The sequence below is a fragment of the Leopardus geoffroyi genome, chromosome B1, assembly GCF_018350155.1.
Source record: "Leopardus geoffroyi isolate Oge1 chromosome B1, O.geoffroyi_Oge1_pat1.0, whole genome shotgun sequence".
In the NCBI taxonomy this organism is placed as follows: Eukaryota; Metazoa; Chordata; class Mammalia; order Carnivora; family Felidae; genus Leopardus; species Leopardus geoffroyi.
The window spans coordinates 157,719,023-157,791,111 of NC_059327.1; positions in this window are offsets into that span (position 1 = coordinate 157,719,023).

Consider the following 72,089-nt stretch of genomic DNA (forward strand, 5'->3'; position numbering starts at 1 on the left):
TCTGACTGAAATTATACCTTCTCATATTCTCTTCTGAAGTAATTTCCAAGGTGAAAGGGAAACAAGAATTTAAAGATGCCTTTTCTTTGTTACCGTAGTTTTACGCAATGAATTTAACACTATTTTTTACACTGAGAAATATTTCAGTAGGTATGAATTTTAAGTTGTTAGTTATGCATAACTTTCATTATCATTTCATAACATTGTCAAGCAGTTGGAGAAGGAATTTACTTTGCTTGAGGCCTGGCTTAGTTCTGTCTGTGTATTCTGCTACTGGGTAGTCAAGCATATTTTTTTTTAAGCTATTTCATAGTGTTCTTCAGAATTGAGCAATACCCTAGGGAGCTGTCAAAGCATTGCCTGAGGTGATTTCATATGTTTGTGCTTATAATTGTGAAAATGTAACTGCAGTTGCACAGCATGAATTTGTACCGGGACAGGTCTGCATAGTTTTACATCTGCTGCAACAGTACTCTGCCATCCAGGAGCAAGAGAAGAGGGAGTGGGTATGTGAGTCATTGTAGCTGGGTGATTATTGCAATGGGCAAAATGGAGAGCCACTTGGGAGCAAGAGAGTAGTACTAAGGACAACACTGAAATAGCAATCTAGGCAAACACCAAGGAGAAGGCAGAGGGAAGTGAAATGTCATAGGTAGTTGAGTGGATTGAGCAGTGTATCACCCAGCTGCCCCATTTAGTGGCTGACAGCTCTCGGCTGAGCACCTCTAGAGGCATAACTCTCAGGCTGAGAGAACCCAATCATCTAGTCATGCCCCTTTCTCCAGGGAAGTCCATATCCAAAGACTGGTACTAGAAAACTAGGATTGTTCTTGGAAACAAATATGGATGTGGTAAGACAGTGGTGGACTTGCCTCAAGGTAGGTCAATCTAAACACCCCAACTTCCCATGGACCAACTAAGCCCTCTGTGACCATATCAGTTCACCTCCTCCCTCTGCCCAATCCTACTTCTTTACTCATCCACTATGTATTGGGGTAAAGACAATACCCAATACTACTGCCTATGGTAGTCTTGCATGCGTGTCTCTATTGCAAAGTCTGTTTCCAGGGAACCTGAACTAATACACTCAGTGCCAAGAATTATCTGATGAATCAGTCTCTAAGAATATTTGGAGACTGGCAGACAATAAGGACCTCATCACTGGTAGTAGGTAGAGCCCTAATAACACCTGGCATGCTTTAGCAGTACAGTTGTTAAAACATTTATTGGTGGAAAATTGATTATAAGACATCAGGGCAATGCACTGTACTGGTGGATGTAATATCTCAGGCCTTCAAGAGGTTTAGGACATTCTAATTATAAGGACAATGGAATCAGACAGCTATGTCGAGTGCCATTGATGCTTTGGAGGAAGAAAATGAAAGGCTGAGGGTGATTAATCATCAATTATAGATGCTTTAGCAATACTGGCTAAAAGTCAAAGTTACTCTTTGGCAGCATAAAAAAGAGATACTTATCTTCCACATTTAGAGGAAGATCATAGGAATAGCAGAGCTCCAGAAAAAAAGATGAATTCTCAACCCTACCCAGAGTGTTTCACCAAGGTCACGGTTCTGATTGAGGAGAAGTGGGACACTGAGACTTGAGGGTGTGAACACCTGACTTAGTATTCTTAGAAATCTTGAAACTTTGCATCTCCCTAAACCTATTAGGTATGCAAAAGTAAGTCACTCTTTTCTCTTAGAGGCCAGAATTCCTGCCTCAATTAGAGATAATGTAAAGACAATAGGATCTAACCTCACTTCCTCTTCTGATCTCTATTTGACTGCTAACTTTGGGCACATTACAACGTAATTCAATTAAGGAAGTGCCAAGCCTTCTGAGGGAAAAAAGGGTCTATATCCCAAAGGAGCTGCAGAACCTAGTCCACACATACTGGAAGGAGCTCTGAAAGTCTATATAATATTAGATCCCAATGCAGCTGTAGTAAGGTGGATGGAAAATAGGGGTAGAAAATGAAAAGCTTATTGATTTGAGAGTGTTCTTCCAATATAAGGATTTATACCCAGGATTTAATATCTTGGGGAGCTAATACTGGTAAACTGCCTGTTATAATCTTGGAGAAAGCAATGTACCATATTAAGTATAGCAGATATATCACTGGCTACTTTGGTAGACAATAGAAAAGGGGTCAGAAAGGCTAATAAAAGTAAGAATGGATGCTCAAATCACTATACTTTGTGAGGCCAGAAAACCCAGCAACTGATTATGCTTCCAGAGGAGCCTAGATGACATCCCATTTCATAAAGTGATAAAACATATGCTAGTGGGAGTTGCATTGTGGGTACCTTAGTGAAGATCAAGAATGGTTGTACTCTTGTAGGTCAGGCTAACGGTAGGGGAAACTGTAACAGAACAGAGTTTGTTGAATTTGCAATGTTGATGGTAGGACTCTAACATAATAGAACCAAGTGTGTGAAAAAAAGGGAATGAATATCAAAATGGGCAGCAAGGTTAGGCCTGGCAGCTAGGAAAGTTTGATTCACAGATTGCTAGCTATGTAAATAGTAGAGAATATAGGGGCAAGGCTTATAGGCACAAAATAAGGACGTTAATCAATCCATACAATCAAAATAAATAAGGATTGGATGATCAGAAAACTATATAGCAATCCCAATAAAACGTCACACCTTCTGAATTTAAGCCAGTTTTTAGACCTAGAACCCACTGGAGAAAGAATAGGCTAGATCCTCAAGAAACAGACCTGTAAGTTTATAGCAAGTGGATACTATTTATCCTGCCACCAACAAAGAGCAAAGATGACAACTTCTTATGATATTTTTCCCCAAGATCAATAAGCCACTTGGTGGTAAGTAGATCCAATTATACCCCTTCCAACCTGGAAATAATATTTCTCTTTGTGCATCTGCCAGCACCACTATCCATGTCAGTGTCAGACACACAAACATAGGATCTTGCATCACATCTGACTGAGCTAAGGAGCCCACTTTAAAGACACAGAGGTACGACATGGGGGCCAATGATCCTCCCGTATAACCTACCTTTCAGAAGCTGCAGGCCTTATAGCATGTTGAGATGTGGGATGATCTCATTAAGGTATAACCTGGGCTCCAGGTTAGATGATACTTGGCGAAGATGAGAAGACATCATGCATGGAGAGGGATAAATGTATATTTTAATAAATATTTACATTTATAAATTATGTATGTATTTATAAATTATATAATTACAATTTGCACATTATATTATTACATTACATGCATATACATATATTTGTATACATTAAAATATGTATTTGTATGTATACATATATTTATACATATGCATATATAAATGTATATATATACAAATATATATAATAAATATATTTGTAAATATGCATTATTTCATATGTGTGTGTCTGTGTGTGTGTGTGTGTGTGTGTGTGTGTGTGTATATCCTAAATCAATCAATCATAATTATAAGGTGTTCCCAGTAGGTAGAATACATGGTTCCAGGAACCAAGGGGTAGGAGGCAGAGGTGATGATGATGCTCACCATCACTCCCAGTGGTCCACTTGTAGAAAGTTGCATCTTATCTGAACAACTCTGGGCAAATCAAATCTAGAGGCCTAAATCTTCAGATTTAGAGATCTGTTGTGAGAGAGACAATACTTTCACAAGAAAACTGAGCAAGAGTCCTAATCCAGTCATTTCTGGATCCTCACACCATGAGTGCAGCTGATAAGAGGAGAACCACCTTCCAGGCAGAATTGTCCCTGATCATCAAGAAGGGAGGTGTGCTGTTCCATAGTGGAGGCAAACAAGAATATGTTTCAGATCCTTGTGATCTATTAAGGTTGTTCTTGATCTACCCTTGCCCAATTTTAAACGATAAAGAGGAAAATGCAGCATTCATGGCCTGGGAATGTTATAGTCAATAGAAATTCAGACTTCACAGAGATAGCGACTGAAGTCATCCAGCAGGTAGGTCGCCTAGCCCAGCAGAGGTGCTAGCTTGTGGAAGGGGTAGCTGTAAAGGATAACAGAGTAAGGTGGCCATTAGTATCAGTGGTGTCCCTGAAACAACCTGCAAAAGCAGGGTGTAGTTTCCCCTAAGGTTTTTCCTATTTTTAGTTTCCATAGGGAAATGATTGAAAACTTAGAGGAGCTTTTTCCAGAACTTTCCCATGAAGCAACTGGATCCAAGTTGGGTAAGAGGTACAGTGTAGTGGTTATAAAGCATGTCACCCTGAAGTTCTCTGTAGGCCAGAGAAACTTCCATTGAATGGGTCTTAGGTGAGTCCTTCTCTGAGAATTATTCTTAGCCTAAGAGAGGCACATCACACATGGTTCACCTGCCCTAGGGCAGCTCACATTCAATGACCTGATCTGAGTATAGAAGGCTAAGGCCTCATTACTCAGGGCACACCATTTTTTGAAGGGCTGCCAAATGTTCTGTAGAGACAGCCACTTGCGTGGCCAATGCCTTTGTCTTGTTGCCCCATATAACGTTAAAAAAGATTCCAATTAAATAATGACAAATGCTCCTTTAGTTGTAAGTTTTACTTTATTTTAAAGAACTCTTTTAGACTTGTTTAGACTTAGTCTTTTAAATCAAGCATCATTATTGATTATGCATAGAAAGGAAACATAAATATACAATTGAGTAAGCAGCACCCAAAACATGTTTTCATTCCAACTCTGCCTCTTCTTATTCACTGTCTTACATAGCCATTGTTCAAATTTTCGTGCATAATATTCTCTTCCATGCTATCAACAGCTTTGCAGATACAGCATTTCTCAAAGGAACACTGTATTGTTCTCTCTGGGTTTCCCTTATATGCTGCTGACGATCATGATGCAGGTCTTTTTCCCCTACAACCCATATCATATCTGAGACGATTATGAAAGTAGGGGACACACAAACTCCCCCAAACAAAAAAAAAGATGTATTTAAAAATAATATAAAATATTTGTATTGTGGGTCATTATCAGGAACATATTTATACATATAGTTTTATGGTATGAGTATGTATAGAGAATCACTTTGCTATTGAGTAGATGATAGCCATGGAAAACAAACAAGCAAAATTAGAAGGCCACATTTTCCTGGTCCTAATATGATCCGAAGAAACTACATTATTATCTGCTTACCACTTGTATTAATTACAAAGAACTCCTCAAATCTGAATTCTTATGGTCTGTCATTTCTTAGGAAATGGTCTGCTCCACGAAGGATACTTAGGTCCCTACATCTAAACTAAGTTAGAAGCCTTTTGTCTGTTTCTTTGCCCTCACACTTGTCTTTTTGGTAGTTTGGGCCCACCTAAGGACTTGCTTGAGGCATGTTTAGAATCCAAAGATAGACTATAGAAGAGGCAGTCTAGACTAAAAATAGCTCCATATAGTCAATACATGGTCAATCATTAAGATTAGGTAAAGAAAAAGAAATAATCAGAAATGGTTCAATACGTGGCACAGCACAAGCAGGGGACAAGAGAAAATTCCAAAGGCAGGATTCCAGGACATCAAACAGCCAGAGTGAGCCTCGACACAGCTCCAGGAATCCAGAAATGTACACAAGCTAAACAAGAGGCTAAATTAGATGGGGGTTGGGGGGGGGGGTGTCAGGAAAGACAAAGCAGAAACACATTTCCTGGAGCATAGACAGAAGCCTTATAATGTTGGGCAAAAGATCCTTTCTGGGCCTGGTTCTGGGCAGCCCTCGCAGCGCCCACTCTTTCAATGAGATGTCTGAGGCTTCTGACAGGGAGATGGATAATGACTGTAAAACAAACACTATTACTACTAATGCTGAAAGCGTTAACAATATTGCAGCTTAAGCCATAAGCAACCATGGCAACTGGGAAGTGTAACTCCAGATGCCTGCAGAGCTCAGAGCGCTGTGATGGATGGGAGGCCGTCTTCTCAGCTGAGAGGGATTCACACTCGTTGATTTTTTCATTTAATCAACATTGATCGAACACCGATAACGTGCCACATGCTTTCTAGGTGCTGACGTTAAAATTTAAAGATGAATAAATAAAATGCAAACTTTTATCTAGAGCCATACCTATAGAGCTTCAAACTATTCACTGAAAACAGCAATACTGCACACACACTTTACCAAATTTTGTGCAGGAATGATCATTAAACTCTGAAAATTATGTAGGGAATGAATCATTACAAAATTCCTGGAACTTGTTTTGGAATTGTTCTATAGTGTTCACTGATATTCCATGTGAGGCTCTTTTCTTCCTGGGGCGGTGGAGTGGTGGGGGAGGGTGTATAAGCTATATGAGAGCAATGTAACTCATTTTTTTGTCTTTGTCTCTCATGGAGTGAAGAATAGAAATTTAAAATGTATGAACAAGTGCTTCATCATTTTAAAAAGAAAGCAGATTCCTATAAACGTTAAGTGATGGAATATTCCTAACGATAATTTGCATTGAAAAACTAGGGGAATAGAGATCTATGTTCTGTATATTTCCTAGTGGTTCAGTACACAAAGTCCTCATTTTAAATATGTAGACAATTACTATACATGACTCATTTATATGTAACTGGTTTGTATATTCCACAGCTGATCCAGTCATACTGATTACACCCTAATTTAATCAAGATTGGAAAACCAGATGGTTCGGAATTTACTTCATTAATAATCCATTTCAAACTGTTGACTCATATGTACATAATATTTTCCTATCTTTTGTTTGTTATAGTTCTTTTTATAATTAGACACTTACATTTATTCAATGAATTCTGGGGAGAATAGAGAAAAATCTATCACCAGTATTTTAAACCAAGTTTCATAAAACGCCTTAATGTCCTTTGATATTTTGCAGCTCAACAAGGAAAAAACAAAGGCCAAACATTGTTTCTTTAAACCTAAGCTCATAGATGTTTTTTCCCAGGAGAGTTTTCCCTAGTGGTTTATTATAAAGGACTCCAGGTTGAAACCAGATTCCTAGACAGACAGAAACATACCGGTAACCCTCTTTTATTTTCTTAGTACTCTAGAGCAATACTCCATTCTGAAGAGAGTTTCAAAAAATACTATTTGTTCACAACTTAATCCAATTTATTTTTAGTAATCTAGAGATGGTGAGATTTAAGGCAGTAGCACAAATGCCTCTAATTGTTATCATCAGAAGTTTCCTAAGGAGGACAGAATGTATTAAACGCAGCAAGAAGACAGGCTTCTCTTGTGCACATTATGGGAAGACCTATGTCTAAAGGATATATCATTTCACTTGTATCTCAAAATGCATGGCTTCTTCCACAAATGTCCCTCAAGAGAATTTCTTTGGTTTAAAAAAAATTAAAAAAAGAAGAAGAAAATCACCAGTAGCTATAAAACAAAACAAAACAAAACAAAACAAAAAACAGCTCCATGCTGCACATAGCTATTTCATTTTTAATATTCTAATTTTTTCTGTGTTTTCCTGCTGTGTGGCTTTGTATTCATCTGTATGAAGCTACAAAGTTCCAAAATGGCAATAGGCTGGTAGTACCAGGTGAATAACAGGGTTTAGAAATACAATTTGATTTTACTTTTTAGGAAAGTAGTGTGGCTGCCATATACCAGTTGACTAATTCAGCATCTTTTCTTCTTTTAACCAGCACTTTGAATTAAGTTGTTTTGGAAATGATTCTTTTTTATTAACATGGGACAAGGGCTCTAAATGGATTCTAACACTGTATAGTCTGGAAGATCATCACTTTAAGTATCTGGCATCCTTAAATAGAAATATATTGATCAGGCAATACCCCATACATAATCATAATGTTCACAGGAAAAGGCCTTTCCATGGCAGGTAACAAAGATGGATGAGACAACATCCCCTCTTGGAGTTCTTTAAATGCTTATCCATGAGAAGAACTTCAATAACTACGAGACCAGCCAGGTTGTATGAACATGGTAAAAGCCACCTTTATTTAAAATGCCATTGATGTAGACAAAAGAGCTGAGGATTTCCCCCTACCAACCTGCCACTGTATTTATTGCATTTCCTAACACCAGAAAATATTCTGGTTTTAGTACACACAAAGTGATTTACATGCTTTTAGAGAGACCTTTCCACGGCAGGTTGTGTCTGTCTGGGTGTTTATATAAAATAGATGGGGCACATTAAAATTAGAATTATCCCAGAAGTGTTCAAAAAGGGACCACTTAGAAAGGTGTCGTTTGGTGTAAGGGAACTACAAGAAATAACACAGTTGTCTGGGGCAGGGAACACCAAAATGATGGTTCCTAGAAACTAGAAGGAAAGTATACTATACAGAAGAGAGCCTTGAGAGGAGCAGTGACCTTCAGGAAAGAGACATGACAGGCGTCCCCTCAGCATGGGAGCCAGAGCAACACCTAATAATTACCCTGATCTCACTGTCTTCTCCCTCTTCCATCTCTCCCTAGGCTCACCATTGCTCTACCCTAACCTGAAGCTAGAAGTCAGGGGATTTGTTCACACATGTCATGCAAGAAATCATCCCAGGGCAGACAGCAGTGTGGGGAAAAGTGGGGAGTAGATCTGGGAACACATATGGACAATATCTGGAACACATAGTAACAAATGAAGGACACTTGGAATGCTTTCATTGCCTTAAAAATAATCCCTACCTAAGTAATCCTTGGTTTGTTTTTGTGGCACCAGACACTAGCAAAGGTTTATCCAGGTGAACTTAATGACTCCTCCTCAGAGGAGGTCCGTAGAGGGCCATCTTGGGAAATTATGAAGCTGAAAGAGGAATACTCCTAGGTACCTAGTAGAACACATTTCTATTTCCTTACTAGATAAATCAGGAATATGAGAATATAACTGTATATAATGTTCCATAGTGCACATTACACTGTACATGTAGACTGCACGGTTCAAACTTAAATGGAATATCAAAAAGAAACTCTAATTTATAGTCTACAGTATAAATTAAATTATGGTAGCAAATTAAAAGTAATCATCTTTGGGGCGCCTGGGTGGCGCAGTTGGTTAGGCGTCCGACTTCAGCCAGGTCACGGTCTCGCGGTCCGTGAGTTCCAGCCCCGCGTCAGGCTCTGGGCTGATGGCTCAGAGCCTGGAGCCTGTTTCCGATTCTGTGTCTCCCTCTCTCTCTGCCCCTCCCCCGTTCATGCTCTGTCTCTCTCTGTCCCAAAAATGAATAAACGTTGAAAAAATAAATAAAAGTAATCATCTTTAAAAATTTTTGAAATTAAAAAAAATGCTAGTTTTTAAAGTTTATTTATTTTAAGAGAGAGCGAGATGGAGGGAGGGACAGAGAGAGAGAGAGAGAGAGAGAATCCCAAGCAGGCTTTGCTCTGCCAGAACTCAATGTGGGGCTAGATTCCACAAATGGTGAGACCATGATCTGAGCTGAAATCAAGAGTTGGACACTTAACTGTCTGAGCTACCCAGGCACCCCAAGGAATGCTATTAAGTTATGAAAAAAAAAAAACTAAGCTTAGCCTCAAATTTCTATTACTTCACAAATAGAATCACTGGTTTACTTTTATTCCCAATTTTCTTGGTGTACATTAAAATCTTTAGGCTTTATTCCAAAATGTGAGTTTCTTAACTATCCTTTTAATAAGTTCTTATAGAGAAGGACCTTTGGATTTCTTCAGAAACATTCAACCTTAAATCCTTCTCCTGGATGGACTAGAGGTATATCTCATAAAGTATATTCTTGTCTTATAGTCTCCCAGCCCCCACCACCAATTATAAGAACTTCCTTTCTCCCTGCCTTCAGTAATCTGTGTGACCAGAGTTTATGATTTGTAGACATATCTCTTCATTCACTTTTCCTCAAGGAAGGAAAGTTGTCTTATTTAATCGATATATGCAAAAGTAAGGGGCATGTGTGGCTCTACTCTTCTATTTTCTCTATAGTGGGGCAGAGGGATAGCTGCTGGTAGGAAGCATCCAATCCCACCTTCTTTTAGGAAGAAGGTAGTAATAAGCTGAGTGGGGCAAGATCTATGGCAGAAGCCAGTATCTAGGGGAGGATAATTTCAGCTGAGGGAGTGTTAACATGACATTGGACCAGATTTATCAACCTATACCATTTTACTTTATCAGTAACAAAGTTGACATTTTGATTTCTGGAAGTTTGATTCTTGTCTATGTTTCAGGTGGTTCTGAATCCAGATGATATAAGAGGGTCCTATTTATTGGGCCTTACTAATATCCAAAATATCTAATATGTTTGGCTTGGAACCTGGAGAACATACAGGGGATAAAATTAAGCAGACAATGCACACAAGTGGTGACAGATAATACCCAGTTAGAGCAGCCAGAAACGGTGGCTGTAAGACTTAGCGGTGCTATAGTAAACACGAGCATTGGGATTTCATGACCACGTCAGGTTATCAGATTACAATAACTTCTCTTTTGCTGTTTTTGTTTGTTGGTTTTGGTAATTATGCATTGGTGTTTAATGTGACCTGGATGACTGACTTTAAAACTCAGTCACACGGAATTGTGACCTTGGCAGTTAACTGTAGCAAATAGCAGCGCTGACTGGTCAGACCAGCTACATAATTTGTGGTGCCCAGTGCAAAACGAAAGTGTGGGCTCTTAGTTAAAAATTATTAAGAATTTTAAGATAGTGACAGCAGAGAATTGTCTCACGCAGGAATCTTCTGAGTGGGGAGCCCTATGCAACTTATATAGGCAGTGCTACACGAGTGGCTCTTAGCCACACTATACAAATGATAGGGAGACCATGCTAGGTCTTAACGAAAACATGCATGCTGCCATGCTAGATAGGTTGTTAGGCCAGCTAAGGTAAAACATAGAGAAAAAACACTGTGTACATTAGGTTAGAGATGAACTTTTTTTTTTTTTTTTTTTTTTTTTTGGTCACCTTTAGTATGTTTATGTACTTAGATTACAAACCAAAACTTGAAACAACAGAGATAGGTGGGTTCCAGGGTAAAACAGGCAGGAGTAGATGGGCTGTACCATATTCAAACAGCTAACGCAATCCCTAGCATTGAGCATTGTCAGGACCTAGCTTCGTTAAAGACGTGTGTTCTCCTTATCACTTTAGATTTCAGGCACACACAAAATGGAGCCTTAATCAAAGAGGTATGCTAATTTTTTTTAAAAAACAAACGAATAAAGAGAAATGGAGGCCATTGTTTTAAGGAGTATAAACCATAATCTTAAGTGGATGTGAAGGGGGGAAAAAAAAGCAAATAAAATAAGCACACCTAAAATTGAAGAAGATAATTTTAAGGGCTCTGGCAGAACATTTGGTTTCTCTGCTTTATTTTTAAAAATGCTTTCAAAACATATGTGTTTCAAAACTATCTCAAGCACAGGAGCATCATAAGAATGAAAACAAAGTGAAGAAATGTAGGCTGATAAAAAAGGAGAGAGTAATATCTTTAAGATAAAATGAAATTAAAATGAAATAAATGAATAAAGTCTCTGGTTTCTTACTGATGTTAAACTGCTAGAAAAGGAGTGGTATCAGAGATACTAGAACAAAAAAGGAAGTTAGATCCCAAAGAAACATAATAAAAAATATGAATAAGATGTCAGAGACATGACTTACAACTAATACCAAAGGGAACTAATGTCTTGGCAGGAAGAAGTATTCTCTTAAAATTGTAGATCAAGTGTCCAGGGTTATATCAGCTGGGAGCTGACCCTTAAATCAAGAAACAGGGGCACCTGGGTGGCTCAGTCAGTTAAGCGTCTGACTTTGCTCAGGTCATAATCTTGCAGTTCTCGAGCTGGAGCCCCGCGTTGGGCTCTGCGCTGATGGCTCAGAGCCTGAAGCCTGCTTCAGATTCTGTGTCTCCCTCTCTGCTCCTCCCCCACTCACACTTGGTCTCTCAAAAATAAATAAACGTTAAAAAAAAAAATCACGACACATAAAACAAATAGCTCCAAAAGTTGGACATATTTGAAAGGAAAAATTCAGAATGACCAACGTAAAATAATCAAAGAATAACTGGGTGAGTTTTAAGGAGGAATAGTCACCAAAGAGTAGTGTGCAAGGACTTCCTTTATCCTGAGGGAGTCACACATGAAGTTTATGGAACCAAAACTAATAGAAGGCATAAGAATAAAGAAACATATTAGCTTCTCTGAAAATGTACAACTTTCTATGCTTCTAGTCTTCAGGATGACGTGAAATCCCTCATGAAAAATGTTATAAAAACACTGGTATTGACATTTTTAACCCCTACTAAAGAGCCTAACAAATGAAATTCACTGAGTTTCCTGTTTATATTCGCCTTATCTTTTGTCTCAAAAGGGATCTTGATTGAGTGAATGAATTAAATGTTCCTGAAGAATGTCAAAAGTTGATCACTTGGGATGTTAATATGTATTAATTAGGGAGAGGGAAAGAAAAAGGAAAACGGTGGTAATTGCGTGCAAGGGCATAAATAAAGTCCAACTCTTCATCAAGGTTCAGACAAAATCACAAATAAAGAGGCTTTGGCAAATAAAATGCAAAGTCTATTTCATAAACTTTGTATTAAGCACTCACTCCGGCAATGATGAGTACCATAGACTAATTGGTTATTCATTGCACTTCTTAAATGTTCCAATACAATTTGTAATAGTTAATGGGTATTCACAATAACATGACTCCTCTATTTGTTTTCTAATTACGTAAAAGTGATGACTGTTTTGCCTGTATCTTGCCCTTTATTTTACCACTGAGGATGATGCTTCTAAGCTGCTCTGATAATATATTCTGTACCTTATTTTTGCTGTAATTGGTCCTCTGAATATTTGTATGGCCGTGATTCTCTTTCTCGTGCAAAATGCTAAATGTTATTGGGCATATTCCTTTGCTCATCTTATATTTTGAACTTTATTAAATATTAATATTAATATTATGGCAAGTTTTTTTTAAATAATCAAAAGAAATTCTTGTTTACTTACTATTCTACTTCCGAAAGGAGAAAAAAATAAGAAAAAAGAACATTAAAATAAAGCTTCTTTTGTTTATTCTATTCCTCCTTTAGAAAAGTTTCTGAATTCCTCAAGTATTATTGCAAAGCTAAATAATGCTTATGGAAGAATACATCCTTTTACACTACTCCTGCTAGATCTCCCTCTGCAGTTGTGTGTCTTGAAAAAGAAACGCTTTTCATTTTGTAATTCACTTTTCACCTCTGCCTCACAAACCCAATCAACTTGGAAAGTATTCCTAGCATTGTAAGCTAAACTTCAATTGGTTATTCTGTAAATCTCTTTTATTTTTCAATGTATTACAATAATCCTCTTTCTTACTCAGTCTGTCTGTAGAAGAGCATCTTTTATATCCAAGGATATACATTAAATCAATTTTAGCTGGGCACAAGTATGCTTGAGATTTACCTGTAGCTGCCACACTTAAAAAGTTTCTACTAATGAACTTTTTGCTAATGTCAGAAGAGAAAACAATCCTTGATATATGAAAGTTTTTTTTTAATTAACTCTACTTTTTAAAAAAATTTTTTTAAGGTTTATTTATTTCTTTTGAGAGAAAGAGAGAGTACGAGCGGGATAGGGACAGAAAGAGAGGAGAGATAGAGTCTCAAGCAGGCTCACAAACTATGAGATATGACCTGAGCTGAAACCAAGAGTAAGACCCTCAATCGACTCAGCCACCTAGGTGCCCCTAACTCTACTTTATGAAACTAAAATGTATGACAGGAGTATGAATCAGTGCCTACTATGTACAAACCACTATCAAATTCAAGTCCTTGTGATAGACTGTATGTACTGAATTAGTTTTCCATTGTTATGCAACAAAATTCCACAAGCTTGAAACAGCATACATATATTATCTCACCTATTAGATCAGGAGTCAAAGCATCTGAACATGGCTATGACCAAGATGCTGCCTGGGGCTGTGGTCTCATGTGAGGCTCAGGGTCTTCTTCCCAGCTCACATCCTTGTAAGTAGAATTCATTTTCTGGCAGCTGTATAACTACTGACAGCTTGCTTCTTCACAGCCACTGGGATAGCTTCTCAGCTGCTTCTGAGTTTTTATAAAGGGCTCAGCTGATTAGGTCAGGCCCACTGAGATCATCTCCCTTTGATTAAATCAAAGTCAGCCGAGTAGCTTTATATCTACAAAATTCCTTCACATCTGCCATATAATGTAATCTATCATAATAGTGGCATTTGTCATATTCACAGTTCACATCCACACACAAGGGGAGGGATTATACAGAGCATGTACACTAGAGGGCACAGTCCTCGGGCCCATCTTAGAATTCTTCCTACCACATGCCTCTTTCCTATAGTGGTCAAAGTAGCAGCAATAAATATTTTCAAACTTGTAATTAAAATATAAATATAGACACATATACGGTCGGTTTGTGCACACCTTCAATTTGAGAAATTTAGAAAAAATATCTATGCCTATGTTTCAGTTAGGAACGCATAAGCTCAAACAGCACTGGGTTCTTACTATATCTACTGCAAAGCTATTGTTATTGTCAACTAGAGATGGAGGGATGAATTATGTAAGCATCTGGGTCCTCTTTTTCCCATCCAGAGCAATTAGAAACAACCAGATGTTCCTTTAAATTAACTCCTTGTTAATGTAGTCAAACCTGAGTACCTGTATTTCAAAGACTCCTATGTTTTAAGAAAGCAAAAATACTACAGTTATTAAATATACTGATAAAGCAATTCATTTCCTTTTTATTTTCATCATTAAAAGGTTGTAGAGGATATATTAACATAAAAATGAATTAATAAAAAATAACTTTGAAGACAGTCAATTAAAAAAAATACCCAACATTTATCTTATGTTATTTTAAGAAATTCAAGTCAGATTAGAGTCTGGGAAGTTGGTGGAATAGGAGGACCCTAAGCTTACCTTGTCCCAGAGATACACTCACATCAGTATAAACAAACCAAAATATAACCCAAAGACTGGTAGAACAAAATCTACAGGTAAAGGTAGAGACGAGGCCACATCTAAGGGACTGTAGGGCATGCATGGGAGGGAGGGAGCTGCAGGCATGGAGAGGCTAGAGAAACAGACCCTCACACGGGGAAGCACACACAGGGAAGACAAATCACCACAACATCTGGGTTTGAACACTTGAGGGCCCAAATTTTGTGAGTTCTTACAACTAGTGGGGCTTAAAGCCTGGAATTTTAACAATCAATTAATTCAGCTATGGGAGATCCCTGAGGGCAAATAGAAACCAAGCCCCCACCATTAAAGAGACAGTGCAAAAAGCTGGCAGCAGAGATACAGCTAGAAGCAGCAGTTTCAAAACTGCCTGGGGCATATGGGAAGGAGCATTATTTAGTAATCTCAGAGCCTGTCTCTAAGGGACAGGATTCACTGAGGGACTTTTCTAGGAAGAAAAGAGCTGTCGGATGCCATTTTCCTCCCCCACACCCCAACATAAACACAGGGCCACCCGCAGGACCAGTGGGGTGTCAACACTGGCCACCGCAGATCTTCCCTTTCCAGTCATGCTTGCCTAAGTCCCAGCACTGGGTCCCCAAACCCAGAAGAGCACCACAAACATTGTCAATACCTTGTCTCATGACCTGTGCACTTTGTGACTCCTTGGTCCTGGCAGTAGTGATGGTGGCTGTGGTGTGGCAGGCCCCCTCCTACAGAAGAGCTGGGAGCACCTTGTTAAAACTGTGTGCCCTTCCCTAGCCAATCCAGACTGGCTGCAGCACATCCACTCCTATAGGCTCCTCACCTGAAGCCCATTCACAAGGCTGGCAGTGTGCAAACCATCCTGACAGGGACCAGCATCACTCTGTAACCACTCTAAAGTTGATTCCTTCCCTAGGGTGAGAAGGGGATAACCACGCACCAGTCAGCCTGTGGCCCCAGCCATGGGCTGGGGGCAGGAAGTTGGTCTGATTATAGGCCCTGCCCTCCAATGAATACTTCTGAGGGGACAACACAGGAAAAATGCTCAGCAGTTTGGAGATACTGTATCTCAGGCAAATTCCAGGTCTGACTAAACTAAAGCCCAAGACAGCCTGAGACTATTCAACTAACACTACAGGAACCAAACACTGCCCATGTCAGGCAAAGACATCCACTACAGATGACTAGACTGAATGAAAAAACAGACAAGACACAACAGCAGGGAATAGGCAACACATACTGGAGTCACCCTAAAGCTCTAGGTTCTGGTGAACAGGGGACACTGCACTGCAGAATACCACAGAACCTGTCCTCCATAAGGCCATTATTTTCAAGAGCAGGAGACATAGGTGACTTTACCAGTACACAGAAGCAGATGCAGAGAGTCAGACAAAATGAGAAAACAGATGAATATGTCCCAAATGAAAACAAAACAAAACAAAAAAAACAAAAAACAAGACAAAACCACAGCAAGAGACCTAAGTGAAACAAATATAAGCACTATGCCTGATAGAGAATTTAAAGTAACGATCATGAATATACTCAGTGGACTAGAGAAGAGTGGAGGATATCAGTGAGACCCTCAACAAAGATATAAGAAAGAACCAATTACAGATGAAGAACACAATAATGAAATTAAAAATACACTAGACAGAATAAAGGAAACAGAAAAACAAATCAGTGACCTGGAGGACAGAGTAATGGAAAGTAATCAAGTGGAGTAGGTAAGAGAGAAAAAAAAATTGTGAAAATTGAGAATCGACTGGGGTGCCTGGGTGGCTCAGTCAGTTAAACATCCAACTCTTAATTTAGGCTCAAGTCATGATCTCATGGTTCATGGGATCAAGCCCCATATCTGTGCTAATAGCACAGAGTCTGCTTTCGATTCTCTCTCTCCCTCTTTCTTTGCCCCTCCCTTGTTCACACTCACTCTCTATCACTCTCTCTCTCAAAATAAATAAATGAACTTAAAAACAAAAATAACAATAGACTTAGGGAACACAGTGACACCATCAAGTGTAGTATCATTCACACTATAAGGATTCTAGAAGGAGAAGAGAAAAGGGTGGGGAGAATAAAATTTATTTGAAGAAATAATAGCTGAAAAATTCCCTAATCAAGAGAAGGAAACAGATATCCAGATCCAGGAGGCACAGAAGCCCCCAAGAAAATCAACCCAAGGAGGTCCATACCAAGACACATGGTAATCAAAATGGCAAAAAGTAATAATAAAGATAGAGTTTTAAAAGCAGCACGAGAAAGAATGAATTCTTGCCATTTGCAACTATATGGATGCAACTAGAGGGTATTATGCTAGGTGAAATTAGTCAGTCAGAGAAAGACAAATATCATATGACTTCACTCATATGAGGACTTTAAGGCACAGAACAGATGAACACAAAGGAAGAGAAACAAAAATAATATAAAAAGGGGAGGGGGACAAAACATAGGAGACTCTTAATATGGAGAACAAACAGAGGGTTACTGAAGGGGTTGTGGGAGGGAGGATAGGCTAAACGGGTAAGGGGCATTAAGGAATCTACTCCTGAAATCATTGTTGCACTATATGCTAACTAACTTGGATGTAAATTAAAAAAAAAATAATAATAATAAATAAATAAATAATAAAAATAAAAGCAGCAAAAGAAAACAAAATAGTTACATACAAGACAAACCCCATAAAGCTAGTAGCAAATTTTTTAGCAGAAATTTCGATTGCCAAAAGGGAGCAACATGATATATTCAAAGTGCTGAAAGGACAAAATCTGCAGCCAAGATCCAACAAGGCTATTATTCAGAATATAATGAGATATAAAAAGTTTCCCACACAAACAAAGGTAAAGTAATTCATGAGCGCTAAGTCAGCCCTACAAGAAATGTTAAAGGGGACTCTTTGAGGGGAAATGAAGACCATAAGTGGAAGTAAGAAAATTAGGAAGCACGAAAGTAGTAAAATTAAGTATAGCTGTAAATATCAGTCGAAGGACTCACAAAGTAAAAAGATATAAATTATGATACCATATGCCTAAAACTTTGAAAGGAGAGGAATAAACTTAAGTGACTATCAACTTGAAATATAGAATCCTAAATGCAGAAGATACCATATACAAACCGAAAGGTAACCACAAATCAAAAACCAGGAACAGATATGCAAAAACTAATGAGAAAGGAATCCAAGATATCACTAAAGAAAGCCAGCAAACCATGAAATAAAGAAAGAGAAAAAAAGGATCAGAGAAAAACTACAAAATAACCACAAAACAAGTAACAAAATGGCAATAAATACATACCCATTAATAATTACTTCGATGTAAATGGCCTAAATGCTCTAATCAAAAGACAGATGGTGTCTATTCTGGTGGCAGAATAGATTAAAAAAAAAAAAATACTCATCTATATGCTGTCTACAGGAAACTCGTTTCAGACCTAAAGGTGCATCCAGACTGAAAATGAATGGATGGAGAAACATTTATCATGCAAATAGATGTCAGTAGGAAGCCAGGATAGCAATACTTATATTGGACGAAACAGATTTTAAAACTAAGATTGTAATAAGAAACAAAGGACACTATATAATAATAAAGAAGACACTCCAACATGAAGATACAACAAATGTAAATATATATGCACCCAACATGATAGCACCCAAATACACAAACAGTTAATAACAAACATAAAGAAACTAATGTACAGTAATACAATAGTAGTATGGGACTTTAACACCCCACTTATACCAATGGATATGTCATCCAAACAGAAAATCAAAAAGGAAACAGTGACTTTGAATGACACACTGGACAAGATGGGTTTAAAAGATATATTCAGAACATTCCATCCTAAAACAGCAGAATATACATTCTTTTCGAGTGCACACAGAACAGTGTACAGAATAGATACATATTAAACCACAAAACAAGTCTCAACAAATTCAAAAAAACTGAAGTCATGTCATGCGTCTTTTCTGACCACAACACCATGAAACTAGAAATCAGCCACAAGAAAAAAAATCTGGAAAGACCACAAATCCTTGGAGGTTAAATACCATGCTACTAAACAATGAGTGGGCCAATCAAGATATCAAAGAGGAAATCAAAATTACATGGGAGAAATGAAAATGAAAAGAAAATGGTCCAAAATCTTTGGGATGCAGCAAAAGCAGTTCTAAGAAGGAAGTTTATAGCAGTACAGCCTATCTCAAGAAGCAAGAAAAATCTCAAATAATCTAATCTTATACCTAAAGGAGCTTTAAGAAAATAACAAACAAAACACAAAACCAGCAGAAGGAAGGAAATAATAAAGATTGGGGGAGAAATAAATGATATAGAAACTAAAAAAAAAAAAAAAAAAAAAAAAAACCAATGGAACAGATCAATGAAACCAGGAGCTGGTTCTTTGAAAAGATCATCAAAACCTTTAGGCAGACTCATAAAAAAAAAAAAAAAAAAAAAAAGGCTCAAATTAACAGCATCAGAGATGAAGGAGGGGAAGTAACAACTGCAACCACAGAAATTCAAATGATTGTAAGAGAATATTATGAAAAAGTATATGCCAACAAATTGGACAACATAATAGAATGGATAAATTCCTAGAAATATAACCTGCCAAAACTGCAGCTGGAAAAAGTAGAAAATTTGAACAGACTGACTACCAGCACTGAATTAAATCAGTAATCAAAAAGAACACCCAACAAGCAAAAGTGCAGAACTACATGGCTTCAAAGGTGAATGCTAGCAAACATTCAAAGAAGAATTAATACCTATTCTTCTCAAACTTTTTCAAATTCTAGAAGAGGAAGGAAAGCTTCCAAATTCATTCTATAAGGCCAACATTACTCTGACATCGAAACCAGAAAAAGATACTACAAAACAAAACAAAACAAAACAAAACAAAACAAACAAAAAAGAGTGAGAGAGAGGGAGAGAACTACAGGCCAATATCTGTGATGTACATAGATGCAAAATTCCTCAACAAAATAGCAAAGTGAATCCAACAATACATTTAAAAAAAAAATCATTCGCCATGATGGAATAGCAACTATTCCTGGGATGCAAAGGTAGCTCAATATTCACAAATCAATCAATGTGATACAGAATCTCAATAGAGGCACCTATAGGGGCACCTGGATGGCTCAATCAGTTAAGCGTTCAACTCTTAGTTTTGGCTCAGGTCATGATCTCACAGATCCTGGGTTCGAGCCCTTCATTGGGCTCTGTGCTGCCAGTGTGGAACCTGATGAGATTCTCTCTCTCTCTGTGTCCTCTCTCTTTCTTTCTCAAAATAAATAAGTAAACTTAAAAAAAGAGGAAAGATAAAACTATATGAACATTTCAATAGATGCAGAAGCAGCATTTGACAAGGTATAATATCTATTCATGATAAAAACCCTCAACAAAGCCACCAAAAGCCTACTAGAACTGGTAAATGATGTTTAGTAAAACTATGTGATAAAAACTCAATGTACAGAAATCCTTTGCATATTTATACACTAACAGTGAATAGAAATAAATTAAGAAAAGAATCTCATTTATAATTGTATCACGAATAATAAGACACATAGGTATAAACTTAGCCAAAGAGGTGAAAGATCTGTACTCTGAAAACTATAAAACACTGATGAGAGTTATTGAAGATGACGCAAATAAACGGAAAGATATTCCGTGCTCATGGATTGGAAGAACAAATATTTTTTAAATGTCTATACCACTCAAAGTAATCTACATATTTAATGCAAGCCCTATCAAAACACCAACAGCATTTTTCACAGAACTAGAACAATCCTCAAATTTGTATGGAACCACAAAAGACCATGAGTAGCCAAAGCAATCTTGAAAAAGAAAAAGAAAAACTTGAGGTATCATGATTCCAGATTCAAGTTATATTCCAAAGGTGTAGTAATAAAAACAGTAAGGTACTGGCACAGTAATAGATACATAGATCAAGAGAACAGAATAGAAAGCCCAGAAATAACCCCCCCCCCACAATAATATGGTCAATTAATCTTCAACAAAACAGGAAAGAATATCCAACGGGGGAAAAGACAATTTCTTCAACAAATGGTGTTGGGAAAATGGGACAGCTATACACAAAAGAATAAAACTGAATCACTTTATTATACCATATATAAAAATAAACTCAAAATGGATTAAAGAACTAAATGTGAGATCTGAAACCATAAAAATCATAGAAGAGAGCACAGGCAGTAATTTCTCTGACATTGGCTGTAACGACATCTTTCTAGGTATGTCTCCTGAGGCAAGGGAAACAAAAGCAAAAATAAACTATCGAGATTACATCAAATAAAAAGCTCTGCACAGTGAAAACTAAACTAAAAGTCAAACTAAAGACAAAACTAAAACACAAACATACTGAATGGGAGTACATGTTTGCAATGACATATCTGATAAAGAGTTATTATCCAATGTATAGAGAGAACTTATACAAATCAACACACACACACAAAACAATCTAAAATAAAAACAAATCCACAAAAATAACCCAATTAAAAAATGGGCAGAGTACATGAACTGACATTTCTCCAAACAAGACATACATATGGCCAACAGACACATGAATAGATGCTCAACATCACTCATCATCAGGGAAATACAAATCAAAACCACAATAAAATATCACCTCATACCTGTCAGAATGGCTAATATCAAAAACACAAGAAACAATAAGTATTGGTGAGGATGTGGAGAAAAAGGAACCGTTGTGCACTGTTGGTGGGAATGGAAACTGGTGCAGCCACTGTGGAAAATGGTACGGAATTCCTCAAAATTTTAAAGATAGAACTACCCTACAAAATTGCACTACCGGCTCTTTATCCCAGGAATACAAAACACTCATTTGAAGAGATATATGCAGGGGCACCTGGGTGGCTCAGTAGGTTAAGCGTCTGACTTTGGCTCAGGTCATGATCTCGCGGTCCGTGAGTTTGAGCCCCACGTCGGGCTCTGTGCTGACAGCTCAGAGCCTGGAGCCTGTTTCAGATTCTGTGTCTCCCTCTCTCTCTGCCCCTCCCCCATTCATGCTCTGTCTCTCTCTGTCTCAAAAATAAATAAACATTAAAAAAAAAAATGAAGAGATATATGCACTCCTATGTTTATTCCAACATATTTACAATACCCAAATTATGGAAGCAGCCCATATGCCCATTGATAGATGAATAGATAAAAAGAAATGATGAATGAATAAAAAGAATATATATATATACATATATATGTATATATATAATATTGAATATATATGTGTGTATATATATATATATGTGTATATATATATATATGTGTGTATATATATATATATATATATATATTATTCAGCCATAACAAAAATGAAATCTTGCCATTTGCAACAATATGGATGGATCTAGAGAGTATAATGCTAAGAAAAATAAGCCAGTCAGAGAAAGACAAATTCCATATAATTTCACTCATATGTGGAATTTAAGAAATAAAACAAATCAACATCATCAACAACAAAGACACAAACCAAAAAGCATACTCTTAACTATAGAGAACAAACAGATGGTTACCAGAGGGGAGGGTGGGGGTGAAACAGGTGAAGGTGATTAAGAGTACACTTATCTGTGTAAGCACTAAATAATATATGGAGATACTGAATTACTATAATAGTAATTATAAACCTGAAACTAATATAGCTAATATAACTAATATAACTAACTAATATAATATAGTAAACCTGAAACTAATATAACACTTTAATTAAAATTTAAAAAATTCAATTTAGCATATAATTATTTAACATCTGATATGTTAATGGTAATATCAGTTTTCATTCATATGTGTTTTAAGGCTTTTAACGCTTTTGAAGAATCATTTTATTTTATTTAATTTTCATAGAATAAATTGAGAATTAATTTTATTGAGGCATAAAACTTAAAATGACCAATATTCTGCATTTTTAAGTCTTCTTACAAAATATAAATTGGAATAGTATTTTCAAAGTCTTGTCTGTTTCATGTAAGGTTGTCTTTCTACCATTAGCATGTTTCTGAATTTGAAATGGATATTTCTTGATAACTATAATTCATGGAATCAGCAAGAATTCAAGTAGTCCCAGAAAATCATTTGGTCACTTTTTATTCAGGATAAACCAGACAAAACGATTATTGTGCATTCTGCAAATCAAAGTGTTACTTAAATACTCATGTTTACCTTAATAGGCTGATCTAATAGTTCTTCTCACCTCCTGAAATTTTTATTTTATTGATTAAAACTTTTCAAGGAATCAAATTTATTTGAACATGTAGGAGGTTTTTTTTTTTTTTAAAGCTAATTCTAATCATTTGGAAGAATAAATTAGTTTTTTTTATATTATCTTGGTAAAATATTTCATGCAGCTGTGTCATCAAAAGATCATGGATTTTGTTGTCAGTTGGACTTTGGTGTGGATCACAATTTTATTATACTCTGTCTGATAACCTTTGGAAAGTTATTTCTCTAAGACTCAATTTCCTTTTGTATAAAGTGAAAGCAAAACCTGTTTCCTCTTGTCATGAGAATTACAAAAGTTCATCCTTTTGGAAAGTCCAGCATAATATCTGGTCCATAATGTGTGCCTAACAAATGGCCTTCCTTTCACACTTTCTGTCTTCCTTCTTCCCTTCATATTTTTTATTTCCCCCTTTTTTAAAACAGCTTTATTAATATATAATTCACATGTCACCAAATTCACCTATTTAAAGTACACAATTGGATATTAAATACTTTTAGCATACATACAAAATCTGGCAACTATCATCACTATTTAAATTTAGAACAATTTTAATGCCCCAAAAAGTCACCTTAACTCCCATTAGCAGGTATTCTAAACCACCTCTCCCACTTAATCCCAACGACCCCTCCACTAACTTACTCTTTTTATCTCTATAGATCTGCCTTTTCTGGATGTTTCATATAAATGCAATCACACAACATATGACTTTTTGTGATTGGTTTCTTTCATGTAGAATAATGTTTACAAGGTCTATCCACATTGCACCAGGTATCAGCATGTTATTATTTTTCCTGGCTGAATAATATTTCATTAGGTATACCACATATGTTTATCAATTCATCAGTTGTAGACATTTGGGTTGTTTCCACACTTGGGATATTATGATAAATGCTGCTATGCCTATTTATGTATAGGTTTTTATGTGGATACATGTTTTCCTATAGGGATGAAGGGATATACCAAGGAGTATAATTATGGTATACCCATATGGAAACCATATGTTTAACGTTTTTCAGGAACTATCAAACTGTTTTCCAAGTAGCCATACCATTTTACCTTGCAACCAGCAAGAAATGAATGTTCCAATTTCACACATCCTCACCAACACTTACTATTATCTATCTTTTTGATTATAGCCTTCCAAGTGGGTGTGAAGGCAGTATCTGAAAGTGGTTTTGATTTCTAGTTCCCATTTTTAACTGAGTTGTCATTTTATCAATGCACTGCAAGAATTATTTATATGTCCTGGATATCAGTCCCATATCAGAAATATGATTTGCAATTATGTTCTAACTTTGTTGCATTTTCACATTTTTGATATATTTTGTAGCAAAATTTTTTCAATTTTTTTGAAATCAAGTATATCTACTTTTTTCTTTTATTTCTTATGTTTTGTTTTTGTTGTTATACCTAAGAAATCACCACTCAACCCAAGGTCATGAAGATTTACTCCTATGTATTCTTCTAAGAGTTATATAGTTTAGCATTTACATTTAGGGCCTATGATCCTATTTTAATTAATTTTTTCATATAATATAAATAGTTCTTTTTTTTTTTTTTGCGGTGAATATCTAGTTGTGTCATCACTGTTTATTGAAAAGAGATTCTTTCCTCATCAAATTATACTTCCACCCTTGTCAGAAAACAATTGACCATTAGGGGCACCTGGTGGTTCAGTCAGTTAAGTGTCTGACTTTGGTTCAGGTCACCATCTCCCAGTCAGTGAGTTCGAGCCCCATATAAGGCTCTGGTCTGACAGCTCAGAGCCAGGAGCCTGCTTCAGATTCTGTGTCTCCCTCCCTCTTTGCCCCTCCCCCACTCATGCTCTGTCTGCCTGTCTCTCTCTCTCTCTCTCAACAAATAAATAAACGTTATTTTTTTTTAATTCAATTCACCATAGATATCTGGGTTTATTTCCATACTCTAATTTATATCCCATTGATCTCTATGTTTATTCTGCCAGTGTCATAGAGTCATGATTACTGTTTTTTTTTTGCAGTAGACTTAGAAATCAGGGATTCCTAATCTTTCAATTTTATTCTTCTTTCATAATCTTTTGGTTATCCTAAGTGAGTCTTTTGCATTTTCATGTGAATTTTAGGAATCAGAGTGCCAATTTCTGCAAAGACACATCTAGAATTTTGACAGGAAATGCACCAAATCCATTTGGCAAGTACTGCCTTAATGATATTTTCAGTTTAGAAGTCTTGCACTTCTTTAATTTATTTCTTAGTATTTTATTCTTTTTGATGTTATAGAAGGAATTATTTACTATTTCATTCGTGTTCACGTTGTTCATTGGTAGTATTTAGAAATACCATGAATGAATTCTTATAATTTCTTTTATTTTGTTTTCGGCACATTCCTTGGAATTTTCTATATACAAGGTCAGGTCATTTGCAAATAAATGTAATTTTACTTCTTTTCCAACCTGTATTCCTTTTATTTTTTGTCTTTTTAAGTGTGTTGGCTAAAATCCCTTCCTTCTTTCCATTTTCTAATAAGCCTTTGAAATATTTTTATGTGTTAGAAACTGAGATAGTTTCAAAGCATATGAAAAATAATTTTGATTTCCTTTATGAACTGATAGAGACTGAGCATGAACTTGCATGAGAAATTCCTAGAGGTGGCAGTCTTACAGGGGCCCCACACTTCTGGGGCAGGGGGGAGAGGTTTACCTCTAGGAACCCAATAAGGTCCTCCTGGTGAAGATTTGGCAAAAATCTCTTACTGGCCCAGGCTCGTGGTTAGGGAGGAAAACAGGTCATAACAACATTCCATTCTTCAGAGTAAAATAATTTGCCAGAGCTTTGTAACACTTGGGGAATGGACATTTCTAATGCCCTACTCCTTTGATTCTTTTCTAATCTAAAGGTGGGAGAAACCTAAACCACTGGGAAAAAAAAAAAAAGAAAAACAAAAACAAAAAAAAAAAACAAAAAAACCCAAACACTTGTGGAAGTCACAGCTCAGGGACACAGACCCACTAAGACACTGAGATTCAAACATTCAATCATAGAATGCTCTTCCTCCTTTACACCTTATCATCAACCAGTAGGCCTCAGTTAAACAGCAGTGTATGAAAACTCAAAGATTTTAATATCTGAAGAAGAGTACTTAGGAAAACCCAAAGTTAAAAGGTAAGATGAAAACAAGGACACTAGAGGAATTGCTTTTACTGGACCGGTATCCCAGACTCCTTGCCAGAGTAATGTAAATCCTCACACTAAAGGCCTTTTTACCGCAGTTTCTTTACCTGATACAATATGTCTGGCTTAAAATAAAAATTTTAAAAGGTACAAGACATGTCAAAGGGCAGGAAAGGAACACGTTCTAAAGAAATAAAACAAGTATCTGAACTAGATTGAGTTATGACACTGATTTTTGGAATTAACAGAGAGAAAATTTAAAACAACTGTTATTTAATACGTTAAGAACTTTGATAGAAAAGGTAGACAACAGATAAGAACAGATGATAATGTGAGCAGAGAGACCGGAACTCTAATAAAGAAAAAAAGGGAATGTTGGAAATCAAAAACATTGTGACAGGATTGAAAAATCCTTTTTAGTAAACTGTGTCAGTAGACTGGAAACAAGAGGGATCAGTGAGCTTGAATGCATGTCAATTGAAACTTCACTAACTGAAATGCAAAAAGAGAGAGAAGGATTGAAGGAGAGAGAGAGAGAGGGAAAAACACTAATAACAGGTGTGTGTCAAAGAGACACAGAAGCCAACTGAAAGACCTCCCAATGGCCAAAGCTGGAATACATCAAGCAACAAAAAACTGACCTAGTATTGAATTGTAACCCACGTATAAAATCAATATTCATGAGTCTATATTGACTCACTGACATAAACAAATGATGCAAAAACAAATGGGGCAAAGAGAGAAATTTTCAGTGCAAAAGAATTCCAAATATTTTTTTTCAGATACTCCATCCTCAAAAGAACTGGAGGGAGACAACAAACTGCCCATCGTCTAAGTGTGAGCTCTGCATAGTGACTTCCTTCCAAAGAGTAAAGAATGTAAAGTGGAATAAAAAGAGTAACTGCATCATGGAGAAACCTGATAAACATAACCTCAGCCAGGTGAACAAAGTCAACATCAACAATGATAACTCATATTAACATGATGTTATGTGATGATATGATGTGATGAAAATGTCATTTTACCTACCTCTCTATGTCTTTCTCTCAAAAATCATAACCTCGGTCTAACAATGAGAGAAATGTTGGCTAAATCCCAACTGAAGAACATTCTACAAGCTATCTAACCAGCAGTACTCAAAACTGTCAAGATTCATCAAAAAGAAGGAAAGTCTGATAAACTCTCACAGCCAAGAGGAGCCAAGGGAGACATGATAACTGAACAACATATTACCCTGGATGGAATCCTGAAATAGAAAAAGGACATTAGGTAGAAACTAAGAAAATGTGAACTAAATATGAACATTAGCTAATAATAATGTATCAGTATTGGTTTGCTAATTATAATAAATATACTAATGTAAGATCTTCATAAGGGAAACTAGGTACAAGGTATATGGGAACTTTCTCCAATACAGGCCCTCCTTTCCCCATAACATGGCTATCTTCCTTTGGGGGGGCATAATGTTGCATAAATGAGATGTCACTGCACAAAAACATCATAGGTGTCTCTTACTACAGACATAGAAAAGCAGCTCGGCAATGTTAATAGCACAAGCAGACTGATTTTAACTAATTACGAAGTTGACACATTGTTCTTTTGGATGCTTTGAATAAGTGTTTCTGGTTTTCTAATTGAAGTGTTAAAGGGCCATGTGTGCTCATTCCTGAGGTAACACTAGTTTTCACTTTCTTCTAAAGTCACGGCTTTGTAAACGTTTGCTCTTCAGGAGGATCATTTGTGTCTCTTTTGGCTGTTTTTTGTGTGTTTTTACATAACACTATTTCCAAATTTCTGCGATAAGACTAGATGGTGATCTTTTTAGGGTGGCAAAACAATCTAAAATATTGATGGCTAACATAATATAAGCTAATACCAAATATAATATAAATATGGCCTCACATAATAAATTTCCTCAAATATACAACATTAATTAAAGTAGAATCTTAATATATTTCACAAAGGATATAGCTGGAAGACAGAATGAGATTCAAAATTTACATTTTAACATTATATTATTTATATTTATTAAAATGAAATAAAATACCCATGCACATATCCTGGCATAATAATAATACCTAACTGACTGAAAAATATCCCACCATTGTGGTTTTGCTTTTTTATTTTTTTTTATCTTTAAAGTTTTAAAGTTTATTTACTCATTTTGAGAGAGAGGGAGAGAGAGCGAGCAAGCAGGGGAGGGGCAGAGAGAAAGGAAGAGAGAAAGAATCCCAAGCAGGCTCCTCACTGTCAGCACAGAGTCTGATGCGGGGCTTGAATTCACAAACCGTGAGATTATGACCTGAGCCAAAATCAAGAGTTGGATGCTCAACTGACTGAGTCACTCAGGTGCCATATGGTTTTGTTTTAATGTGCATGGACACAAAAGAATGGACCATTTTGTTTCCTTTCATTCCCTTAATGAATACATCAGAGCATGGCCTTTGATTTCACAGACAGAGTCTATTTCCAGTTCCATCACTCAGTTGCTAGATCACCTCAAAGTCTCTTTGGGTATCTCTTTTACCTTATTGAGTTTCAGTTTCCTCATCTGTAAAATGTGAGTACTAGTAATGAAATAGTAGTAATGATTAATAGATTTGTGGCAAAGGTTTGCAAAATTTGTGTGTAAATTCCACACTACAGCTCTAACCAGGTTTGTTTGTTTGCTTGTTTGGCTTTGGTTTTATTTCAGAAAGTAGAGAAAGCAAGTAAGAGGAGGGTAGAGGAATAAGAGATTAATCTTGACTTTGAGCCCAAAAGACAATGGCAGATGAACACTGGTACCAACATATCCCTTTGTACATGCAGGTAGATCACCTGAAAACATTCTTCTTAGGTATTATATACTATATACAGAATGGATTTATAGATCTGTCCAATAATCACTGTTCATGTGGAAGCTCCCAAGTACCTAATGCCTGCTAAAAATGATTTGGCTATTTAGATCCTGTCTCTCCGGTGAATTTTGTTTCTGTCCTTTAACAGTTGAAAGCCTTTAAATTTATCTTCTCAGTGCTCTGGAAATGAAGTGATTTGATTACCTTAGTTTAATGGAGCTGAAACAACCAAGAAAGTAAGAGGGTTAATTAATTTGTTTGGAATCCAAGTTTTATTTGTAAATTGAGTATAAAAGAAATAAGAAGCAAAAGCAAAACTGCTTGATCAGCATGGGACAATTTTAAGAGCACTAACTAATTAGATTATAAACCTGTTATGGCTTTGCTAGCTTGTAGAAATCTCTAAACCCAGTTGTATAGTAATGAGCCTTAATTGTATGCCTAAATCCACAATTTGTAGTCAGAGATTAACTGGAAATATGTTGTCAGATATGTGTGCATTCTTATCTTTTATTATGGGAGATTTGGCTGTATACTTTTGAATTTATATTTTATATCTTATAGATTTTAAAATCCCTCTCTCAACCTTTATGAGTCTTATCTAAATTTTCCAAAGATTCTTATAAGAAGTAATCTCAGTGAGTTGGATACTTAAAATAGAAAAACTTCTGATGGAAAATAAGAAAACTAAGCAAAATGTATTCGATGAACATTTAAGAAATCCATTAAATTATTTTAATTAAGTTGTCTACTTTATCCTAAAGTTCTAAGTCTCCTCTATCACAGGGTATGGAAATTAGAAAAGTCTACTGATATATCTTAACATCAATAATAGTAGCACAATTAGATAGTAGGTGCATCTTGATGTACTATAAAGTGAATTCTTGACAAAAAAAAAAGTTTAATTTGAATCTAACCAATCAGTTGGATCTAACCCAAGTTTACATTAAATAAGAATACTTTAAAATTAGAACACTTTAAAAGACATATGAGAAATCAGACAAATTCAGAAGGCGGGACCTTCTAGAAGATAATCATGTTCTCTCCAATAAGTTAATGTCATGAAAAAAAGTGGCATTGCTTATATCAAAGAGATTTAAGGGACATGATAGTCAAGTGTAACGTGTAGATTTGGGAAGATAGTGGTTTGAACCAACTAACTGAGAAAGTACTTTAGGAAAATCTGGGGGAATAGGAATATATACTGGAAGTTAGATTATATCAGGAATTTTGGGGGGGTTTTAATGGGAAATGTTCTGATTAGGTTACATAGGAGAATGCCTTAGTTTGCTGATATTCATATACTGAAGTATTTGGAGTAGATAACATGAAGTTATTTTAAAATATTATGGCAAATGAGATGAAGTTAATATAATGGAGAAGATATTTAGAAGTAGAATCTAGGACTATTTATCAAATGTAGGAAGAAGAGAAGAGTTCAATGTCATATAAATTTCTGACTTGAAAAATTAGGTAGATAAAGAGACTTTTAATGTTTTTCTAATGTTATAGTTATCTTCCAGCAGTATCTAATTCATTTTTTTTCAATTTCACTGAGGTATAACTGACATCTAATTCATAATTTTGTTTGAATAACTGTATTTTCTGAATTTTCCAAGAAAATTAATGCCATTGTAACAGTAATTTGTTTTATAACTAATTTTCTGAATAATTTTTATTCAAATTGCTATCTATATTGAAAAAGAAAATAAATGTCAGATATTATTTTTCCCTAAATGTAAATCTTTTAAGTCTAGTTATTTTTTCTTCATGAATACTAGTGGATTATATAATTAGCCCCAAATGTCACAAATCATAAAGCCCTCATCAGTTTTCCAAATGTACTAAATCAATGTAGAGCAATCCAGACAACTGAACTACAAAAGTGGAAAGTTGTATAGCCTTGATTTAGTTTTATTTGAATAGTACAGTGTATTGATTGACATTTGAGAAATGTAGCATTCAATAGCTATTCTCCTGAGAAGATAAGAAATATCCTCAAGTTCAATAACACCCATCTGGACCTAACTGGGCTATTGCCTCAAATTTATCCTAAAAAGTTTGCGTTTTGATCTCAGGTTGATTTGATTTTGTGAGGAATCCTACATTTTATTAAAGTGCAATGTCATCTTTTAACATTATTACATGCTTTATTGTCTACAGAATTTCATAACACACAAGTAGATATTTAGAGAGAATTTAAAATTTCATAAGTTTTTAGCTATGAGAATATAAAAAATATTCTACATCATCACTTTTCATATGGCTATTTTTAAAGCCTCTCTGTGTACCTGAGTAGAGGGGATAAAGCCTAGAATTAACTTTTCTTCTTACCACTCACTAGAGACTGGAGCAGCATTTAAGATTCTTTTCTATTCTTTATGTGCTTTTTCAGCCAGTGATGCTGGGCTTTGGGAGGAAAGTATTTTACTGCTCCTCACCACCACCCTGGATCTCCTTCCATTTCTTTGATTGTAAAAACCACAAAAATAACAATGATTTAATGAGTGCTTATTATATGCCAAGTTCTATGTTAAGCATATGGCAAACATTATCTCTCTTAATCTTACAAATACCCTGTGAGGCAGGATATTAGTTTATAGATGAAATTAGTTTGTAGATTACAAAAAACAAACAAACAAACAAACAAACACAACAGATGTTCATTAAGATCATATAACATGACCTAGGTCACACAGCTAGTAACAGAATGCTCCTAAATTCACATTTGCGTACTTCTGATCATAAACTACCATGCTGTCCATTATTCTCATATTCCTTGTGTGAGTATTAGTTTTGTTAGCAATGAAGAGGGAAAACAAACAAACAAACAAACAAACAGATTATTTGGAAGGATTTTAGATTTTCCCAGCTTGTAAAGGTTATCATGTCAATATCATAAAGAATGACACAGTATACCTTGAGGGATCCATTTTCATTTATGCAGTTTATTTAGATAGTATAATTTATGAGTAACTAATGGCTAGATACAATTTAACATTGAAAGGAAGAGTAATAAGAGGGAGAATGAGAGAAGGCAATAACAGAGTTTAATCTTTTTGCATGCTACTTTTGTACTAAACTCCATAAAACTTTAAAATCAGTTACAGTGTTAGAAAATACTGAATTCATTTAAACACTTTAGATTTTTAAAGCAAGAAAAAATTTTCTCTATATAATTAATGTATAACCAATGTTCTGACCTATAACTAACAGTTATTTTCCCAGGTGCTATACATGACAGTATTATTTGGGGAAAAAAATATATGTATATATATGTATACATACATATGTATATATGTATACGTGTGTGTGTGTGTGTGTGTGTATAGCAAAGAAATACATTCCTTTGAAAATCATTTCTTAAAAAAGATTATTTCCTGAGATGTATTTTCTACTATAAAGCTACTTCAGAAATTTACTCAACTTTGAAATTTGACAGACAAAACTTTTAAAATATACTGATTGTTGAGATGGTACTTTGTAGGAAGACAGCCATATTATTACATTTAAAATTATTGTCTGAATAGATGTAAAATAATACACATTCTGGAACACAGAAGGCTGACATAAAAAAAAATAGGTATGCACATTCAGAGTTTGTTGTAATAAATGACAAAATTCCTATCCACTAAAGCCATTCATTGAAGAAAAGTATACTGTTTCTAAATAGATATTGATTAAAGTAAGAAGCATAAAACTGACAGGTCTATAAAGGGCAGAAGGAAACTATTATAGAAAACAGATATGACATGAAGATATGATAGACAGATGGGAAGTATAATGAAATATAAACGGAATACAATGGAGCAGAAAAAATGAAATGTTGAAAACATATGTAACGATTAAAAGTAGGAAAACTTGTAATAAAGTAAGGACAAATTCTTTAAAAGAGTGTTTTAAAGGGAGGTGCTGGTGGCTTCTAACCAGATGGGGCAGAGAGAAATCCATCAGAGAGCATATGGGATTAACGAGTCTATTCAAACAGAGTTTAGGATGAGTTAAATCACATGTGTTGATTACAATATTTAGGACCATGAACTTCCTCTCTGGTTTGTGACCCCAGAAGCTGTGCCTATATAATGTACACTTAACTGTGGTACAAGTAAGCTGTGGTACACTTACTGTGGCTATCAAAAGAATGCCAGCAAGAACACTGTAGAAGTATGAAGTGTAACCCTTCCTTTGGTCTATGATTCTTAATTGTTAAAGGTATATTTCTACCTGAAGTAGTACAATTAAAATACCCGTTGTCTGTTACCTTTGTTGTTAATGGTTTTCTTGTTTGGTCACTAAAAATGAACAATGCTAAATCTTTATAACACTACATTATATTGAGTTGTTTTTTTATTTTTCTTCTTTCACAAAATCCAAAATATTTCCAATCAAAACAAACAAACAAAACAAAAAACAAGCAACATATTTGCAAGAGCTTCCTGCTTTCTCCTGTCTTAATAGCAAGCCAGTATCTGTCAAGTGGTAAACTGTGTGCAAGTTTTCTTGATCCTGTGTGCAAGTTTCCTGCCTTCCAGGGGCCTTTGCTTGCCTGTAGCTGACTTGCTCACTGGTTTTCGGGCTCTAGGCTTAGAGTTAGGACCTAATAGATGTGCTTTGAGTCTCACTGCTCCTTAGAAATGTGTTCCAGAAAAATGAAAAGGTCCTTCTATACAATCCACAAGTTTACTGAAATTATTTTAACAACAACAACAAAAAATTCTTTAAAGTAGAAGTAATTGTACAAATAAAAGATTTTTTTCTCATTAAGTTTTCACTCTCTGGGCAACAGTTATGATTCCATATAAGTCAAGATGACATAATGAAGACATTTTGTACCATGATATCTGAATGACTTGAATTCAATTCTACATAGACTTGAGTAAATCACTGAGACTTTCTTGCCTTTATTTTCTCTTCTGTAAATGAAGAAAATTGTGGAGATCTCAAACACTATGTGAAAGTTTCCAGTACAAAAGAGAAATTAAAACATTGTCTAGTGGAGACTAAACTAAAAATTTCCATACTGAGACACTTAATTTTCCCTTTTTAAACCAAATTTTCAAAAAAAGTTATACATTTGTTTAAATTTTTTATTATTATAAAATGACTACGCAGAACTTAAAGTAGTAAGTATGGACTTTTATAGATAGAAAAGCACTCTCATGGATGTTGAGGCACAACTAAGGTCACATGAAATGTACTTCAGAATAATATCTCTAATTCCATACGCCAGTTCCTATCACTTCCTTAAGATGATTTTTTAAAAATTTTAGGATATGGAAATTCAGCTTGCTAAATAAATATCAAATTATGTAAAAATTCTTCTTTAATAATTTGGAGAAAAAATAGAATTATTAAAGACTTATAATCTCATTACTTATATAGGAATTGTTCCCATGTTTTTTAATTTCCAAAACAGAATGAGGTTTCTGAGGAGAGAGCTGCACTACTTGTCCAGCACCAACTTACTGTCAGTTTTAGACATTGTCTTAGTAAAATAAACTTGTTTTAAATAAAGTAAATAAAAGCATTGTCTGGTTGGCTCAGTCAGTTAACATACAACTCTTGATTTTGGCTTGGGTCATGATCTCATGGTTCATGGGTTCTAGCCCTGCATTGGGTTCTGTGCTGACAGCGTGGAGCCTACTTGGGATTTTCTCTCTCTGTCTCTGCCTCTCCCCCACTTGTGCATGTGCTCTCTTTCTCTCTCAAAATAAATAAATAGATAGATAGATAGATTAGGTACATATCAGGGAGCTTTATTATTAAAAACAATGGCAGAATCTTTGGTATGTTTCAGGACCCAGGAGAAACTAGACACTGAAGCTAAAACATTTTATGAACCTAAAAGCTGCCCATGTCATCTATCATTTTCTCCAAACTAGTGTGGTTTCTTATCTCTTCACTTCCTTCACGCTTACTTAAAATATTGGCTGGCACACAGTAAGCACAATATACCTGTTCGCTAAAATAAAAATAAGTACTTCTTACATATATTCCTTTTTCTTTTAGCTCATCAAGATTCACAGAATCCGCATTTCATTTTGAGAGGTCAAATGACAGTAACCTGACTGATGTCTCTGAATCCAAATACCCAAGAGAAAGAATCTGATTGGCCCCACTTGAGTCATGTGTCCACTCCTGGTTAAATATACCATGCTTAGCCAGCAGGATCAAGAAATACACACATAGACACACAAAGCAATGAGAAAGGATGGGCTCAGGGCTGGAACTTCAAGAGATGTTTACTGTAGAATGTAGTGAGCCATTAGGTCTATGTACCCCATCAGTTCCCATGTGCCATGCAAAAGTAGAAAATATTCAATGGAAAGAAAAAGGAAAAATTCACCGGGTATCCCCTTTTTGTGTGTGTAAATTTTATAAATCAAGGAAATCTCTTAGGTAAATTGTATCCATCATATTGAGCACAGAGAGCTATCACAAACTGTTAACAGCAGTAAATAGAAAACAGAGCCCCTGAAAATCTATTGCTCACTTCAGTTACATCAACTTCTGCTCAGTGTGTAGTTATATCAATGTTTAGCTTGTACATTCATAACACTAATTTGTGTGTGGTTTGTGGGTGTGAAGGTCTATGTGTCTCTCTCTGTGTGTGACTCCCAGCTCTTTTTAATACCAATTAACATCTTTAATTTTTTTCTTTTTTTTTTTTTTTTGGTCATGTTCTTTCTCTTCTTTAGGTTCTTAGTACCTTTTTTTTTTTTTTTTTTTAGGGGGAGGGAGTTGTTTTCTGTTTTTTAGCCAGAAACAGTTCTTCAGTATCCATTCCCTTCCTTCACATTCTTTTTTTCACAGCCAGATAAGTAATTAGACCTCAGGGTGTGACAAAGAAGTCATTTTCTTTTTGTGGGAGGGATCTTTTCTGGTCCCATAAGTCTATCTTGGGTGTTGCAGTGTTCACTACATTGAAAGGAAATTTTGTTTGTTGTTTACACCTTCATTATATCTTTTACAGTGTTGTGACTTTAGTACCTGTCTGAGAGCCTAGCACATTGCATGACTCTGAAAATATCTGTTGGATACACGAATAAACAAATCTGGAGAAAATATTTCAATCATATTAATTACAATGAAATCCAGGGAAAATAACAGTTCATATCACTGCACCTAGCGCTTCCTATAGAATTAAGTAATTATATAAAAATAATGTTTATCGATATTGTCATGGCAATCATTGGGTCACTGAGGTATTTTCATGTGCTAGACAGAATATGCTAAAACTCTTTATTCATTCTTATTTACTTATTCACTTGGATTTTTTAAAATAACATTAGCCCTCTCTCATTTTCTCCAGAGGTAGAGTTTTGTTTTGTTTTGTTTTGTTTTTCAGTGATGCTTTTTTTTTTAAATATATGAAATTTATTGTCAAATTGGTTTCCATACAACACCCAGTGCTCATCCCAACAGGTGCCCTCCTCAATACCCATCACCTACCCTCCCCTCCCTCCCACCCCCCATCAGCCCTCAGTTTGTTCTCAGTTTTTAAGACACTAAGTGAAATAAGCCAAGAGGTAGAGTTAAGAATGGATTTGGATAGGGGCGCCTGGGTGGCGCAGTCGGTTAAGCGTCCGACTTCAGCCAGGTCACGATCTCGCGGTTCGTGAGTTCGAGCCCCGCATGGGGCTCTGGGCTGATGGCTCAGAGCCTGGAGCCTGTTTCCGATTCTGTGTCTCCCTCTCTCTCTGCCCCTCCCCCGTTCATGCTCTGTCTCTCTCTGTCCCAAAAATAAATAAACGTTGAAAAAAAAAAAAAAAAAAAAAGAATGGATTTGGATAGCAGTCATTCCTTGCATTCAAAATCTCTATCCTCATCAGTAACTAAGACTTTGTTACCAATCAGGTTCATTTTGCTTATTTGATTGAATTATTTGTCAGGAGACTCTTTGGAGTCTCTTTCTCAGGAGTCCCTTTGGAAAATATACATTTGCCCAACAATTCCTTGGATTTTGAGATATTTCTGAACACCAGCAATGAAAACACACTGAATACCTACCTTCACTTATGTATGTGTGTGTTTGCTTGCTTGAGGTTTCTTCTTTTCTCTTAGGTCTCATGAGTCTCAAACAGATAACATTTGGTCAGTCATAGACCAAATATGTCCACCATGTAAAAACCCAGAAATAAATAGGAATTCTGGAACATTATTAAATTTTAATCTCCTATTAGGCTATGATACCTCAATTAATCCTGGATCAGGGTTGTAAATGTATGATACGAGGGCCAGTTCACAAATTTAAAGAAAACAAACAAAAAGAACAAAACAAAAGAAGAGAAAAAAAGAAAGTATGGAAGGAAGGAAGGAAGGAAGGGCAGAAGGGAGAGGGTAGGAAGGAAGGAGAAGGAATGCAAGCAAACAAACAAGCAAACAATAACAGAAAATTGCCCATTCTAACTATTAACTTCTTAGAAGCAAGTATAATATTGTATTCTTCTTATAGCTTACACTGGAAAAACTATTGCAGTATGCAGGGCATATCAGCTAGGGCTCAACAAGTTTTTAATCACAACTGTAGGAAGTCAATAGGCTTGCACATTTTTTCACTCAGTAAACATTTATAGAAGACTTCCTTATGTTTAGGCTCCTGGCATATCTTCTGAGGGAGTAGGAGCTTACAGAAAAGAGCCAGTGTTCATCTAAATGGATCTAGGCAATATACAACTTTAAATTTCTTAGAAATTGATTCCAATAAAAATAAATGATTAAGATATCTTTAATACAGAAATCATTAGGTAAGGTATCTGTAAAACAGTCCCTCATTCTTGGCGAGATATACCATACTGATTCTAAATTCTTAAGGTCATGATTAAACACATTTAAATTAAAAAAAAAAACAAAACAAAACGAGAGAGAGAGAGAGAGAGAAAGAGACAAAACCCCCAAATCTAACTTAGTGAAGGATTAAACTGATTAGTTAAAAGCAGAATTACTTTTTTTTTTTTTTTTTTTTTAAATTTTTTTTTTCAACGTTTATTTATTTTTGGGACAGAGAGAGAGACAGAGCATGAACGGGGGAGGGGCAGAGAGAGAGGGAGACACAGAATCGGAAACAGGCTCCAGGCTCTGAGCCATCAGCCCAGAGCCTGACGCGGGGCTCGAACTCACGGACCGCGAGATCGTGACCTGGCTGAAGTCGGACGCTTAACCGACTGCGCCACCCAGGCGCCCCAAAGCAGAATTACTTTTAAAAAATCAAAATAATATGGGGCTCCTGGGTGGCTCAGTCAGTTAAATATCCGACTTCAGCTCAGGTCACGATCTCGTGGTTCGAGAATTCAAGCCCTGTGTTGGGCTCTGTGTTGACAGCTCAGAGCCTGCAGCCTGCTTCAGATCCTGTGCCTCCCTCTCTCTCTCCCCTCCTCCACTGTTTGTGCTCTTCTCTCTGTCTCTCAAAAAATGAATAAACGTTTAAAAAAATCAAAATAACATACCTCAGATATTACACTACATATTCTTAGAAATCAATGGGCAGCACGATAAAGTCTTTTCTATACCACTGGTTTCCTAACCTGATTCTTAGTTAGAATCCCCTATGGATCTTAGTTAGAATCCCTCCTGGTTAAAAGAGACATCTGGAGGGGCGCCTGGGTGGCTCAGTCGGTTAAGCGTCCAACTTTGGCTCAGGTCATGATCTCACGGTTCCTGAGTTCAAGCCCCATGTCGGGCTCTGTGCTGACAGCTCAGAGCCTGGAGCCTGCTTCAGATTCTGTGTCTACCTCTTTCTCTGCCCCTCCCCTGCTCATGCTCTGTCTCTCTCTGTCTCAAAAATAAATAAAACATTAGAAAAAAAAAGAGAGACATCTGGAGATCCTGATATAGAAGGCTGGGGATGGTTCTGGTAAATATTGTAAAAAAAAAAAAAAAAAAAAAAGAAAGAAAAGAAAAATGTTTCCCAAATAATTCTCATAATCAGTCAGATTTAGGACCCAGTGCTCAATTACTTTCTATAACATATTAGCAGCAAAAGATACAAAATAAATTGCCAAGCTTTAATCAGTTCCTTTGTCCTGTCATCAATCAGCAAAATCCTTAAAATATCTTTTTTACTTCAAATATTTCAATCAAAACACACTGTCCTTCAAATTTTCAATGTCCCTTAATCCTCATGGAAAAATAAATAAGTAAATTGAGCCTGAGGAAGGAAACATAAGACAGGTGTGCCTTTGACTCCTTCTTGCCTGACTTCTTGCCTGCAAGGTCAAAAATTTTGAATGCACAAGTCTGAACATGTGAACAGTTTGATTTCTGTATAATGTAGACTGGGACACTGTTAGGGGGATTACATTCTATTGTACCTGTGGTTTCCTTTTGTCCTATTATCTATGAAGCCACTCACACCTACAGGTAGACTTAGAACACCAAGATATCCCCATAGCTCAAGCAGTTCTTTGAACTGCGGTCTGTTACTGTCTGGAAAACTGAGGTGCCCACTACCCCCACACACTGGTGGCTATTCACTATGAAATGCTCACAATAGAGAGGTTAAGGGGTGGCCTAAAGACACTGTAACCCCAAGAACAATTTTGAAATGTGAATTAGATATACTTCGTGTATTAACCTCATGAATGAAGAACCTATCCATCATTCTAGACATGATGTTGTGGTTTTGTTGTTGTTGTTGTTTTTTGGGGCAGAGAGGCTGGTGCAATCAGCACAAAATTATCCTGAAATTCCCATTTTATTGCCAGTACTTTGTCTCTTGGGAAACCCCCAAATCATTTTCATACAATATTATCCTATTTTCATCACTACAAGAGAAAGGCAGTGTGCAAGGGAGAGATACATAAGTAGCTGGAGGTTTAGTCATTAACATGTACTCAAATAAATTGTTGACTCTCACAAACAATTTTTCTGACTTTCACAAAAATTAAATATAAATATAAAATCTACTAGAATAAAACTATTTAAATAAAATATTCAAATTCTAATATTAGGGTATAATATGAAAAAATCATGAGGGCCATGATAGTAAATTTTTGTACTGATTTAGTACCAATGTTTAATTTGAGATTTACAAATTATTCACATGTTTGTATGTTTACTGAATTAAGTTTTTGTTTTTCTTATGCCATTAGAACATGAAAGCATTTAAAATAGCTTATCACTTTTTCCCTATCCAACTTAATTGTGAAACTGAATAGATGGAAAACAGATATATATCACATTTTCCCCTAAATATAATTCTTCTGCACTTTATGTCAGTGTTCAGTATGAAATATAATTGACAGGTAAGTAATTAAATTTCAATTCTTTTACATTATTTTATTTTCTGCTTAACTTATGTGTTTCTTTTGTATATATATGCTTATGTATAATACTTTTCAAAATTGTGAATTCCACTTCGCTACAACTTTCTTTCAAAATATTAATGTCTGTATATCCAGCATTCCCTACAGACTCAGTCTTGTTCCCTGTGTGAGCATCAAACGTGCCTGGAACATAAGAAGCACTTAACAAATCATTGTGGTATAAATAAACCGATTTAGCCAAGATCCCATATTTTCAAATTTTGGCTGTTTTCAATTCCATAATATTAAAAACTGACATGTGATGACTACAGCTTATTCATGGAACACAAACATGATTACTTTCTTACTATTAATTCCTAGCTGCAGGATAACGCATAGAGTAGATCTTACTGCTTCTAATATTTACATTTGAGCTGTAGTCACCATTGAGATATAAAAAAGACAATCTACATGAAAATAGCATTTTGAGGGAAGCTGGTATCAAACTGAGAGCTGAGACTACTGTATGTCTTTTGTATTTCTAATCTGATTTACTGGTTTCACTTAATCCATGGTCCTTTCAAACTGGGGCATGCAGAGATGAAGAAATGAAAAGGTCCCTGCACCGCATGTTTAGATATTGAGCAGAGGCTGGTACTGAGTAGCTTTGCCAATTAACACCTGGGCCAGCAGTTCGGAGGAGACACGGGGCACTATTGAACCTTTCAGGCATCCAGTGTTTGGAAAGTTTAAAAAGATTAAACATTTCATTCTCAAAATTATATTGAGTTTCAAACAAATTGAAGACACTGCAAGGGGTATGATGTTCTGCATCCTTCAGAGATCCACAGTCTAGTATTTGTTTATTTCTTCCTACCCCTTAGATGAACGCTTTGATGCATTATATGAGAGCTCTAATTTTGGACTGGAACTGGAGTTCAAGTTACACCACTTAGTGGAGCAACAGGGTCTCAGCTGAAGTGGTGAGAACACTCATTGTCTATCAGTTACCTGGAAAAGCAGGGCTTTTCTGGTTGGCCTGACTTCAGGTAATCTCACTTCTTAGATCTTTGTCACAAAAGCATCAGAGAAGAAGAGAGCAAAGTGATGGGGCAGAAATGAGCAAAAGCGACTTTAAATGATACCTACAAAGCAGTGCAAGCTCTTTGAGGCACCAACAAACTTACCGTATCCCAATGAGGAAAGGAACAGGGACTTTCGGCCCTGAGAGCAAGCTCTCTGTGGGAGTGCAATACACTTGTTCCTTTTAAGCTAGTCTATATTTATATTCTCATTTTCTCTTTGACTCCTTCTCTGTTCTTTTTTAATATTTATTGAAGTACGTATTTGTTTGTTTATATTCATAGGCTGCATGTGCTGAGCTAAAATTGAACAAAGGGTAGAATTAAGGTACAAATGTATACCGAAACTACACAGTGAAAAGTCATGAGCTGTTGGGGTACCTTCATATTGGATTGCCAGGTATCAAAGTGTGAGAACTCCATGAAGAGACAGTTCACACTGGGAAATACTGGATTGATTAGTGAGGTGTCCCTTCCCACCTACAGATTCATCTTTTAAATTTAAAGAACAGAAAAGCTAAATCTTATTATAAAAGCTGAGGCAAACAGACATATACATATAGACATATATAAAGACAGTACAAGGAAATTTTTGGTATTTGCTATCCTGAATTACATTTTGGTAACATGTACTTACAACTTTTTAATCAAATGACATCCGGTAGATCTGGCACGTTTCATTCTATTCCTCTGGAAAAATACCAAAAGGGAATTTTTTTTTTCATTCTCTAATAAAGAATAAACTGGGGGGCGGGGGCGGGAAACGCCTGGGTAGCTCAATTGGTTAAGCTTCCGACTCTTGGTTTTAGTTCAGGTCATGATCTCACATGTGGGTTCGAGCCCCACATCAGGCTCTGTGCTACCAGAGTGGAACCTGCTTAAGATTCTCTTTCCTCCCCTCTCTCTCTCTGTCCCTCCCCCCTTGCTCTCTCCCTCTCTCTCAAAATAAATAAATCACTTAAAAAAGTAAACTAGGATAAGTTACACATTAATTATGAGGGTGGTATTTTCAAGATATGTCCCACAGAGCAACATTGAGACAGTAGATTTAGCTCCTGAGAAGCTGGAATTGCATAGATTATCCCTTGGTCCACACTATTTATTGATTTTGCAGGTGAGGGAAGGAGGGCAGCAAAACACAGACAGGGGTGAGGTTGGGTACACTTCACCTGGGAATAAAAAGGGAGTTGATGGCAAAGAGTTTGATTTTTAAAGATAAATGGTTGTGTGAAGTCTGAGTTCTCTAAGAGACACCGAGCTGAGAACAGAGCTGAAAAGGTTTCATAGGGTGACTGCGTGAAAGAATATGAGAAATCTGAGAGAAACCAGACCCCAATGCAAGTCTGACCCAAGGGAAGAAGAGAGCGAGAGATGTTGCTAGAAGTGTGCTAGACTGCCATATAGTCTAAGGAAGGTTTGACAAGGTCTTCAGAAGCCTTCAAACCAAAATTTTTTTCAAAAGGGTCCTGTGTCAAAGCATAAGAGAGTCTTAAAAAACTGAGAACAAACTGAGGGTTGATGGGGGGTGGGAGGGAGGGGAGGATGGGTGATGGGTATTGAGGAAGGCAACTTTTGGGATGAGCACTGGGTGTTGTATGGAAACCAATTTGACAATAAATTCCATATACTGAAAAAAAAAAGAGTCCTGTGTCTCCCAGAAACCTGCTGCCTTAGTGTCCTGCTCACGTCCAGCTTTTGGCTGGGAGCAGCCTGCAGGAAGCACGCTCTCACTGCTAACATGTCTGCGGATTTCCGAATACAGCAGCTGGGTTCTTGGTCCACACTACAACCTGTAGCCAGAGCTCTGTGAGATGCAATAAAAAGGAGGAGAGGAAGATCACCTAAGAATTTTCATTAAGTAATTTACCAAATGCCTTTCATGAGGGCTTCATATGAAATATTACATTTAATGGTTACAATAATCAATCGAGATCAGTACTTGTAAGTCACAATTTTAAAAATGAGGAATCAGACGTATGGAGAGGTCAAATAATTGGCCTAAGGCCACAAGCTAGTTAATGGGGGATAAGCAGGAGTGAAGGAAGGTCTAACTTCCATACCCAAGCTTTTAGGTTCTGAAGGGGAGCGTGGGTGGCTCAGTGGGTTAAGCATCAGACTCCAGTTCAGGTCGTGAGTTTGAGCCCTGTGTTGGTCTCTGTGCTAACACCTCAGAGCCTGGAGCCTACTTGGGATTGTGTCTCTCTCTCCCTCTGCCCCTTCCCTGCTCACACTCTGTCTCTGTCTCTCTCAAAAATAAATAAACAAACAAAAAAAAGTGATAACTTCTGGAGTTAAATGGTTGAAAGACAAGGAGAAAAACAAACAAATGAACAAGAAGGTATAGGGAGAAAAAAGAACTATAAGAAAGAAGTTCATGTTCATCTTTCCAAACACTAAATCCTTTAGCTAGCTTAGGTGAAGAAAAATGAGTGAAAAGAAGAAAGATTCCAATTTTGTTTTTCGCTCAAACTGAAATTGTGAGGCCATTTCTGAAACGTCTGAAGAATTAAAATGTGTCTGAATGATGCCATCAATAGTTTTCTGAGGTCCTTCCCTATTTTCAGTATCAGTATCTGTCCAAAAGGAGAACAAAACAAAGCAACACAAAACCTCTGAAAATATTTTAAACACTTTGAAAGACTGCTAAAGTATTAGCCTATTCAAGGTTTCAAGGTGTCATTTTGTCTCAGGCAGACCTCCCATGGAGGGATGAGAAACAAAAATACATACTCCAAACACATTTTTAGATGTAGAGCCATCCTTTCTAATATATAGCCGAATGGGTGATTTTTAAATGGGTTATAATAAAATAATACTTACGAACTTTCATATTTTCTTCGTAAAAGTAGTACTTATATAAGACAGTCTCTTAACTTTCACAAACCTCTGTTTTGTTTTATTTGATGAATTTAAAACTGTCAGAAATAAAGATGAACACTTTTTTATGATACAAGGTAGTAAAATTTACCTATCCTTTGCTAGACATTGAATATCTGATTGAGTTGTAAATAATTGTAGATAGATAGGATCATATTAAATGTAATCTTTTAAAAAGCAGTTTTGAGTTATCTGAGCTAGGAAAAAGAATAGATATGCAAGCAATTAAAATGACTTACAAGGCAGAAGAACAATGGCTAAATCTTAGAAAAACTAAGAACCAGGAAGAAGCCCTGTACACTGTAATGATTCAAGTGCACAACCTGACACCTGCTTGCCTGGGTTTAAATTCTGATGCTTAACAGCTACATGCTTTTGGACAATGTGCTTCAATCATCTCTACCTCATTTTAATCAACTGTAAAATAGAAACGACACTTCATGAGATTTCTGAGGCGATTAAGGTAGGATATAGTATTATTCCATCATGAAGAATATTTAGAAATAATTATTAGCAATGTAGTTTTAACAAAAAAAAGGAGAAAGGGTTAATGTTGAATTCTAAATAGTAGTGAAAAGGATGGCCGATGGCTAAAAAAGTCTAAACTAACAACACTTTGTTGAAGATTTGTTCATAAGATATTTTTGAAAAGTGATAATAGTAATAATAACATATTAAACTGATACCAGTAAGATAGGTTTCTAAATCTTTTCTCTAACTTGGATATTTAACAGTTCTTTCTATACATTTTGGGGTGTTTTTCATTCCAAGATGTGTTTTTTCCTAGTTCTCAAAAAATTTATTTTAAAAAAGGAAAAGACAAACCCTATACCCACTGTTCAAAAAGTGTCAGGTATATCTTATTCACAGAATATTCAATTTGGGGTTTTAAGAGGGCAGTTTACCCATCAGTGTAATGAGTAAAGCCAAAAGCTAATTATTCTTGAATATAATGGATGTCTTCAAGACTTCATCAGTGTCCTCCAGAAAAAGACCACCAGATATACACCAGTAGTCCAACAATGTTGGGTTTATTACTTGTTTCAATGAAAGAAATAATACACTATGGAGAACAATGGATCATCTCAACGTAAGGAGGTTACAAAACATTGCTATTTCAGTATGATGATAGGTGATTATGACAGGTGATTCAAGTATATGGTCTTTACTCTGGTGCTGTCAGGAAGCAGAAACAATTCCATGATTTGATATCTTAATACATATTTTTTGTAAGACAGGAGAAATGAAAAGAAGTTACATTTCCAATTAGTAATGAAGCAGCAGTCACTCCTGTTCCCTGGGGTTGGTGAGGAGAGGTTTGGTATTTTCGCGGGTTATACTGTGAACTTGTGTTTGTTTGTACTTGGACAAGATCACAGCGTGGCCTTGTTTTTTGATTAATTTCAGCACAGACACAAAGTGTCCTTTTTGATTGTCTTGTTCTCTGAGATTATTTATGTTCTAAAGGAGAACACCTCGGCCTAGCTGTAAACATCTGGCCAACTCCTAACAAAACCAAGGATTAGATATTAGTGTTAGGTCATTTTCTGGTGGCAGGAGAAGCTTTTTTCTTTCTCAAATCCAAACAGAAAAATCACAATAGCATATATTTAAGTGGTCCGTGTATATTAGCTGCTTATTATGTGTAACAAATAACCCTGGAAGTTAGCAGCTTAGAACAATGAATACTGGTTATCTCAGAGTTTGTGTGGGTTACGAATTTGGGAGTGGGGTAGGTGGGTGACTAGGGCTCAGTTACTCTGCAACTGTATGATGTTACAGTGAAGATGTGGGTTGGGGCTACAGTCATGGGAAGGCTTGACTGGGATTAAGGGATTAGTTTCCAGAATGATTCACACACATGGCAGTTGACAGATTTTCTCAGTTTCCCACCTAATGCGCTTATCCATTGGATTGCTTGAATGTCCTTACAACATGACAGTTTGCTTGCCCCAGAGAAAGTGATCTCAAAAATCAGGATGAAGTCTATAGCATCTTCTATGACCCACTGTTAGAAGTCACAGTCATGATTTTTGTAATATCTTACTGGTTATTGATATGGACTGAATGTTGATGTCTGCAAAATTCATATATTGAAGTCCTAATCCCCAATGTGATAGCAATGGAAGGTGGGACCCCTGGGAAGGAATTAGGTTTAGATCAGGACATAAGGTGGATCCCTCTTAATGGGATTGGCACCCTTATAAAAAGAGGAAGAAACCAGAGCCCTCTCTCTCTCTCTGTCCTGTGAGGATACAGTAAGAAGACTGCCATCTGCAAACTAGGACAAAACTCTCACCAGACACCAAATCTGCCACCACCCCTCAGCCTCCAGAACTGTGAGAAACAAATGTTTGCTGTTTGAGCTACCCAGGTTGTAGGCTTTTGCTAAAGCATCCTGAACTAAGACAGTGATCCAAGTCACCTCAATTCATTGTGAGAGGGAACTATTTAAGCACATGAATACGAAGATTCAAGGAGCGTTGATGGCTATCCTAGAGGCTGGTTACTACACATGTCCCAGAGTAAACAGTACAGGAAGTTTGTACTATATGGTTTTTGGCATACAGCAATAGGTATTTTCCCTTAACAAAATGACTGAGTAGAAATCACAAACCAAGTGGCATCTCACAAAGCACAGAAACATATAAACAAGTAATACCAAAAGAATATATCTACAGTAATAGGAAGCCCCTATTTTTTTTTAATATGAAATTTATTGTCAAATTGCTTTCCATACAACACCCAGTGCTCATCCCAACAGGTGCCCTCCTCGAGGAAGCCCCTATTTTAAGTAGCCTTTAGGATTCATAATGTATAGGATGATGATGTTTCCATGTGCTAAAATGAGAACTCGGGCAGACAATAAAGGAGGCTATCTGGGGATATTGCCTTTACTGCTGAATTTATTATGTCAGTAATGAGCAAACCCAAACAACTTAATCTGAAAATTAAAAAGCTTCCAAAGAACCTATCTGACTGACTTAGAGAGATAAAAGTTATTCTGATGGCATTTACCATTCTGTCACCTGTGCCAAAGGCTTATATTAGCAACATGAGAATTCAGCATTAAATTCTAACAAAGGAATCCTGGACCACCCAAACTGAAATAAATTTTCTTCCTGTCCCTTCCAAAAGCTGAAGATGTAAGAATGTTGAAGTTAAGCTACCCAAGAGCAAAGAGACATGTTAAAAGGAGAACATAGTTGAAACAAGAGCTTATCTCAAGGGCAGTGAGAAATCTTATTATTCAGTAAATTGGGGGAAGTTACAACACATTCACTTTCCTAGTAAACATATTAATGTCACAGGATTGTATTGTTCAAGCTTGAGGGATAGGAAAACCCCACTTCAATGGGAAAAATTATTTTCATGAATTCCTGAGTGCTGATTTAGATTATGTTTAGTTTAATCGTCTTAAAATATGTAAAACAACAAAATTAGGTGTAAACTCATAGCTCCTGTAAAACAGTCAAAATAAAACATGTTTTAAAATGGAACGTGATAAAGTGCTTAATATTTAAATTAAGAGAAGATGGTGTCCAGAAAGGGAATCACTTACAAAATAAATATTATACGGCATGCCATAGGACTGGTTTCATTAAATGCAGCACATCTCTAGAACCGCATGCCTTGGGATAACTCAAATCCCCCATTACTTCCTATATGCAGAGTATACATGTATCACAAAAAATTGAGTCTTTCTCTGTCTTTTGACAGTAGCTTATTGGAGGTAAACTATTATCATTGCCAAAATAATTATAAACAAAGATACAGAGAATATACTGTGATGACATGATTTTAGTTAATTATAAAATGCTGATGCAGACATTATAACACACACACACACACACACACACACACACACACACATCCAGCATGTAATGGATATGTGTGATATGTGTGTGTATATATTTAGATTAGCGTTAAAATACACAAATTTGGAAAATAAACAGATAAACCTTGATGATCCCTACGTATGTCTTTCAGAGGAAAAGCAGGGGTAAAACTTTTCCCTTTGTTTGAATTGACGTGAAGGGGGGAGGAGGTGAAAGACTTAAAATTTCACTGAGGAAATAGTTATTACTAAGAAAATGTTAGGGTGAGAATTAAGATGAAATATATACTTAGAGAGGTATTATACACAAAAACTATAGCACCCGTGTCAGGTAAGTATGAACAACTGGAATCCAGTAGCAGAGTCTAGTTTTATACATATCTATATTTCTTTTATGCTAAGTGTATTGGTTGGGGACAGATATTCTGCAAAATCCATATATATTATGATCCGTTAAGAAACTTCAGTGGAGAGTAAAGGGTAGAATCTGCAAACAGGGATTGCTTAAAAACTCACTAGATTTATATTCCAAAGAAAACCAATTCCATTTAACAGTGCCAGATACTGTATATACAGAATACCATTACATGTGTGGTTCGTGAAGCTGTTAAGTTCTAGAATTCTAGAATGTATTTTGGTGCTTTGTTTCCATTTTAAATTCAAACAAAAAAATGACAACCTCCACGCTTCCTTTTTTATTTGTAACATCCTGCTAACAAAGCATTTCCCACTAGTCCAAATGACAAGGTAGTTACAACTGAGAAGAGTTCACAGGCTAGAGCACCTGTCAAAATTATATCAAACCAGCATCCAGCTCATTTACAATGGACAAAAAAAACCCAGGAAAATCAAGAGCAAGTCTTTCCCTCTTACTTTCAGAAGGTTATGTCTTTTGAACCAGAGGGAGTACACACTTTTAAAACTTTGCTGGCAGTCACAACAGCCAGCTTTATATAGGAGATTCTCTAATATTTGTAACTCAGGAAAGTGGGAAGAACTATTTCTGATATAAGAATGCTGCCATATGGGGCGCCTGGGTGGCGCAGTCGGTTAAGCGTCCGACTTCAGCCAGGTCACGATCTCGCGGTCCGTGAATTCGAGCCCCGCGTCAGGCTCTGGGCTGATGGCTCAGTGCCTGGAGCCTGTTTCGGATTCTGTGTCTCCCTCTCTCTCTGCCCCTCCCCCGTTCATGCTCTGTCTCTCTCTGTCCCAAAAATAAATAAACGTTGAAAAAAAAATTTAAAAAAAAATGCTGCCATAGTTGTGCCCTCCTGTATAGAAGCTGGCTTCAGTACAGCAATTTCCTCTGCCCAGTACTGTGAAGGAGCTTTGGTTTAATGTGAAATACGCTGTTTACTTATAAGTTTCCTGGCTTTGAAAGCCTAAAGTGCAATCAATCATCTAAAGGGAAGAACTTAAAAGATGGGCAAGTCTAGGTAGATGCCATTATTTTCATTGGCAAGCAGATGTCAATTTTTTTTCCTTGTATTTGAGTTGAAATATCCCTATTGTTGAGTAAAGTTGTGATTTAAGCATTCGCTCTTTTAGCCTTATCTTTTAGAGAGATGAATTCTTGCACACCATGTATTTTGTGACAATGAACAAAGCAAGTGATTCAAAGAGGTGAATTTTTGTGTATTCATTAACTTAATTTTCATGGTTCACTTTTTAAGGATTTGGGGGAAAATCTTTTTTTTAAGATTTAAATTTTTTTTTAATGTTCATTATTTATTTTTGAGAGACAGAGTGCAAGTAGGGGAGGGGCAGAGAGAGAGGGAGACACAGAATCTGAAGCAGGCTCCAGGCTCTGAGCTGTCAGACCAGAGCCTTATGCAGGCTCGAAACCACGAACTGTGAGATCATGACCTGAACTGAAGTCGGACGCTTAGCCATTCAGGAATTGGGGAAAAACTCTTTTAAACTGCATACACATATAGAAGCTTAAAGAAAAACTATTTTAGCTATTTAAGCATATTATAAAGAGTAATAAAATTATTAAAATGGATATGTACATTCATTTGTGAGATTCCTTACTTCTATGTCCATTTCACTTCAAAGATAAATCTAATAGTTTTCTATAGACACATAATGTGCACATAACACAGATTTAAAACTAAATTTAAATATTCAATTCACTGGCATGCCTCAGTGGCTCAGTCGGCTGAGTGTCCGACTTCGGCTCAGCTCATGATGTCATGATTCATAAGTTTGAGCCCCACGTCAGGCTCTGTGCTGACAGCTCAGAGCCTGGAACCTGCTTCAGATTCTGTGTCTCCCTCTGTCTCTGCCCCTCCCCTGCTCATGCTCTCTCTCTCTCTCAAAACATTAAAAAAAAAAATTCAATTCACTGTAAATTCACATCAACAGTCTTGGTTTATAAAATCATTTTTATACCCTTATTAGCCAAATCAAATTTCATTGTAAATCAAGGAGTTGGTTAAAAAAAGACACATTCAAATCTCAGAAATTCTCTTCAATTGTTATTAAACTGATAATAAATATAATAATGGTTCTTTGCCTTCTATGTTTCTTAGATTATGCTTAATTCTAAGTCTTCTGATACTTCAGAGTATACACCTTTTTAGGGAGTGGCTAAAATTATCAGAAAGTCTGAATTAAACATTATACATACTTTTCCATGAATTATACTATTGCTATTTATTGAATCAACACAATTACCTTATAATTATATTTGGAACTAAAAAGTACAATTGCACCTCATTTATACAAAGTTACTTGGAAAGATTTTATAGAACTAAAATCTTACATTCTTAAGCAGCAAAACTTGTTAAAACGTTGATTACTTTCATAAAAAAATGCATAAATGCAAAAACTTCTGTATTATCTTAATTCAAGTAAAATAAATTCCAAACAACACTTTCTGAGATTACTTTCTGAGAATAACAGGTTGCTAAACCACATGCCATCACCAAGGCATGCTGTTTTTGAGAAGGCCTGTAACTTTCCTGGGACTTAGTTGCCTCATATGTAAATTATAACAGCTTCTATAAACAATTTTTGTATCTCTAAAACTATATATGATTTCAGTGACACCCCCCCCCAAAGTCTTGGGAAACTCCATTCTCTCTCTCTCTCTTTTTAATGTTTATTTATTTTTGAGAGAGAGAAAGAGAGACAGAGAATCTGAAGCAGACTCTGCACTGAGAGCAGAAAAAACCGACACAGGGATCGGAGTTACAAACCTGAGAGATCATGACCTGAGCCGAAGTGGGATGCTTAACTGATTGAGCCACTCAGACACCCGGGAAACTCCATTGTTGTAAAAGAAGCAAAGCACTATATTTCCTTGATGGAAATATTCCAGAATAGTGATAACATTTACTGAAATCTTAGTTTTGCCAGGCAATGTTTTAAGTAATTTACATGTATTAATTTGATTAATCCACATAGCAACTCCATGAAGTAAGTGCTATTGTTACCCCCAGTTTACAACTGAGGAAACTGAGATCTAGAGAGTATAGGAAGCATGCCTGAGTTCATACAACTAGTAAAGGGAGTAGCAATCTGACTCCAGAGCCACTTTATATGACTTCACTGGAAAAAAAAAATGACATGTTTTAGTTATATGTGTTATTATCACACTATTTCAACTCAACAAACGTGAACTGATTTCCAGTTATTCAGAGGTGCGATGGGAGACATAATGACCAAAAGCCATCTTTAAACTTGAGACTATCACAGCAGTTGAGTTATGCAAATGCTTAAATGTGACAAGAGATCTGTACCAGGAGGTACAAGAACTTCCATCCCTGGTCCTTTGACTTACTAGCCAGGCAATGTTAGGGAACTCAGCTACCTTAACTACCTTCTCAACTACCTAAACTACCTTCTTTTTTTTTTTTTTTGCCCTCTGTTTTCTCAATGTGCGCTATGTCTAAAAACACATGCCCTTTTATTTCTACAAATATGCTTTTTTTTTAAAGTTTATTTATTTTGAGAGAAATAGTGAGAAAGTGCAATCAGGTCTCACTCACAAACTGTGAGATCATGAGCTGAGCCAAAGTCAGATGCTTAACCAACTGAGCCACATGGGCACCCCATACAGATATGCTTTTTTTTTTTTCGAGATTAAAGGAGGGGGCACCTGAGTGAGTCAGTCAGTTAAGCTTCCTACTTGGGTTCAGGTCATGATCTAGTCATCTGTGACTTCAGACCCTGCATTGGTTCTGTGCTGACAGCTCAGAGCATGGATCCTGCTTCGGATTCTGTGTCTCCCTCTCTCTTTGCTCCTCCCTTGCTTGTGCTCTGCCTCCCTCTCTCTCAAAAATAAGTAAACATTAAAAAAATAATAATAAAGATTAAAGGAAATGATGTACTTTGCAGAGTAAAAGGTAAATGTTAGTTATCTTGCTATTAATAACAGTTATTTAATTACTAATCAACAAAAGAAACATAATGTAGCATACGGCTTAAATTGGGAAGTTCAGATATACTTTCAATCAAGATAGCAGAAGTCTTTCCCCACAGCATTTAAAATGAAGTCTTTGAACTCTCTGGGACTTTCACATAGTGAAAGCAATTAAACTTATTAATTTATAAAGTATTTTGTGCTTCTTGGATGAAACTGATTAGGAAAACTTAAATTATTATAACAGTTTCATATTTTACCAAACATATACATATATGCACACATTAATTTCCTGGCATTTATGCCATGCCATGACTTTTCTCCAAAGACCCTACAGCTTTTCATAAATTTGAATTTAATTTCATAGTTGTTAATTTTCACAACTGAAGAGTTACAGAAGCACCTGCAATGTTTTTTTGGTATAATTCTACTGCAGTATAGGTATCTAGTAATCTGCAAATTCATGAGGATCACTTCAAAGTAAACCGAAAATCCCTGTGCAAATGTTACACATGGCGAACTTGCAGATAGTGTAAGACAACTGTCATGTACTTTCTAAATCTTCACTTTTTCATGCAAAGTGCCCAATGCCTTTTCATCAGTGCTCAGTGTGTCCTAAATTTCAGACCTTTACCCTCTGGTCACTGTCCTAAAGACCTGCTCTGACATCTACAATTTCTACTTCCTTCCTTTTAATGTAGGCTATAGAAACATTGACCTATCTAATTTTCCTCCCATACCTTGCTCTTTATCCTGCCATGCTATGTTGGTACAGAAAGGTGGCATTGCACAGTCCATCAGCTATTTACCATAGAAATGATACTGATCCCATTGACAAGCTAAACAAATTGGGTTCCATTCAAAGGAAATGGTTGGCTCCTACCCCAATGAGAAAAGAGTAAACCACTATACACATTTTGTATACTTCTCTACCCACAGTGTAGCTATGTAATACAGTCTTGATCAATGAGGGACAGACTTTGCCTCAGAAATTCTCAATGCCAATCCATGGAAAAATAATTCTATTATATCCAGGGCCTAGCCATTTGTACAAAAATCTGCAGGAGTTTGAATGCACTCATTGCAACCCAAGGTCAAATTCCTTGCTCAGTTCCAGGTATCAGCCAGATTTTAGATATGGAATCAATTGTTTAAAGTTGCTATATCATGGTGAGGAAGGACCTCCCAACACCATAAAAAGTATATACAATGATGGCTTTCCCACTCTTGGGGAAAGGGAAATAGCCAGTTATTTCAAGGATTATACACCCACGGTCTGACGTCACATTGGAACTAAGAGACCCAAAAAGCTATCACAACTGCCCTATCATGAGTGAGAGCTTACAGAGACCAAGTAATAAATGGGGTCCTGGCTAAGATACTGGCTCAAGTGGGCCCACAAGGTCCATAAACCCAACAAGAAATCAGTTCCCCAGTCCCCAAATATATAATTGGAATGGATATACTTAGCAGTTAGAGTAACTCCCACATTGAATTCTCAGACTATGAAATAAGATAAAAATAGATTAGTGCCATCAGTAGAGACTTAAAAGAAACAGGACTGTGTCTCTATCATATCTCCACTTCATTTGCCACTCTGGTTTCCACAGAAACCGGGTGATTACTGGGGATGCTACAGAGCACTGCAGGCTTAGCCAAGCAGAAATCCAGGCCCAGGTGCTGTACTGGTCATGGCATTTCTCATAGAGCACATTAGTAAAGTCTCATGTACATGCAGTGTGATCACTGACTTGGTAAATATTATTTTTTCCATTTCACTTAGATAAGAAAATGACAAACAGTTTACGTTCATGTTAGCTGGACAATAATTCATTTATAGTTTTGCTTCAGATTTATATTAACTCTCCCACTCTGTCACAATCTAGTCCAAAGCAGTCTGGACCATTAAGGGTTGTGTTCTGTTGGAAGCACTAAATGTAAAATATCCAATGAGTGTAGTAAGCAGGCATTTTAAGATGAAAATATTTTGTCCTGCTTTGAGCCTCTTAGGATGAGAAGGTATGAGTAAGCTGCATGATGAAATGCCCACACTGTGTTTGCAGAAATGGGGAGATTACTCTCTACTATTTGGGTGGGAAGACGGGGAGATTACTCTCTACTACTTGGGTGGGCCCTATCAAAGCACACAAATTCTTAAAAGGGAAGAATCTTTTTTTTTTTTTTTTTGGTTGTGTTGAGAAGGAAGTGTGACAATGGAAAAGCATAAGAAGGATGTAACCTGGCTGGCTTTGAGGACAGAGAAAACAGACTACAAGTTAAGGAATGTGCAAACCTCTAGAAACTGGAAAAAGCAAGAAAACAGGCACTTCCCTAGAATTTCCATAAAGGAAGTGGTCCTACCAAGACCTTGATTTTTAATATAGTAAAATGAGGGTCAGACTTCTAATCTACAGAACTACAGAGGAATAAATTTGTATTGTTTTACACTGTTGACTTTGTGGTAATTTGTTATAGTAGCAGTAGAAAATTAATACAACTAGAGATAAGATCTGTGGTACAAACATGTGGATATATATGTGAGAATGGGGGCACAGTAGAAAGATTTTTGTAGTATATGTTAAAGCTTCTTAGAAAACATATATCACGATGAAACACTGAACAAGCACATTGACAAAATGACTTTTCCAGCTGATGTTAGCCAAGCGTTTTCATCCACCATTGAAGAATGTACCCTCCAGGCACAAAACGGGACAAGGAGGCAGAGACTGAGGCTATCCACCAGCATGAATTCTTACTAGCTATTGCTGTGTCTGAAAGACCAAGAGTTCAGAAAAAGGCCAACACTGAATCGATAACATAGCAATATTCCTCAAAGGAATCAACCAGCAACCTGATGGCATCTTGACCACAGAGGGCTCAACCCAGTTTGGACTCAGAAACCCATATTCTGAGAAAGAGACACATTTATGAGTATGCATTTACCTTTTCTGCTTTCAAAGGGTGATCCAGAACCACTGTATAGGAGCTTATATAATACCTGATCTAAAGGCATGGAATCTGACACAGCATTGAATATAATCATTAGACTCACTTCACAATGAAAGATTATAGTACACAATGTACCATCTGGAAATAATTGGTCCCATAAAAATCTGGAACAGCTTAGCTTTTTAAATGCACAGCTGAACTACTATCTCAAAAGCAACAATGTGAAATGATGGGATGCTATATTTCCAAATAAAGCATACACATTGAATCTGAGGATTTTATGATTGTCGTGTCCCTGGTAGGAAGACTGCATAGGTCCCAAAATATGGCTACAGATATTTTTATTCCTAAAGATCCGTTAGGGAAATGTGTACTTCCTCTTCCCACATCCCTGGGCTCTTCAAGGTTGGAGATCATCATTCACAAAGTTGACACACTCTTGTAAGGAAACACAGCAATGGTTCCATTGGACTGCAAACTACAAGTTACATCAGGGATTTTAGGACTCCTTGTGTTGGGATCTATATGAGAAAAGGAGAATTTCCATGCTGGCATGGGAAATTAATCCTGACCAGCAGAAAGAAGTAGGGCTTCTTGTATACAACAGAGGAGCAGGATGTGTGAAATCCAGCTGATAAATTTTGGTGCCCCCCCGATAATCTCTTGTCCTATTTTAACTGTGAATTTGCATATACAGCAACCCCATCCTGAAAACAAAATGACCCCGTGAGAATGACATTTTGGATCACATTACTTAATAAACTACCAAGATATACTGAGGTGATAGCTGATGATAATTGAACTTTAGCATGGATGATATAGGAAATAAAGGATGAGTACAGCTGCAACCCCAAGATCAAATTCAATGATTAAAACCAGATTGTTCTTGGGGCGCCTGGGTGGCTCAGTCGGTTAAGCGGCTGACTTCGGCTCAGGTCATGATCTCACAGTCCGTGAGTCCAAGCCCCGCGTCAGGCTCTGTGCTGACAGCTCAGAGCCTGGAGCCTGCTTCCGATTCTGTGTCTCCCTCTCTCTCTGACCCTCCCTCATTCATGCTCTGTTTCTCTCTGTCTCAAAAATAAACATTAAAAAAAATTAAAAAAAAATAAAACCAGATTGTTCCATTAACACCTGTCTGTTTTCCTTGAGGAAAAGAGGTAAATGGATGGGAGAGCTATGGGGGAGCTATTCCCAAATTTTCATGTAAAATAGGTCTTTTTCATAAAAAGAATGAATTATAGCAGCCATAAAAATGTGCATCTCTGGTCTCCTGCTTCAGGGCGTGTAACTGACCAACAGCCCGAGGTGCTGCCCTCTGAAATCACTAGTATATCCACACTGATGCCCATGGACTACGTCCAACCAATGAGTGAGCATGCAGGCCTGGGTTTTTTAGTTTGTTTTTTTGTTTTTTTCTGAGATATAGGACACAGTCATTGGGTGACTTTGACTTGAAGAATCCCAATCAGCTTGACCAAAGTTAGTGTTGTAGTCTGTGATTCTTCCAAACCCAATCACATTTCTTTCTTTCCCTTCCTAGGGGATGAATACCATGACAGTCTCACAACTTTCCCCACCTCCTGTGACTCTCTCTCCTTTTCCCCTCAAAAATATTTCCTCCAATAAATGTTTTACACAACTAATCCTGTGCTGGTGTCTTCTCAGAGGAAGTGAACGAACACACTGTGTGTGAAAGTACATGCATACACAGGCACACATGCACACACATTCACACACACTTATCCTTCTCTAGCATTCTTTTTCACCCAAAAATGTGATTTAGAGATCTTCCATATTAGTTCTTAGAACTGCTTAATTTTGGAGTGCCTGGGTGGCTTAGTCAGTTAAGTGTTGTACTCTTGGTTTTCACTCAGGTCATGATCTCATGGTTCATGAGTTCAAGTCCCACATCAGGCTCTGCACTGACAGCGTGCAACCTGCTTGGGATTCTCTCTCCTTCTCTCTCTGCCCCTCCCCCACTCATTTGCTCTGTCTCTAATAAAATTATTTTAATGTTTATTTATTTTTGAGACAGAGAGAGAGAGAGAGAGAGAGAGAGAGAGAGAGAACAGGGGAGGGGGCAGAGTGAGAGAGAGAGGGAGACAGAATCTGAAACAGGCTCCAGGCTCTGAGCTGTGAGCACAGAGCCTGAAGTGGGGCTCGAACTCACAAACCGTGAGATTATGACCTGAGTTGAAGTCAGACACTTAACTGACTGAGCCACCAGGTGCCCCTGTCTTTCTCTAATAAATAAACTTAATGAAAATTAAATTTTAGAACTGCTTTTTTAAAAACATGTGTATAATATGGCATTGTATAAATGTATTATAGTTCATTTAATGAATTATATTGATAGAAATTATATACACTCTTTTATTGTATTAACATTGCTCCTATGAGTCTTAGTTTACATACACCATTTTGCTAATATGCATTACTATATATTTAGAATAATTTTGTGGAAGTACAATTGCTGGACTGTACAGCCTCTCAGTTTGTAAGTTCAAGCTTTCCTTTCTCTATGGAAAATGTATGGGATTATACAATTAGGATTTTCTTCTCTTCCATTATTTTATTTCCTGCTTTCATAGACACCAATTACTCATACACTTTGGAACGGTTTTCAAATCAATCATTTTCTTCTCAAATCCCTTATGAGTCATTATTCATTTTCATTCTTATCTCAAGATTTCTGTCCATGCCATTAACTGTGTTTGCTCAGCAGTGCCTGTTCCTTCTGCTGCTTCCAAAGTGCCATTCATTTAGAGAGCCTCCCAAAGCAAATAAGAAAAAAAACGAATAAGAAATAAGTGCACATTATAACTCAAGTTGAATCAGACAGATCCAAAACACTATCTGAGGATGACTCCAAATACAAATACTATAGAGATCAAAGAGTGACAGAAGACACTGGGAGAGTAGTCCTGTGACTATAGATCTGTGATCACAGATCTCAGGCAAAGCTAGTAGAAGGTAGTAAATGAGGTGCACATTCCGTTTAGGTACAGCCTAATGTTACCTCCTTCTTTTGACTCAACAGCCCCTGTGGACTAGGATTCTCTCTCATTCTCTATCTGGAGTATTTTAATAGTTTCATCAATACTCTGCTTTCATTTAAAGCTCCAACTTAATCGGCCCCTTGCCTACCAGTTCTATATTTTATCTTTATATTTTCCCTCTACTTCCTCATACTCACTTTTAACTCATGGCCTTATTGCCTTTATTTCCTCTGACTGGAACATTCCTCCCACTGACTTTTGCATGTCCAATATCATGCCTCTCAAATGTGTAAAAAGTATATGCATTCTACCTATATAGTTGAGCTATAAATTCTGACATATTCCAATAAATTAACTCATTAAATTTCAGGGATAAAGAAGTCTACACTTGCATAGTGCTTTCTACTTTATAACATGCTTTCATGTAAATCATATCACCATGTTCCTTTATATGAAAAACATTTATTTCCTACAACCTCTCTGTCAAGATGATCAAACAAATGTGTCTCTTTGCCAATGCTGAGGGTACATTCTTGGCAAATGCTATCCACCCAAAAGGAGTGCTTCAAGCTTTCTCTTAGGACCCTGGCCTTACTGCAAATATCTAAAACTGATTTCAAGTTCTCCTTAGTTTCATAACACTTCAATAATACAGCATCATTTTCACTGGCCACTGCCCTTTGTTCGACCCTACATAAAAACCTGTATTTTCTATCTTCTTTCTGCTGAAGAAGCAACTCAAAAGACAAACATCAAAGTCACAAAAACCTTCTTATTCATAGATTGTATGAGACATATCACATCTTTCCCCAGTACCTCAAGGAAATATGTGCAGACCCATCCACATAGCAGTACCTAGTTCAATTATGCTTCCAAATTTGAACAATAGCAATTAAAGGAAAATAGTCCAGGTCTTCTGGATAGTACCTGACATATTTTAAGGTAGCCTATTATTCAGTAGATAATATATTAAAAGTAATATGGTATTTTCTAAATGTCTACTTAAAATCTTCAAACAGAATTTCTGAGTTAAAATCTTGATGCTGTTGATAAACCCCATCATTCTATGTAAGTTCAGTTTATTCCTAACTTTTACCCCAAATCAATTTTCTCTATATCATATTGGGGTTTTGACCTGAAACACAAAACTCCATCATTATAGAGATATTAACCAAATTTCTGGTTCTTCCCTTTATAGGCACACAGTAGGATCTAAGAAGGCTAGGAGTAGCCAGTGAAAAGCGAGCTTTCATGGGCAGTCTTTAAAGTTACTGGTGTAGGGGCGCCTGGCTCAGTAGGTTAAGCATCTGACTTCAGCTCATGTCATGATCTCATGGTTTGTGAGTTCGTGCCCTACATTGGGCTCTGTGCTGAAACTGCAGGGCCTGCTTGGGATTCTCTCTTTCCTTCTCTCTTGCCCCTCCCCCACATGCTCTCTCTCAAAATAAACTTTTAAAAAATTAAAAAAAAAAACTTAATGGTGTACATTCACACAGTCCCCCACAGTGCCAGGCCATATTCCCAGGAGTAAAGGCTCAGTCATTCTGAATCCTTGTATAAGGACACTGACGGATATGTAACATGAGAGAAAAATAAACACTTGTTTTAAGAAACCAATATTCTCAGGCTTTTTGTTACAGTACCACAATATAATTTCTCTTGAGTGACTCATTAATGAAAATGAAAATTAATCATGTGTTGCAAGGAAAGTGTAGTAGACTGACTAATGGCCACCTAAGACCCAGAACGTATAAATGTTGCAAAGGAAAAAAATGTCATTGCTGATGTAATTCAGTTAAAGATCTTGAGGCTAAGAGATTCTCCTGGACTAGCCAGCTGGCTCTAAATTCAATCAAAGAAGTCTTACAAAGTCCGAAGGTGATTTTACACAGACACAGAGAAGAAATATATTTAAATGGAACAGAGAAAGATGTGAAGATGATGGTCTTGAAGATTTGAGTGATGTGACTACAGTCCAAGGAATCCCAGTAGCCAACAGAAACCAAAAAAGCCAAGGAATGTGTTCTCCCATCAAGCACTGGGAGAATGGCTCTTCTGATACCTTGATTTAGTGTAGTGCTATTGACAGAGCTTCTAGCCTCCAGAAATGTGAGAAAATAATTTCTGTTGTTTGAAGACATCAAGTTTTTAGTAATTTGTTATAGCAATCAGGAATCTAATGCAGAGGGTATATATTTCAATAAGCAAGCATTCCTAAACAAAATTTGTCTTTAAGTTTTTCTTTAGGGTAAATATTAGCCTCACATAAAATTTATTAATATTGAATAACTTAGTAAGTGTAAAATAGAACAAAACAATAAAAACGAGCTTTCTGGTTTATAGTAAGTGCTTTATTTTACACTTAGAGCAAAGAGATATTACAAAATACAATATACATACACATGTAATATTACCTCTCAAACCTGCTTTCAATACTGGCACTCTTAGTATACTGTAAGCGGCACTTTAAACAAATTATATTTCCATGTAAAGCCTTCTGGTAAAAGTGATCTCAATATAAATTGATAGATAATATAGAAAGATTTTAAAAATATTTAATTCTGCTTTCTCTCAGTGTAGGTTTTCAGAGGTCTTTCACTAACCATTGCTAAATGCTTCCATCTGCCACAAATTACTGAAGAGTTTATGTTACTTCAGATCTCAAAGGAAGACTTTTCCCATGAGGAGAAAGACCTTATGTGTACAGTGGGGAAACAGATCTTTGCTTTAAACAACCCAAGTCATTCAAATACCACTGCTTCTGAATTAAATTATTGGTGATAATGGCCCTATAAAAAGCATAGGGATGAGAACCTTGTGTGTCACTTTCACCAATGTATCATTAAAGCCTGGAAGACAGCATGACACCCAGTAGATATTCAGCAAATATTTATTACATTACTTTTTAAAAACCAAGGTGGAAATTATAGAGCAAAATGTAATTTTCATCTCTGGATATTTAGTTTCTTATTTAGGATATTCCCATTGTGATGGTTAATTTAATGTATTGACTGGAGAATATTTTTTAGCTGAGACTAACATTTAAATGGTGAACTTTGTGTAAAGCAGATTGCCCTCCATAATGTGGGTGGGCCTCACCCAATCAGTTGAAAGCTTAAAGAGAACAACAGAGTGGCCTACCCTGAGCAAAAGAGAACTCTCCAGCAGACTGACTTCAGACTTCATCAGCATTGTCAATTCTCCTGCATCTCCAACTAACTGGCCTTTCAATTAGAACAGGAACACTGGCTTTCCTGCATCTCCAGCCTGGCAGCCCACTACAGATTCTAGACTAGCCAGTCTCTATAACCATGTGAGTTAATTCTTTATAATAACATAATAAATATCCCTCATCATATATATTTATTTAATTTATAATAATTTGTAATAAAATATAATAAAGTAATAAATATTAAATTTATAAATAAATATAGATTTCATTTCATTTACTTATTTAACTCTTACTGGTTCTATTTCTCTGGAGAACCCTGGGTAATACATCTTTAAAATACTTTGTAAAGGAATGTTCTGTAGCTTACCTGACCAAGCAGAATGATGATGTAAAATTGAGCAGTAGCATCAAACCTATTGCCCATTCTCCCTTTTCATGTCTCACAGAGCTTTTCCACCACTTATATCTTTTTTTCCCCCCAAAATATATTCTGGAGTATCACTGTGACATTTCTGGATAATATCCATTTTTATACTCTCCTAGTTTAGTTTTGTCTGCTTGTTTGTTTATTATACTTTTTCTCTAATTTTTAAAAATGTATATTCATTTTTGAGAGAGAGAGAGAGAACCAGGGTGGGGCAGAGATAGAGGGAGACACAGAATCCGGAGCAGGCTCCAGGCTCTGAGCTGTCAGCACAGAGCCTGAAGTGGGGCTCAAACCCATGAACCATGAGATCATGACCTGAGCTGAAGTCGGCCGCTTAACCGACTGAGTCACCCAGGCGCCCCTGTTTATTATACTATTCTTATTACATTCACCCTAATTTGTCTTTCCTGATGCACCTGGAGTTGTAGTGTAAAAATAACAAGAGGTCGAGACGGAAGGACAAAAACCAGTTTTCTAGTCCCATTTCCATTGTTTATCACTGCTTTGTCTTAGGTACCAATTTCCTCATCTGTAACTTGAAACACTTGCCCTGTATACTCCTAGGATTGATGGGATAATTAGATAAAAAGATGTATGCTAATATAATTTATAAATACTTTTATAAATCAAGGGAATTAATTTATTACCTCAGGGCTCTGTGTTTTGCTGTACCATCAAATGTGTATATAGATATATAGATAGAGATATAGATATATAGATATAGATATAGATATAGATATTCGAATGTACATATACATATGTACATTCATATATGTGCATATATGTGTATGTACACACATATACATATATGTATATGTACATACATGTATATGTATATACATATGTTCATATGAATATGTACATTCGAATATATATATATATACACACACACACATATATATTAAAATAAAATTGAAATAAAATGATTAAACACAAGGAACTGATTTTGTTCAGGTAGAACACTAAAGGTTTTCTAAATTGCATGATACACCTTTCCTGTTTTCTCTACTCATGACTCACTATCTTTTTCTCCTTCCTCTTTATAGATTTGGTTTCTTCATCTTCAAAATTTTCTTTTGTATTGTGAATTCTCCTTTCACTCCATTTCACTTCCATCTATATGCACACATTTTTTAATTTATCTTTGATACTTCTAACTTTTTCATATTTTTGTATTTGAATGCCAGAGAAGGAAACACATTAAAAATAATTGTACGTCTGTGGGTTTGTGTCTCCTCCATCAGTCTCGGAGACAAGTCCCATCTATCTATAGGAAATATCTGTAGTGCTTGTCCCTTTCCTTCAAATCTCATTGGCATCTGGCACATGAGAGCACTGCAGTAATTTCACAGAAAGGCTGTCAACTATGACATGAGAAAACGTATATGTCCTTTCTTGCTACAAAAAGCCCAAGGCCTAATGACACCCTAAATGCCTGGAGAAAGCGAGTGATGGCATGACTGCCAATAGAGGTTGCCTGTTGTCAAGTATTAGATGAAATGGCCGGAAGATCTCAGGAGGAGAAACCGCCCTCGTGGGTAGGACACTTTCTGCTCATACACATACAAGCACGCCAGCTATTTTATAGAGCAGTTACTACCGCAATACTTAGACTATGCAATTTCAGTATGACAGAGAACTCGAGGGATTGCTTTTCCCCACCGAATGGAAAACGCAGAACAGAGTAGAAAAACGTAGCCCTTGCAATTTCTTTTCATAAAAGTAAAATACTACTTTGCACTAAGTGATGTTTTGTCCTTTTCTCTCTTGTACACCGGTTTCCATTCCTTTCTGCCTCTTGCTTTCACCATTATTTACCTCTGTCTCCATCATCATCAGTATCTATTGTCTATAACATCCACCTCTTCCACATTCAATTATCATTAATTTGCATCACTTCAAAAAAAACGATCTTTCTCCCCTCAATACTGCTAATTTCCTTCCTTCCTTTGACATTTTCTTTTTCATAGTGAGAAGCCTCTGGTGAATTCCTTGTTGACCTGCATATTATCGCTGGATATTTGGAACTTTTCATAGGAATTCCTGATTGGGAGGAGGGGTGGTAACAGATTTAACTGGGAGAATATTTTTAAATATTTAAATATTTAAATATTTAAATATTAAAGAGAGAGTCTCACATGGGACTGACTCAGCATAATTTTGTCAGAATTGATTCACAATAATTTGTTTCCTCCAGGCATTACTTTCTTTTTTCCCTGGGATCTGGGAGTTCCTGCCTCTAATTCATGAGCTTGGAGCCTTCTCTTAGAGTCTAAGGACTTATGATCTCCTCCATTCATCAATTATCTTCTGGTTTTGTTGCTCTTAGTTTTATTCTAAGCAGCTTTTTTTATTCACTTAGTACTCTCAATGAGCCATGTCAGATTTTGATTAATGTTCCTACATGCATGCTTTAATGTAAAATGAAATTTCATGTATTTTAAATATTTCTAGTTTGTTTTGGAGTTGATTTTTATAAGGTATTTTGAAATAGGTCATATCTTATATATATATACTCTTTTCAACCACAAAAGAAATTACAGTGTGAGGAAACCATGTGAACAAACTTTGAAGACTTTAGAGCTTTATCCTTATGGGCATAGGCACGGATCAAAGGGTTTTGCGTAGTGGAAATTCACAATCAAATGCACATTTTGCATTTGCATTCGGTGATATATAGTGGCATGTTTTAAGAAGCAAAGAGAGGCTCCCAAGGTGGAATGCTGCTAAGGGATCAAATGACTCATTAAATCAAACATAGGCCATCAGTAACTTTAAAAAGGGTAGTGGAGGCAGATAAGAAGTCAGATAAGAAGAATTTGAGAGGAGAGGGGGGAAAAGGGAATGAACGTCTAACTTGAATCATAAAAATTAAGATTCACAGCCCTTCAATCAATTCCCAGAGTTGAACTAGTTGACAGACCCAATGCCCCATGGATGAAGAGGAGGTGGGGATCCCTTGAAGAAGGATCCCGTTACACTGCCAAAAATGCATGCTGTTAATCTTTCTCCCGCCTTCCCCAAAGGGATTTATGGCTTTTTGCCAGAGCAACTAGACGCTGGGAAAAAGGAAATAATCAGACCTTTTGGGGATTGCTGAACACTGGCTCTGAACTAGCACCGATTTCAGGAAACTCCAAACATCACTGTGTTCTACCAGTGATGGGGCTTATAGAGGTCAGATGATCAATGGAGTTGCAGCTTAGCTCCATCTCACACTGAGCCCATTGCCTCCTGGAACCCATCCTATAGTTATTTTCCCAGCTACAGAGTGCAGAATTGGATAGACATACTGGCAACTGGCAGACTACTCACAGCAGGGATTCTTCTCCTTGTTGTTCACCATTTTTACTCAATTTCAATTCTCACACTGAAATTTCAATTCTGCAGAACATTAATCCTGCCCTGCCCTGCCCTGCCCTACCAAATTATCTTAGATCTCTTTATTATGTGATCCCATAGCAGCTTCTCAATTTCTCCTTTATGCCATTTTGTCACCCATAACTTTTTAATCACTGGTTATTTTTAAGTGTTGTCTTATCTGCTAAATTGTACACTCCAAGAGGGTAGGGACCTATTTGCCTCATTCATAGCTAGACTGTAAACATGTGTACAGTATGTTTCAACAGGGAGGACATTTAATCAGTGTTTGTCAACTGGATGTCAGCATATATCATTTCAACAATTTCTTTTAAGCTTCAGCCATATGTGTGTGTGTGTGTATGTGTGTGTGTTTATAATAGATATAGATGCAGATACAGATAGAAATATAAAGAGATATAGATAATCACTTTCTATTTTATTCCAAGTTTCCTGTTTACTGCTCATTACTTGACTGTCTTATCAAGACTTCCATCGCGTCTTTGATTCACTCTTAAGGATGATCACTCACTGCTCTTTGTCTCCATCTTGCTTTTATGGTCCCATTTGTACTTGGAGATGGTTCTTCTCTATTTAAGTCAATCTTGTACTTCTCTTTTTTCTCTTAGATATCTAAGATAGGAGAAATTGCTTGACTAGAGCTGAGGAATCTTGGAAGGCTGATAAAGAGGAAAACACTTCGGGGGCGCCTGGGTGGCGCAGTTGGTTAAGCGTCCGACTTCAGCCAGGTCACGATCTCGCGGTCCGTGAGTTCGAGCCCCGCGTCGGGCTCTGGGCTGATGGCTCAGAGCCTGGAGCCTGTTTCCGATTCTGTGTCTCCCTCTCTCTCTGCCCCTCCCCTGTTCATGCTCTGTCTCTCTCTGTCCCAAAAATAAATAAACGTTGAAAAAAAAAAAATTAAAAAAAAAAAAAAAAAAAAAGAGGAAAACACTTCGGACAATATACAAAATCTGTAAAACATTCCGGTTCCAGGCAAGTGAAAGATTCCTCAGCTTTAGGAAACAGGCTTTAACACTTTCAAACCATTTCTTTCTCCCCAGGTAGACTTTTTGTTTGTTTGCTTTAGCTTTTCTGATTATGTCCAAATTTGTTTTTAATTCTAAACTCTTTCTTATTTACCTTGTACTGTCTCATCTTTTCCTATCATAGTTTTTTTTGTTTGTTTTCTTAATTGATGGAGCCTCACCTCTACTAATTCACTTCCATAGTACCTTACCATTGTATCATTCTCTCCTGATCTATGTGCTGAATCCTGTGAAGTGTTTTGTGGAAAAATATATTACACATCTTCTTGTAGGAAAAAATTTTTACTTTGCTTCTGTTTTTCAAAGAAGAATCAAACTGAAACATCTTACAAAGAGGAGATTATTTCAGTTAATAGTGTGTGTTATGTTCAAGAGCAAATGAACATGTTAAAAACAACATTATTTTAAATCAATTCAAATAATTCTTCTCATTTTAGTACCTAATGTAAAAACTGAGCTGCTGAATTCAGTTACAACATATAATTTATACATATTATCTATTTTTCTATTTATTTGCAGATTACATTATTAAAGAGTTTCCTGTTCTCACCGCATTCACAGGATGCAAATGAAATGCTAAAGTATTCCCATTATTTGGAAGAAAATTTCTGAATGTCACTGATACTTGGTTTCAGAATCAGTAGTAATAAATGCATGGACCAAACCTCCACATTTAAGTCACTGTATTTTTATGAAAATTTCTGAAAAGATTGTGACGAATTGCTCAGGTTGCTTTATAACCTAACTCTGAGTTCCCTGTTTCCTATACTCTAAATAGAGCATCAGAGATGTTATCCTTTAAGTGTGGCATTTCCAATCACTGCATTTGTAGATAAAGTATATATTCTTTGACAGAGAATATTCACCTTTGATTATTCATATAGTATAGACAGTCAATTATATATAATAACTTGTAAATGGCAGAATTTTATCTGTCACTTACCTGCAAAAGGAATTTTTCCTTGTTAGCCAATACATGTTTACTTATTATAAGCGGCCCTTGCAACCTTCATTAAAGAAACATAACTAATGCTTTGTAGGTAAATTCCAACCTGGAATTTTCAAGGTGGTTTAATATTTCTTAGATGTCTATAGGATGTACTGAATAGCTGATTTGTTTATCTGATGTCTCTCCATGTTTTAACAGTCTCACAAATGGAAAACTTGCATTATTCTTCTTATACAAGTAATTGTTCCTTACTTTAGAAGAAAAAAAAATTACAGATAAACAACCACACAATCACCTGTAAGTTTACCTCACAGACAACCAGCTAAGTTTTTGCATGTAATATTTTGATTTTTGACTTTTTTTTTCTAATCCTAGCAATAACTTATAATGCAATAGTTGCTTAATACAAAGAATATTTATTTTATTTAAATTCTCCTCATCATGCAAAGATGTATAAAAAAGAGGTAATGCAAGTACATAGACAAGCAGATAAAAACCCCTTTAGGTGAACGAAATCTAGTGTCTGTTCAATAAGTATATAGTCCAAGTGAAATATCCACTTATTATCATTATGTTCAGTTCCAAATGATACTTGGGATAGTTGGGAATATTTGGGATACATTAGTGAATGAAAGATACAAAAAATTCATTATTTCCTGGAAGTGACTCTTTAGGAAGGAACAAAAACAATAATTAAAATTGAATATAATTTAAAAAGTTGTGCCTGGTTGTTTCAGTTGGTTAAGCATCCAACTCTTGATTTCGGCTCTGGTTGTGACCTCAGTGTTCGTAGGATCGAGCACTGCGTTGGGCTCTGCACTGACAGCATGGAGTCTGCTTGAAATTTTTTCTCTACTTATCTCTCTCTCTCTCTCTCTCTCTCTCTCTCTCTCCCTCTGCCCATCCTCTGCTCATGCATATGCTCTCTCCTCTCTCTCTCAAAATAAATAAATAAAGTTAAAAAAAAAACTTAAAAGAGGTTATGTATGTTAGAAGGTGATAGGTACTATGGAAAAATAAAACAGTATCAAAGGGGTCTGAATCATAGTGTAGTGTTGGAAGGGTAGTTAGCTCATAATTTAAATAAGGCATTTACACCAAAGCTCATTCAGATGATAATATTTAAGCAAACATATGAAGGATGTGAGTCAGTTGACCAAACAGAAAACAGCCAATGCAAGTTCCCTGAGGTGGGAGCATACAAGAGGTCAGTGAGATGGCAAGTAAGGTGAAATAGTAAAAACTGAGGTCAAAGAGGGAACAACACACGGTGTAGGGAAATAAATACAGGTAGAGATTTCTAAAATACTTAAAGAAACACATTGCATGCTGAAGAAAAGTAAAGTAATTTTGGTATAGGTCCATTTAGAATACAGAAAAATAAATTTACATTTCCAATCTTCCAGACATTTACAGTATGGAGCACAGCTACTTAAAGAACAAGACTTTCATGTTTGAACATGATCAGTAAGATGCTCAGTGACTATCTTTCAAGAAGATGAGGACCAAGGTAACCAATGTTCTCACTGCTAATATTCTGAGTTTTTGAGGAAAATATTTGCTATTAATGGCTGGTAGGACAGAAACAGATACTATAAGTCTATCTCACTCTACCTTTTCTGAGCAGCATAATAAAAATTATATAACAAAAATATCAAGCAAGATCAAGTAGGAGAAAATATAGCCATTTATATTTTATTACATGAAATATAATCTGAATTAGTTCTGGGGTTCCTCTAGTGGAAAGATATAAATTTCTATTGCTGTTTGGTAATGCCTGATAAAATGAATATTATTCAACAAAGTCAGATAAATTTACAATTGGACAGAAATGGTAAAATGTTTTAGTGTAATTTTGACTTTTCATTTCTGTCTCTTTTTAAAGAATAGGATACCTCTGAAGATAAATTGTGTTATTCTGTGCCCACTGTTTGGTTCCAGACTTAGAATATGGTAGACAGAAATGCATTATTATTAACATAAAACCTTAATCAGTAGCCCATCGGAATGACTCCTTTTTTAAAATGTAGATTACCGGGGTGCCTGGGTGGCGCAGTCGGTTAAGCGTCCGACTTCAGCCAGGTCACGATCTCGCGGTCCGTGAGTTCGAGCCCCGCGTCGGGCTCTGGGCTGATGGCTCAGAGCCTGGAGCCTGTTTCTGATTCTGTGTCTCCCTCTCTCTCTGCCCCTCCCCCGTTCATGCTCTGTCTCTCTCTGTCCCAAAAATAAATAAACGTTGAGAAGAAAAAAAATTAAAAAAAAAAAAATGTAGATTACCTAATTCCCCTTCAGAAATTCTAATTCTATAATTTAAAGAAACTGCCGCATATCATCTATATTAATTTCTATATCTTTTAACATTCTATCTTTTTGAAGATGTGAATAAGGGGAAAGAAAAGACCTCCATAATTTTGTAAAGAATCTTACTGCAAATCAAGAGAATTAAGTTGGATTAGGAAGTTCAAAAGAATGGTTTACATATATTAAAAGTAATGACACATGTATTCCTCAGAAATCAGAAATCAGTTTCAGTTTCAGTCTTTACTATCACCTGTGGGTAGTGACACTAAAGATCACTACGGGTCATCAATATTCCAGAAGCAATATGGTGGCACGATAAAGAGCATTACCCAAGTGATCAGTGAGCAAGGATCTCAAATCCTGGATCTGTCACTGTTGGTATTTCCCTGGGCAATTGATCCTTCCCACCCTCAACTTTGTATCAGGAGACAGGAGGAAACTCATCTAATTTCCTCACAGAGCTTTCTGAAGCATTAAATGAATTGGTAAAGGTAAAGCCCTTGGTTATGTGCCTGGCGTAATGCAGGCATAATGTATATTCCCAATTTTATATACAATAGGAGAGTATTTGTCAATGGCTGTTAGACCAAAAATGAAAACAAAAACAAACAAAAGTCTTCTAATAATTTCCTGTTTGTATATTTTAAAAAGATTTTATATGAAAGGAGAAATTCTGAGAATCTGAAGGTTCTTCCTATTCCCTTCAGATGTTTTTCATCTTTTCTGACTTTGAAGAGTACACACCCCATAGGAGTACACAAACATACAGGCTAATCAACTCTAGTTGCATTAGGGGGGTCTTCCTTCTCTCATGTAAACGTGACTTCAGATTTTTACTCATAAACATTATCTAAGGTTAAATACATAAATAAATGGTCCACATGCTTCTCTCTTTTACGTGTTTTAAAAATGTTCTCCCTAAAATGTAAGGATGAATTTTGTTACATAATAGAGATAAAATTCTACCAAAAAAAAAATTTGATGGTTCAATTGTCTCTATACATCATAAGGAAAAAGAACCAGGCTTTGAGAGCTGAGACTATTATTTTAAGAGTCCTTCCTAACAGAACTCCTGGTTCTGGTTTCCCATTCACTATTTCATAATACACAGGGTAAGGGTCATCAGTGAAGAAAAGCCAGATTGAATACAATTCCTGCCCACCCCATGCCCTCACAAATGCTTGCTACACATCTCTATTTCAAGTAAGAAAATTGTATCCTTTGATTTCAATGTTTCCTGCTGAGATGCATGAGAATAAAAGAAATATTGCAGGAAGGTTGTCAACAGAGTACTTTGCCATCTATTTAGCTTAAGTATGTCAATAAGAATATAAAAGCACATTTTCTTCAAATGCGTAAATCACAGTAGAAATGTTCCTTCTGTAGATTGTCATACTTTTTAAAAGATGTATATGTCCAAAATACACTGGACATTTTAGATAGCTTTGTCCTAAACTTTTCATTTTTATCATTACCAGTAACCGAGAAAATGACTTTCTTACATTAATATAGATTCTTCCTTAATTTAATAATCTTTTATACTTGAGAATGGCCATCAAATATTGTTTAACTTTTTTTTTTCACTTTGCCATTTACCTGATTATTTTCTCTCATCTTGGGGTAAAGATTTCCTTCAATTATTAAAAAATTTCTATGTCTAAATTATGATTTTTATACCTTATCTTATTATGATTTTAATGTCTTTATTTTCTTGAACCTTCCATTTTTCTTTTACTGAAAAGGATTCAAGCATACTCTGAATGCCTTGAAAAGAGAAGCCTGGCATGCAAACCACTTCTAATTAATGTGTACTTTGAAACCAAATTGTTTTTACAAATGATGGCATCAGAAAGACTTCTAGTCATGGCTAGGAGCTAAATGATATTCCAATATATTTATAACCTACAAAGGTACAATATTTTAGCGCAGGAAATAGAGCAAACAGAGAAACTTATTTTTAATGAATGGGACCTTCAGTTTTGATACAGATGGTAAAAGATGGAAAGATCTTTTGGCAAAAGATGAAAACAGATCTTTTCCTTTAAAAACTTAATATTACTGGGGTGCCTGGGTGGCTCAGTCAGTTTAGTGTCCGACTTTGGCTCAGGTCAGGATCTCAGGGTTCATGAGTTCAAGCCCCTTGTCGGGCTCTGTGCTGACAGCTCAAAGCTTCGAGCCTCCTTCAGATTCTGTGTCTCCCTCTCTCTCTCTGCCCCTTCCCTGTTCAATCTCTGTGTCTCTCTCAAAAATAAACATTAAACATTTTTAAAAATTAATATTACTAATAATTAAATAAATGCTCTATTAAGTCAAAAATTACGTGACTATGGTAGATATGGTAAATTAGCTTTCTCTATATTTGCCAAAACTTCTAGTGGGCCTTGCTGAACTGCATTCACAGGAGAACCAAAACTGCATTT